This window comes from Sinohyriopsis cumingii, chromosome 17 (genome assembly GCF_028554795.1).
Source record: "Sinohyriopsis cumingii isolate HCF-2022 chromosome 17, ASM2855479v2, whole genome shotgun sequence".
NCBI classification, from domain to species: domain Eukaryota; kingdom Metazoa; phylum Mollusca; class Bivalvia; order Unionida; family Unionidae; genus Sinohyriopsis; species Sinohyriopsis cumingii.
The window spans coordinates 60258081-60330169 of NC_142977.1; the positions used below are offsets into that span (position 1 = coordinate 60258081).

A 72089-nucleotide genomic window follows, 5' to 3' on the forward strand; every position below is an offset into this window, starting at 1 on the left:
GCGTGCATTCAAAGTCAAAAATATAAAATCCACTAGTTTCTTTTTGTTTCTTGTGCTTGTTGTCCTTGATATCTTCCTCCGGTTCATTCATATTTTTGGATGTAGCTTTGATGTTCAACGTCTATGACCATGTCGCAGAAACGACATCATTTTGTTCATGGACAAACGTGTGCCGTGGAGTTATTGGTTCGAATAAGACGTCCACAGGTAGAGTACAATGTCAGTAATTCGCAAGCCCTTTTTCGGCTGTTGGTTAAATTGTTTCATTCGATGTTTTTCGTACCACGTAGGGATGACAAAGGTTAGCTTTCAAGAAAGCGAATGAATGCGTTCTTTCAATGAGGAATGTATGGTTTGAACGCTAAACAGCTCCGTCATCCCTCTCCACAGTGATTGTGTTGGTTTCAACATCTAAATTCTTGTTCACATTTCTCACAGTAGTATCCGTGTCTAAGAAATGATACACTATTAATGGTATCGAAATGTACTTGATTATATATATATATATATATATATATATATATATATATATATATATATATATATATATATATATATATATATATATATATATATATATATATATATCACATACATTAAAAAAAAAACATGGCATTCAATGTGTTGGTATAAAGCAATTTGATATACCAATTGTGATCCACCCATGGCGTAATAATACGCATATATAAACATTCTTTGAATTTTGTGCTGTTGGCTCTATTCTAAGGGCCATTTCACATTTCCACTTGAGGGCCGCAAACACTAATTTTTTTAAAATATAATTACTGTTCACGGGCCAAATTAATGTGTTGTTTAAATTTGCCTAAAGTGATGGACAAAACACGTTCGCGGGCCGGATCGCCCGCAAGCCGAGGGTTGTGCACCCCTGATCAATGATGAATTTCCACTCATTAATCATTAGTGACGTATGAAAATAACGATGAAAAGTAATAATAATCCCCGCCTTCTAAATGAACTTAACATTGCACACAATTTAATCGCAACCCTTTCTTTTTCCATTTCCCACTGTCTGGAGTGAGAGAAAAAATTAATTAGGCTGGATAAAAAACCTTGAAACTGAAATTGCACCAAGTAACCTACAATATCATTCATCATAACGGTATGTGTAGACTTCCCTTGGGACCTCTCTAAAGTGTTTATATAATCAATGATACAAAGTTGCAATTGCCAGTCGACTCAGTAAGGTAAATATCTTGCTTACGGGTCACACATATGTAATGCATTTAAGGCTTTGTTGATGTTGTTTCTAAAACCTATTATAAGGTTGTAAAAATCGATTGATATAAATTAAATATGAAAATATCCAAAGGCCCCCCCCCCTCTGTTGACCATCGTATCATGCACGAAAAGACGAAACTAGAGAATTTTCGCTTATGTAACACCACAACGTGTCTGAACCTATGAAGAATGCTTGATAGTAAATGTTAAGTCAGAGAGAGAGAGAGAGAGAGAGAGAGAGAGAGAGAGAGAGAGAGAATTTTTTTAATGGTCGGTAGCAATGTATATTAAAGCAGAATAATTTTAGATGAACATTAAATATATTTAAAAAAATTACATCTTGTTGATTAGTCGTTTCGCTTAGATTATATTCTACGCTAATGTCCTTGCGCATGTACGTCAATGTATATATATATATATATATATATATATATATATATATATATATATATATATATATATATATATATATATATGCCTAGCTGCTGTAACAGGAGTTGTGCTTCTTTTCGTTGTTTAGCTCTGTCCGATTGCTGAATGCTGTCCGAAGCTGTTTTCATTCTGCAGTCTCGTTTTTCTCAGCATACGTTCGACCCACGACGATGGCACGGCTAAGCACATGTGATTTTGGGGGTTGTTAATTTTGATGATACTGCGTCTGGTAGTGCGAATGTTGTCCAACAATAACACTTTTTTGCTTCGGTGTAGCTTTTCCATCGACCATGTTAAACTCGCCATTGGATTGTTGGACGTGTTGAATTTTATCAATGACTTTGGACTGTGTTAATTCTGCATGTGTACTAAACTCGATCCAGACAGGAGACTTAAAACTGTCGTGAGTAATAGTCTCAAATAATCGTTCTCCTTAATTTGGCATTTCAGTTTCTCTAACAAGGATTCTGAAAACTGCTACTTTTTGGGTAGCACTTCGGACTCGAACTCTCAAATTGCACCGTGCAGGTCTAAGCCGGTGTTTTAAATTTTCTAGAAGTCAGGTTGTGCTACTCCGGAATAAAATAAGTTTCGGGAGCTAATGAACGACGTTTTCGTTTAAGAATTCGGACTCTCTTGGTTTCTGGTATAAGTTGAGGGTCATGTTTCAGACTCGATCATGTTATATTCGAAATCACTAGCATGTACATGAACTAACACTTCGGCCTCTTGGCTTCTTCTTCTTCTGGTTTCTCATTGAAATAGTGTGATCGTTTCACCTTCATTCCAAAGTTTAATTTGACTATGTTTTATGCACATTGTTCCTTAATTATACTGAAAGATTCTTACCTTAAGAGTAAATATTATTCATTCAGCTTTCAGACTGTGAAGACTGAAGAGTCAGAACAGATTGCACCTCTGGTTAGAGATATACAGAATCATTCGAAAGCGTACTTCACATAAGACTACGTACTACTCCTTAAGAAATAAAAGTGAAGGTACTTGCTATATCTGTCAAGATAAAGTGCATTAGGCTCGAGAGTCCCAACAACGCTAATGCAATTTAAAGACAACAGAGAAAGAAAGGTAATGGTATCACCTGTCACTGAAAGGAAATAGGACTGGTCTTCAGAGTGGTTTATGAAAAAGAGAACCAACAGGAGAAAAAGAGTGGAAAAGAATTCGTCTCTAACACAAGAAGAGCCTATACACATCAAGGAATGCAAGAAATCAAGACAACTCGGAATAAAAGCAGACGAAGAAGAATCCAAGCCAGTGAAGAATTTTTAAAAACAAAGAAACATTGAAAGAAAGAAAGAAAGAAAGAAAGAAAGAAAGAAAGAAAGAAAGAAAGAAAGAAAGAAAGAAATGAAGAAAGAAAGAAAGAAATTGACTTTTGTTTTGTGTTATGAAATTTTGCATTGTGGTTCAAAAAAGAGAATATGTTCAAGAAAACGTAAATTTCTCGTTGTCTTATTATTGATTTGGAACTGAAGACACATAAGGTATGAACATGCTCCTTTACATTTCTCTCTGGATTATTATTTCTAAAAAATTCTCGAAACGCCATATCTTTATAATCTCTGAATAAATCTGGTTCAGCTACTGCACTGAGGTCCACAGCAAAATACAGGTTACCCAAGTGTGAGTCATACAGAATATAAATACTCTCAAATTTGCGCATGTAAAAAATCTGTCTCAAATTAGTGTGCGTATACATACACAAAAATAGATTTTGCGTATCTGGAAATTTTGGATTCTTTGTCAACAGGTTTTGATACTAATAGCGTCATATATGAAGTTAGCATATCGCATGAAAGACGTTTTCAAGCCTTTTGCAAAGCACTGCATTTGTAATCAGAACAAATTGAATAACACAACGGAAGAATGTGCTGAAATAACTTATGACGTACTCTTGATAACGATTGTTAAATCGATCTCGCACGTTTTCAAACAAAACATCCTCACCATCATCATTTGTTTATCTACTGGTAGTGCTGTGTTTTCCTATCAAATTATTTATTTCAACCTGACTTCCTACATCGGCAGGTATGTTGCTATGACGGGAATGCAAACCAATATCTTAGTGTAGATTTCAGAAATTTGACGGGCTGCAATTGAGGTCTGACGTACATTTTACTAACCAAATGTCACAAGCCTAAACTCAACTTTAAGCAGAATGATGGTAAACGTGATGCCTGACAGTGACATTGATGCCAGATTATGTTGATAACACTTATAAGATCGAACTTCGGTTCCTAGCTACACAAATGAGAAGGCCACAGGCCTTACTGTATGCAAAGACAATACATATTGATGTTAAAATCTTATTGTCAGGTATATTGACAACGCCAATGTGCTGAGTTACAAAGACAACAAATCATATGACGACACGTTGCATTAAACATTTACGACAGCTCTGTCCTTGAACGATGTTGTGAATTGGGGAACCGGTACAGCACTCAAAACATGTTTTATACCATTAAATACAATCTTGGATAAAAGTAAGTGAGATCGTTCTGTGCAGGATAAGTTCTTTCGCTTTGTCCATGAACGGTTTAAAATGAAAAAACTTGGAGTGACTAATGAATAAAAGGAATTTTGATTATCAGCTGATTTGCTTAAATTTTCGATGGCTAATCCTAAAGCAATTAGTCGAAACGTAAACAAAATATGCGTTTATGTTTAAATGTATTCGGTCTCTTTAAGCTTAAAACTAATTTTTTATATGCTACGAATAAGCCATAATTTAGAACAATAAACATGACCCTTATTGGATATTTACTTATGCCCATGCAAAATAAAATCTCCTTTTCTACAAAGTTTGAGATATGTGCTTCTCTACTGCGTGAGATCTGTCTTTCACTGCAGAAGTGCTTTAAAGCCGCTTCACATTTATTCCATCTTCTTGGGATCAAAGTTAGTGGAACTGGTCTTAACGAAATCCAAACGAAAGGTCACGAAGATGAACATGTACGGCACATTATTCTGTTTATGGTTTATTTCATATTCGTTGTCTGTTCAACATTATTTGGATTGATGTATAAGCAAATACGATTAGGTAAAGAAATTATGAAAAAACCATCAAAATTCTGATCAATTTATTTTGAAACTAATTATTAAGAAGTGCTATCTCGTTTTTAAATGGGGGTGGGTGTGGATGCGCAATATCATTTATAAACATAAATTCCACTTTTCTGTGATGGCCCTCGTCCAGTTGGTGCAATATCAAGGATCTTGTGTCAGACTACATATGGAAGTTTCACGTAGTTGTCGGATTCAAATGAAAGGTTTCTAATAGTAGTATTAGCTGGATTATTATTATTATTATTATTATTATTATTATTAACCTTAGAACTAATTTTACTTCTGCATACAAACGATTTAATTGTCTTTCCTAACACTGCTCACCAGTTGCGAAATATGCTCAATAGACTGCATGCATATTGCTTAAGGTGGAAATTAAAAGTGAACATGAAAAAAACAACAACACCAAAACTACAACAAACCCAAATACCAGTTCTATTTGGCATAGACGGCTCTCTCAAAAGTAATGAAAATTGGTACTTTGGACCTACAGAGGTGAATATTAAATCACATTACAAGTATCTCTAATGTATATTTTCTTTAAAAAATCCTGGTATATATGCCAGAAACCCTTAGTCTTTGTAAGCATGGAAGCTTATGCATATTTGGAAGTCAAGTCTGTAAAATTTGTCAAAATACCCATAATTGGATTGTTTCGACTGTTTGACTCTAAAATAGCCACCATTCTTAATTAAAGGTCTGATGTTTGGGTATTTTATAATGCCCATCATATTTTTAAAAATTCAATTGTCAGTTTGTAATATATTTTTGGTATATCTAAGTCTATTACAGACATATTTTAGTGGATAATAAATGAGGGGGAGTTAGTATGCATGATCAAAGATATAAACTTGTTTTGAAATGTTGGCTTTGAATTCTAAAAATGTCCGAAGACATATACCCTAAACAACTGTTAAAATTTACAACCACGATTGGGAGAAAATTAGGATTGCTGGGCTAACAAAACTTTAATTTATTTATGTGTAGTCATGACGTAAATGATGGAAATGCATTTCGTAGAATGTTTAATTTACTTATGTGTAGTCATGACGTAAATGATGGAAATGCATTTCGTAGAATGTTTAATTTACTTATGTGTAGTCATGACGTAAATGATGGAAATGCTTTTCGTAGAATGTTTAATCAGAGTTGTGAAGATATTTTTAGGCAAAAGCTTCAGAATGAGATTAAATCAATGGAAAGACTACATTTCTACAGGTCATTGAGAAAATAATTCATTTGTCAAAGATATCTAGAATTGTTAGGAGATATAACTATTTGTTGCATAATCCCTATTATTGTGTAACTTGCCAATCAGACGAAATACAGGAGGATATGAACAAATTTGTTATGAAGAACAATTGTGTCAGATTTGTAATGTTAATATAGAAGATGAATTTTATTGCATTGCTGTTTGTCCGCCATATGCAGAATACGAAAATTTTACTCACCATTGTATGTAAAAATATAACTTTAAATAACCCTAGGATTTTCATACTAAGTGATGCAAGGAAAATCTAATAACTAATTTGGCAGTTTTCGCTATAAAACCCTTAAAGGTCAGAAAATCTGTATTATCATAGATTCTAGAGCAATATCACAAAATGTAATGTTTGCTCCATGCAGGTTTTAGGGAGCTCTTCAATTTATATTGTGTGATTATTGTGTGATTAACACACCCAATAGATACGATGCTCTTCTGTTACACATTAAATCACCTTTATGTACCACATGAAGTATGGATACGCATCATAAGTCAGAGTCTCGTATTATATATACACACTATTATTATTATTACAATTATTATTATTATTATTATTATTATTATTATTATTATTATTATCTCTATTGCTGCAGTTGCTGCTGATGGTGTTTTGCTCGTGGTATTATTTAAATCTCCGACTACAACAGCCATTTAAAAAATTACACTAGTTAAGGGAATTTCATGATCAATTAGTTTGACAATAGTAATGACCCAAGTTGCTTGATTTTAGGATAGGATTTTGGACAAAAGCATTGTGCAATTATAATACTTGAAATGATTATACTGGATTTGGATTAATAAAAGTCAAAATGCAAGGGACCCAGAAGGTCGGAACCAACGACCTCGGCTTGTATCTCTGTGAATAAAATCAGATCTAGACTGTTCTACGTGAAGATCTGACAACAACCGCTTAAGGAGTCATGTTCCGATGACCTAAGTTATTACCATAATCGCTAATTTGATCAGCCAATCCGATGAAGACTGATATCTTCGCGTTTGGGATATTGAGCAGTATAACTGAGGAGTATCAATGTGTACCTATCGATCTGATTCACTTTCAAATTTCTGAAAGATGCATTTCCATTGGCTAATTCAAAGGTCACCAGAATATGACCCCTATGCGGTCGCTGTCAGATCTTCAACCCTGACAGTGGAGATCTGATGTTAATCAGATGTTGTTGAACTTACTTATATTTTATTTACTTAATTACAAATGTCTTGGTCACATTCTTTTTTTGGTCAGCTCATATAGTTCTCAACCTAACCATGAAATCATGTTTGTTTCTAATATATTTTAGTTCTTTCTTTGTTTCATCGTTTAACATGCAGGTTTTATTCCTTTGCTTTAATCAGGGGTATTGCCATGCAATTTGTCTGTCCACCCGTGAGTCACTTATCGTTTCTTATCCTAAACCGCTTGGTGAAAATTTACGACACTTTGTAGATATGTTACCATTGGGGTAGCCAGCCATTTGCAGGAGAAGTGTGATCCTGGCTCCTGCCACCAGTGACCTTAGGAGAGAGTGAAAAGTCAAATGTATAAGATTACAAGAACAGTTTCTAATATTTTCCGACCACACTTTATATATATATATATATATATATATATATATATATATATATATATATATATATATATATATATATATATATATATATATATATATTTATATATGGATATCGTGCTAGAGGCCAAATATTTCCCTTGCTTTAAAAGTAATATGAGCAGCCTTGCTTTAAATGTGACATAACAACTTTGCTGTAAATGTGACATAACAACTTTGCTGTAAATGTGACATAACAACTTTGCTGTAAATGTGATATCAGCAAGTACCTGCACAATTGTGTTGTTGAAGACAATGCAGCCGAAATCTTTCTTTCAGAGTTTTATGATGCTTTGAATTCTTTTGAGGAAAAACATCCTCCTACAAACCTCAAAAAGAAATTATCTTATGGACACGTAGTTATATTTCCTAACTTTTAATTAGGTCCATTCGTTCATTTAAGTGTCTATGAATTTATCGCTAGGAATTATTTACTAAAATATCCTCTCTCTTTCCCACATCGTCGCCATAGGCTACAGTCATTTATTGATGGTCGAAGCCTTTTCTCGTCAATATGGATAACTTTGCTCAGTCAGTCCCTTGATCTGAACTTGACACTAATGAGTAAATATTATGAACGTATTATGTTGCGGTTTTACGCATAGCCTTTGATTTATAATGTTGATTGTATTTAGTGACACATTTTAGTAATTTTTGTGTTTTCCCATTCAACGAGTTAGGAGTTATTACACATCTTTATGAGTCAGAATTCTGAGATATTGAGAGAGAGAGAGAGGGAGAGAGAATTCCAAAATGATTTCATTTGGTCAGACAATGTTAGAGCTGCAATAGGTAGCCAGTATTTTCAAGACTGAAATTTTATTCATGCATGGTCCAGCCAAAGAGAAGACACACGTAATTGCTATTCCGAAGATAAATGTTGCCAAAGTGCATTCGAAATGAGGATTCTAAGTGTCTCATTCAATCTCCATTAACTCTCACAAAATAAATCAACTTGTAAAGCAGAGAATGATGAGACAAGAACTGATTGGTCAAAATCTATTTAATGACCTAGAAATGTTCCATTTCATTTGGTCAATAGGAATTTTTATTTTGTCTAGAGGCTTGGTCAAAATTGATAATTTATTACATAAGTTGGTGAAAATTGAAGCTGTTGTAACTCTTCTTTCGAATTCAAGCTACTGATGCTTTATATGAAAATTAATTACATGCTTTTACAAATATCTGCTAGCGCCGTTACTTTGGCGGGACAATGCATCAATAAAGCTGTGCCGTTTTGAAAATTCTAGCGATCTGGGGCAAGCGTAACAATGTCTGACTAAGTGAAAATCATAAAATGTTTACATTCTCTGTCTCTTAACTTCTCCCATATATAATTCTGAAAGATGGGTGATTGCTTAATGAAACGGATTTATATGACGCCATGAATACCGAAACCGTGTGTTGTAAACGCGAATACCACTCGGAAACCAAGCATTATGTGTGCAACTCTATCGTCTAGAGTTATGTACTTTGTCTCTTGTTATATTTGTATATAAGAACCAGGTATTAAAAGATAATATTTTCATGATTTTGACTCATTTTATTTTCAAGGTTGCATCAGATAGCCATATATATATATATATATATATATATATATATATATATATATATATATATATATATATATATATATATATATTCACTTGATTAGCATATAACTGAAATTTTGTCATCGATTACACTGGACAACAAATTTTTACAAAAGTCATGTTACTGAAATAAAATTAGTCAGTTCTTATCAATTTTTATGTGCTGAACACGAATATGACAGTCAAATTGCAAAATTGGCTCTAGTTTTTTTGTAATCTGCAAGAAATTAATGTTTACATAACGAAATGCATTCCAATAGTAAAAGGTCAACTGTAATAGCCTACCTATAAAAAATCAAGTCATTGACTACATCTTAGATTTCTTCGCCTGTCTCTTGTACAGCTGTTCGGGAGCATCTCTGAGGAGTGTCCAGCAGTAGTCAGCTAGCATTGTAGTGGACCATTTTCCCTGGTATCTTTGTTCCATTGTTGCGATATCTTGATGAAAACGTTCGCCGTGTTCATCACTAACAATACCACAGTTGCTAGGAAAGAAATCCAAATGGGAATGAAGGAAGTGAATCTTTAGAGACATATTGCAGCCAAGTTTCTTATACTTCATCAACATGTCTTCTACTAGTTCCTTATAGTTGTCTGCCCTAACATTTCCGAGGAAGTTTGTAGAAACTAGGCGAAAAGCATTCCATGCTTGTTTCGCGTCACCTTCCAGCAAGTTGTTGAACCGGTCATCTTTGAAAAGCTCTCGAATCTGAGGACCCACAAAAACTCCCTCTTTAATCTTTGCTTCGCTGAGTCGAGGGAATTTTTCATGCAGGTATCGGAATGCTGGCAAAGTCCGGTCAATGGCTTTCACGAAGTTCTTCATCAAACCTAGTTTGATGTGAAGGGGTGGTAGCAAGATTTTCTGAGCCTCAACCAGAGCTGGGTGTTGGATATTCTTCTCTCCAATGGCTACATTCTGCCTGTGAGTCCATTCCTTCCTCATGTAGTGCATTTCCCTTGCTCGGCTATCCCACTCGCATAAGAAACACATGTATTTTGTATATCCTTGCTGCAGTCCCATTAAAAGGGCAACTACCTTCAAATCACCACAGAGGTGCCAGCTGTACTTGTCATACTCAATGGAATTCAGTAGCTGCCTTAAGTTATCGTATGTCTCTTTCATGTGGACAGCATACGCTACTGGAATAGATGGAAGAATGTTTCCATTGTGCAAAAGCACAGCCTTGAGACTCAGTTTCGAAGAGTCCACAAATAGTCTCCATTCTTGTGGGTCATGAGTGATTTTTAAAGCATTCATGAGGCCCTCAATATCGGAACAGAATATCAGATTACTTTCCTTTCTGAAGAAAGGCTCCAATTGCTGGTGGCGCTTTCGATATGCAGTAATTGTGACATCTTCTAGAAGATTCCATTGTTGGAGTCTTGATCCTAGCAATTCTGCCTTGTTCTTTGATAAGTCCAAATCACGAATCAGGTCATTTAGTTCTTCCTGTGTTATTCTGTGTGGGGTTGATGATGCACCACAGTGAAAATCTGGATCACTGCATGCTGATGGACCAGGAGAAGAACAGGTCGACTCACCTTTGTCTTCGTCAGATGAATCAAGAGAATATTCTGCTGGAGGTTCTGGAATAGGAAGTCCCTCACCATGTGGAACTGGTCTCAATGCAGACGGAATGTTTGGGTAGACTATTCTCGACTTCTTTCGCTTCGTTATTCCGCCGGAAAGAGGTTTAACCAAGCAGAAGTAACAGTCATTTAGGTGGTTGCTTGGCTCTCTCCACACCATTGGGACTGCAAACGGCATTGATGACCTTTTGCAATTCAACCACTGTGAAAGCTGTGTTGTACATGTAGCACAGCATATATGCGGAGCCCAAGGCTTGTCTTGGTCACCAACCTTGCATCCGAAGTAAAGATGATATGCCTTCTTCACTTGAGAATTGATACTTTTCTTCTGGTTGGCAAATGTCACTTCCCCACAAATATAGCAAAAATTGTCCGCGGTATTAACACACTTTCGAGGCATTACTGTTCTTTATTGTACGTAAATGGATAAAATAATAAGTTTTATGTAACAGTAGCTTGAACTGTCTCGCACAACGTCTAAAATATTTTAAATGCTGAACCTATCTGATTGGGCTTTATATAGTACACTGCTTACGTCAGCTTCAGCAGCCGCCTGGCATTAGTATAATAGGCCTACACATGTATAGTACACTGCTGACGTCAACTTACTTCAGCAGCCGCATGGCATTAGTATTGCATTGCATCAGAAAATGATGCAATCAACTGTGGATGATGTGAGCATGATGGTATTATGCAATGTTACATCATTATTCCGGATGTTGCTGCAGTCCTACTGGAGAAATTTACACAGTGAAACATAGAAAATGAGGTATATGAATATCTTCAAAACGAGAGCCAATACAAATTTTTCACGGTTATATTCGTGTTCGGCACACCAAAATACTACAGATTAGGGCCTTTTCAAGTCAGTAATGATTTCACTGTTGACCAGTGTTATTTTCGCACTTTAACACCAAATAAACAAAAGACTGTGGACTGTGCCCTTGGAAAATGGAGAACCATCTACAATGATTGAAAACTGACCTCAACCCAAACCCTAATCAGACGGATGTACTGATGAAGAAATAACACTAATTGCTCTTCCATTTTTTTTTTGTTGACAAATACAAAATGATTTTTCGGTCGTTTGTCCACTCATAACTTAAGCTTTGAATTGCTGTTGGACTATCAGGGTTAACGAATCTATTTATATTACCTGTAGCTTGTGTAAAATAAGTCTACCGTAAAGTGTTCCCTGCGGTATTTTTTAACATCAAGTCCACCCTCTGAAACAGACTGTAAAGTCGTCAGCAGCTAGTTGACAAGGTTCAACACACATTGACAATTTTAAGCGCCTTCTCGCAAAACCCTTTCTTTTATTAATGCCACCTGCGATATAGAGATAGTTTTTTTTATTGAAACTCCAGGAATTTGGTTTTATAACTGGAAACACTATTTTGTGTCTGAGTTAAAAGCATGGACAAGCACATTTAATAATTTCATGAAAAGAGAGATGGATTACACTGGTCAACAGTGAAATCATTACTGACTTGAAAAGGCCCTAATCTGTAGTATTTTGGTGTGCCGAACACGAATATAACCGTGAAAAATTTGTATTGGCTCTCGTTTTGAAGATATTCATATACCTCATTTTCTATGTTTCACTGTGTAAATTTCTCCAGTAGGACTGCAGCAACATCCGGAATAATGATGTAACATTGCATAATACCATCATGCTCACATCATCCACAGTTGATTGCATCATTTTCTGATGCAATGCAATACTAATGCCATGCGGCTGCTGAAGTAAGTTGACGTCAGCAGTGTACTATACATGTGTAGGCCTATTATACTAATGCCAGGCGGCTGCTGAAGCTGACGTAAGCAGTGTACTATATAAAGCCCAATCAGATAGGTTCAGCATTTAAAATATTTTAGACGTTGTGCGAGACAGTTCAAGCTACTGTTACATAAAACTTATTATTTTATCCATTTACGTACAATAAAGAACAGTAATGCCTCGAAAGTGTGTTAATACCGCGGACAATTTTTGCTATATTTGTGGGGAAGTGACATTTGCCAACCAGAAGAAAAGTATCAATTCTCAAGTGAAGAAGGCATATCATCTTTACTTCGGATGCAAGGTTGGTGACCAAGACAAGCCTTGGGCTCCGCATATATGCTGTGCTACATGTACAACACAGCTTTCACAGTGGTTGAATTGCAAAAGGTCATCAATGCCGTTTGCAGTCCCAATGGTGTGGAGAGAGCCAAGCAACCACCTAAATGACTGTTACTTCTGCTTGGTTAAACCTCTTTCCGGCGGAATAACGAAGCGAAAGAAGTCGAGAATAGTCTACCCAAACATTCCGTCTGCATTGAGACCAGTTCCACATGGTGAGGGACTTCCTATTCCAGAACCTCCAGCAGAATATTCTCTTGATTCATCTGACGAAGACAAAGGTGAGTCGACCTGTTCTTCTCCTGGTCCATCAGCATGCAGTGATCCAGATTTTCACTGTGGTGCATCATCAACCCCACACAGAATAACACAGGAAGAACTAAATGACCTGATTCGTGATTTGGACTTATCAAAGAACAAGGCAGAATTGCTAGGATCAAGACTCCAACAATGGAATCTTCTAGAAGAAGATGTCACAATTACTGCATATCGAAAGTGCCACCAGCAATTGGAGCCTTTCTTCAGAAAGGAAAGTAATCTGATATTCTGTTCCGATATTGAGGGCCTCATGAATGCTTTAAAAATCACTCATGACCCACAAGAATGGAGACTATTTGTGGACTCTTCGAAACTGAGTCTCAAGGCTGTGCTTTTGCACAATGGAAACATTCTTCCATCTATTCCAGTAGCGTATGCTGTCCACATGAAAGAGACATACGATAACTTAAGGCAGCTACTGAATTCCATTGAGTATGACAAGTACAGCTGGCACCTCTGTGGTGATTTGAAGGTAGTTGCCCTTTTAATGGGACTGCAGCAAGGATATACAAAATACATGTGTTTCTTATGCGAGTGGGATAGCCGAGCAAGGGAAATGCACTACATGAGGAAGGAATGGACTCACAGGCAGAATGTAGCCATTGGAGAGAAGAATATCCAACACCCAGCTCTGGTTGAGGCTCAGAAAATCTTGCTACCACCCCTTCACATCAAACTAGGTTTGATGAAGAACTTCGTGAAAGCCATTGACCGGACTTTGCCAGCATTCCGATACCTGCATGAAAAATTCCCTCGACTCAGCGAAGCAAAGATTAAAGAGGGAGTTTTTGTGGGTCCTCAGATTCGAGAGCTTTTCAAAGATGACCGGTTCAACAACTTGCTGGAAGGTGACGCGAAACAAGCATGGAATGCTTTTCGCCTAGTTTCTACAAACTTCCTCGGAAATGTTAGGGCAGACAACTATAAGGAACTAGTAGAAGACATGTTGATGAAGTATAAGAAACTTGGCTGCAATATGTCTCTAAAGATTCACTTCCTTCATTCCCATTTGGATTTCTTTCCTAGCAACTGTGGTATTGTTAGTGATGAACACGGCGAACGTTTTCATCAAGATATCGCAACAATGGAACAAAGATACCAGGGAAAATGGTCCACTACAATGCTAGCTGACTACTGCTGGACACTCCTCAGAGATGCTCCCGAACAGCTGTACAAGAGACAGGCGAAGAAATCTAAGATGTAGTCAATGACTTGATTTTTTATAGGTAGGCTATTACAGTTGACCTTTTACTATTGGAATGCATTTCGTTATGTAAACATTAATTTCTTGCAGATTACAAAAAAACTAGAGCCAATTTTGCAATTTGACTGTCATATTCGTGTTCAGCACATAAAAATTGATAAGAATTGACTAATTTTATTTCAGTAACATGACTTTTGTAAAAATTTGTTGTCCAGTGTTATATCATGTTCATATGCTAAATACAGATATTGGTATTTTAATATTAAGCGCTAACAGTTGCATTGAAACTGATATATCCTCCTGCGACAAAGTTGATTAAAATTGATAAGTACGGTAACCCGAACCACTTATTTAAAGTAGATCGGATTTGCATAAGTAGCGTTATCCGTAGCTAAGATCTGTAACGTCAATGTTCGTACAGTGTATGTGCAGTGAACTGTATTATGTATGTGTGACTTTGGTGTCCTAAACGCAACACAACTAAGACATACATTTGGATCTGGGGATGGACGAAATATGTAAAAGGTAAATATGAAGTACAGATACAATTATTTGTTTTCTTTCAAATTATAATTTTAAAATTGAATCACCTTTTTCACTATAGTAGGAAACGCCTTTCAGGACTGTACTTTGTGACATCACTTAATGGCTTGGCATGCTACAAATCTCTTAAGAAAGAGTTTAAAACTAAATCTTCTTCTTATGTCTATTAAAGATTGGAATAGCACACGCTTACATTTTTGTCAAATTTCAAAGTAATTATAGACTTAGATAATACATTTCAGAGCTTACTACGTAGTAACAAAATAGCTATGTCTTATTCGATCATATACTCTAGGCAATGTATTTTCTCTCTTTTGAAGGTTGTCTGACATCTTTATTTTATTTTTGTTTTTATTTATTTATTTCTTTGCTTATTGGGCAGACTTCGTTCACTGTCTGTGTTTCTGCTGTGGTTACTGTACAGCGTTGGATGCTACCAAATATTCCAGGATTTAATCCCCAATGGAAATATAGTACCTCATCCCTGCAAGGCGAATTACATATGGCGCGGAGTGGGACACATGAACCCGCTAGGTGGTGGCCAGAGAAATCCTTTTGGCCTAGCTTTCCATGCAGCTGAGAAGGTACGTTATGACAAATAAAATATTTCACATCAAAGACAAAAAGAAAATATTGGGAGGTTCCTATTAGTAGTGAATGTAATTCAACTTTAATATTTTCAGTTTTACAAAACGCTTAAGACATTTCCATGTTGGACACTTGTAGTTATAAATAAATCTATCATAAGGGTAAAATTGGTTTACCTTTGCAGCAAATGCATCCAGGGAAAGCACGAACTATTGTCAATAACCAGTGTACGGATTTTGGTTTGCTCTACATGGATTAAACTTTACATCAGACGCCGAAATTAATTTTTACCTACTTGAATTGCTGGTTCTTTGGTTTGGTTAATGGATCAAGTCTACTGTGCTTGAATTGGTTTGAATAGATTATACACGAATAACCTACACACCATTGCCGCTATGCAATGTATCGTCAGGCACTCTAAGGCACAAAACAAAAATTTCTATCATATTGTGAACTACATTAATACATAAAGACTAGATAAAGAGTAAACAAAATACTCACTTGTAACCTCTATCCTGCTGAAATAAATATCTCCGAAGAAACCGATAAATCCCAGCAAAGTTTTCATCTAAATTATGACAGTTTGCCAGTAGTAATCACAGAGACATGCAGAAAAAGATATTGATTGGTAAGCAATGATTATACAGAGCTGTAACTCTCGTCATTACGTCCATTGACGAATAATAGATTTTTTTAAAATAGCAAACTCAAATATTAAGAACAAAATATGTGGAGTTCGAGAAGTGAGATCTGTGCCATTGGGCAGACGTGATAGCATGTAAATGATGGTTACTTGGTTGGTTTTAACGTTACTTAGACATGTTGGCAGACGTGATAGCATGTAAATGATGGTTACTTGGCTGGTTTTAACGGCACTCAGAGGCGGCGTTAGGAGTACGCGGGACCTAGGGCCGACCAAGACCACGCGGGGCCAGAGTGAAAAACTGAGATCCAAGTTACCGGACAGCCGTTGCCCGCTAGTGGCGTTGAGAAAATGGCTGCATCTGTCTGCATCTGTGCTGCCACATGTTAATTGCGTTACGAAGTTGACTAAGTTGACTTCGCAACTTTGCGTGCATTACGTGCGGCCTGTATCAGCGTTTCCAATCTACCGGAGAATATAGCTTGACAAACTCATAATGACGACCTTAGACCTGAAGCGCGATGCCCCTGCAAGATCGGGGCCTCGGGCGGTCGACCCACTTGCCACCGCCAAACGCCGTTCCTGACGGCACTTAGACATATTGGCCAGTTCATGCATTGGCAGTGGTAACTATGTGCCTTTCTAAAGGACATACCAAAGCACAGTACTAAGATTACCTAGACGGATATTAAACCAAAGACTGTTGGATTGCGCTTGCATAAGGTAGGGTGATTACCACTGCGTCGGTCGCCATGAACTCGAATCACGATGTTGATAAGCCGGCAAAAAATCAGCGTGGCATATGCAACTGCACGCATAACACCCATATTAATATGGAGGGTTGATAAGCGAAAGGGTGGATCACTTTTTCGCGGTGTCCCAGTGTCAATAATAAACGATTTCTGTCCGACTTAAAGCCTGTCCAACCTAAAAGATATAATAGAACCAATCAAATACTATAGCAACGGTCTGAATACAGTGCATATTTATAAAATAGAGATAACAAGTCTAGTGTACAAAATCCCCACGTGACATAGTGTAGTCAATGCCATTTTCAGTCCACAACAGCAGGATTTCCCGAACATTAAACAAGCAGAAGTGGATGCCCGGAATATATATAGTTGGCTTAATAATCGTTTCACAGAGTGATGAGGTAGAAAGAAAGCACCCAACATATTCGTTGACGCTGGTTATAAGAAGGAATGATAGTTTAAGAACAAAATGGTATTATCTTTAATCGGTTTCAGCAATGGACTACATCGTTTTGTCAGCAAGACTCGGATGGAGATGGTAAGACAAACGGAGAAGAACTGGGAGACCCGGATTGTGTTTGGTCCCAAGGTCAGGCGCCATCAAAATCAATAGGACTTTCTCATCCGGGTTAGTACGTGTCACAATATTACAGTATTTCATCATGATTCAAAGTATTCAGGTTTTTCATGTTTCATTTTTAATATTTCATTTTTTTCTCTCTTGCATTAACACCCGGTTGTCTTTCGTAGTGCATAACATCTATAAAATAAGTATGTCATGGTTAAAGGCCAAGGTCACCCTAAAGATCGACGTTCCTTACACCGAAACGCAAACTTGTGTTTTTGTCATTTGAAAGGGCTTTTTTGCAAACTTATTTTTAAACAAATATTTAAATACATTTTCCCAAGCTAGGAAGCAGTCTTAGGGAAAGGATGGATACTTTTAAAAGTAAATGGGTTATTGAAATGCAGGCTGTATTATGATAACCCAAATCCTCAATGATTTAGCTATGTTTATGCCATGGGACAAGTATGATTAAACTTTCATATACAATGGGACATTGCGAAAATTAAATTGGAATGTGGGTCTACCTCTGGCTACTTCTAACTTCGGGTTGGAGAGTCTGTGAATACGCCAGGCTATTTTAATTGTGGTTTTTCTCCAGCACATGTAACACTATATGCACAAGACGTTGAAAATATCTGCTTGATCTGAACACATTTTCACTACCATCAGTAGGGTAGTCATGTTTTCAAAACATCTGAGTGAATAAGCGTCATGAATAGTTTTAGTCCAGAACACAGTGGGGTGGGGGTCTCTCAACAAGAATAATCCGAACTGGATGATCTGGGTCGATTTTGTTGCTTTTAAGTAGTTAGAATCTGAAGGAAAAAACACCCTAGTCATATTAATACAGAGATGGCTTTTGGAAGGAAAGTATATTTAGGTTACGTAAATATTTTGAAACTTGTACAAAAAGCTTAACATAGACCGACATCGTTTGATTTATTCTTCATTTTACATTATTTGATCCAAGTTGAGTTTTTAATCCCTGACCAGAAACTTTCGATCCTGTAAGGATGTCTCTGCTGAAATATTGACAATTTCTACGAAAGTAACAGGCATGCGTGATTGTCTAGATCTCGTGTCACATCCGGTGCCGACAAACTTGTACGGAGGGACGGATAAAAATTTATTACAAACAATTAACAACTAGCAAGAAGATATATTGAATATTTTTACACTCATTCTTTTAGTTTTTGAATTTATGTACTAACCTTTTCACTTCCAAGCATTTTTCCCTAGGTGTTTGTGAACCAATGGATAGCCCCAGATGTACCGTCAATAATACTTGGGTCGACTGTACCTTGGACAAATTCCGATGCGATGGCATCAACAATGTTGGTAAGAACACCAAACGAATTAATACTGATATCAAACTAACCCTCTGCGTTCATTTATTCTCTTTCTCCCTTGATAATACAGATGGTTATGATTCATCAACGTAAATGACAAATTCGACAATGCATGTAACAACAATACCAACAAAAAAATAAAAAGTCCAATTTCCATCGATGGTTCCCGAACGCACAGCATTCCTACCTCGCGAAGAATGAATTAGGTGATGCTAGGTTGCATACAATCATCTTTTACGCATGTGTACTGTTCGAAAACATTATATATCGTATATCATATTATTTGAAATTAATAGTACGTATTACATTATTGTTAGTTATATGTAATTGCTAGTCTATGTTACTTAATCGTTATAGTCGGCCTTTTCTTCTGCTTCTTCAATGTATACGAACAGGCTATATCAATCTGTTCTACGTTACACGCCCACCCACCAGCTATTGTTAAAAGTACTTTATTTTTGATTTTACCTGTCATACTTCAAATAGGTCAAATTTCTAGCTTTCTGTTGTGCATGATTAAACAGGTATACAGCCAAAATGCTTCCGAAAAAGATGTTGTCAAACTTTACCAATTCAGGGTCACTGAGAACGAAAATGATGGTTAAGATTGTTGATTGGCTCTAGTTTTAAAGATATGATACTGGGTCAGTTTATGCGACCCTTGACATGTGAATGGCGGATGAAAGTGAGTTATAAGGAGAAGGCATCTCAATTTAAACAAGAAATGACTAAAATACATCTTTAAGTGGGTCTATGAATAAATATATGACTGGGTTTGGACAGTACTTGTTGCTTTAGGCAAACAATGAATGATGCAATCTGAAGCCGGTATAGCGTCATACATGATACGAATTGCATTTCGTTATTCCTAGAAGTCATGGACGTTGCAATCATAACTAAGCTTCTGAGCAAATTGTCCTATATCAGCTCTAGAAATCATACAGTGTCATGCTCTCTTTTTTGTCAGTGTTTGATTTTGCAAAGGGACACATTTCCTTTTAGCCAAAGTGAACAGAGATGCCTCATACTTGTGTGAACAATGTAGATAACTTCTACTTTGTTTGTGATGAAGTGCATTTGCATCAGCTATACGCCCAGTACCTCACAGAGAAGGACTGCCGGTTCCTGATGCAACAGAATCATTCTCACTTGAGTCAGACGAGGAAGAGGAAGAAGATGAAACTTCTAGTCCTGAACCATCAATGTCAAAAGACCTATATTTGCTTCCGTCTTCCTCCTCTGAACCACACCTCATAACACAAAGTGAACTGATGGGTTTGGTAATATCCAAGAGTAAGGCAGAGCTGTTGGGCTGCAGACCACAGCAGTGGAATCCTCTGGCAGGTGATGTTAGGGTTTCCATGTTCCGTGACCGTCAAAAGGATATTGTCCCATTCTTCTTCATGGAAGGTGCTTGTAGCTTGCAACAACATGAATGGTGTGATGGCAGCCCTCAACATCGTTCAAGATCTAGATGAGTGGAGACTGTTAATTGATGCATCGAAGACGAGTCTTAAATCTGTTTGGCGGCCTAATGGCAATATTTTGGCACCAAGTCCAGTTGGGCATGCAGTCCATATGAAGGAAACCTATGAAACATGAAACAACTTTTGAGGTGTATAAACTGTGATCAACATCAGTGGCAGCTTTGTAGCAATTTGAAGGTTCTTCCTATCTTGCTTGGTCTGCAGACTGGTTACACAAAGTACTGCAGTTTTCACTGCGAATGTAATAGTCATGGGAGTGATTCACACTGCATCAATCTAGATTGGCCACTCCGACAGTCATTGGAGCTTTGGAGGAAAAGTGTTCAGCATCCACCACTTGTTGAATCAAGGAAGATTCTACTTCATCCTTGCACATCAAGCTGGGTCTGATGAAGAATTTTGTCAAGGCCATGGGCAAAGCACAAGCAGATTTCAAGTACCTCCATGGCAAATATTCAAGTTTAAGTGAATCTAAGATAAAGGAAGATGTGTTTGTTGGTCATTAGATTCGTGAACTTCTTCGAGATGATGCATTAGACCTTGCACTGCGTGGCAAGGAAAAGACGGTATGGAAAGCCTTCCAGTTAGTGGCAACCGAGTTTCTCGAAAACACCAAGGCAGACAACTGCAGGGAGTTGGTAAGAAAAACTCCTCAAGTCATACTAAAGCCTTGGTTGCCATATGTCACTTAAGATACATTGTTTGCACTCTCATCTAGATTAGTTCCACCGAACTGCGGAGCAGTGAGCGACGAACACGGCGAATGATTTCACCAGGGCATTACAACAATGGAGAAACGCTATGAGAGCAAATGGAGACCCTCAAGGCTTGCAGACTAGTGCTGGACAGTGTCAAGAGATGCTCCATTCAATGAATACAAGAGACAAGCCAAGAAGCGCAGAGTAGACACTGAATAAGGATTAAGTTATGTACTGTACTTATATCAATACAATAATTTTTGCCTGTTGTTTCAAATAAATTTTATTTATATAACCCTTTGTTCTTGTTGTTGTTGTTGTAATGGGGTTTAACGCCATTTTCAGCACAAGATAGGTTATACATGGTGGCCAGTATTAATGGTGGAGGAAGAACCCTGGAACACCCTCGAAAGAACCACCGACCCACGAGAAGCTACCGGCAAGCTTTCTCACATACCCACATTAGTCGAGCCCAAGACTCGAACCCACGCAGACAAAGTTGAGATGGCAGTGATCCGTAACGGAGAGCGCTTTAGGTCACTCGGCCACTCTGGCCCACTCCAATTTTCGTAAAGTGTGACATAAACACTACGGGTGAAATATTATTATGTAAAACAACCATAAACATATGAAAAGAACTAGGTTTGAAATTTATGATTAAAACTCTACTATCTACATAATATACGTAGACGTAAAATCTAAAAACTTAAATATCTTGGAAACGGCAGCCGATCACTTGCTTTACTTGTCATATTTGAATCCACAATAAATAACACATTTTTCTCACTGAAGCAGACGACATCTAACAAATTCTAGACCAGTCTTACATGTGTTATTGTTAAGTTAAAGTCTGTTTCAAACGGATCGAATATGTAAATACCTTAAATCTAGGTTTATTAAAACAAATACTTTACCAAATTTAGTATCTTTACCGAAAACCCTGACAACTCTGGAACTCAATTAGTTTGGGGCAAGCAAATTGATTCCAGTGTCAGTTAGAAGCTTAGTTTGCAGCAGACAATGAAAAACGCAACATAAATTTATTGTAATAAATCTTTGCCATCATTACAAGCAATTGTGGTTAATTTTCTGCGAAGTATTGTCTACGAATAAAAACTCGTACTTTTATTATGTTTAATTTGATTCCGTGATTTTTGTTTATTGCTTTTATTTCAGAAAACTGGAATGATAGTCTTAATCGAACCTGTTGAAACAGAATTTAGAATGTGCCTTTTCGCAAGGCAAAACTTGGAAGGGATATTCCCCTGTGGGACACGCATTAATAATTCAATAGCCTCCTGTATGGCATACTGAAATAATCTTGTATGCCAGAAAAACTTGTAAATATGTTCCGATATATTCATATATTTCGCAAGCACCTAGATATGTTCTGTAAAGTTTGAATAACACCGTTGGAGTAAATTAAGTATTTAGATGAAACGTTTGGCAGCGGGATGGTTCCAGCAAAGCTCAACATGACAAACACTCGCGGCTATCACAACCAGTTCTATATTCTAACTACGAAAACCAAAGAGCGTCATATTTTGACATGTATGTATTATCCAATATTTAAAGAAAACATTTATTATGGATAATAGTTTTAAAATAATACGCGACTTAAAGTTAATAAGGACACAAATAATAACAAGCATTGCTGAACATATATTTGTGGGGAGTTTTTTTATTATTATAAAGATTTATGCTTATAATACTTTGCAAAACTTGCTACATTTTTCTGACAGATTTTCCTTTGTATTTGGGAGAAGGCGGCGATGAAAATATGTTTGTTTAAAGAGTGACTCGAACTTTTGATTCATACATTGAATTCTTTTTTTTTTGTCCAATCAAAACTCCTTAGAAGTAGTGGCGCATCGGTTTGGCTCTTTTTGTATTTGAAGGACTGAAGGTGAAAAGAGAAACTCTAATGCCACAGAAGATGCAGGCGAGATATACAGGGTCATTTGTATTATTTCGCTTGCGCAAAGTTTATGCTACACCATCGGCATTGTAGTTCCTGTCACTGGCTTATATGTTATAAAATGTAAACTTGTCATATTAGGCCATTTTCTCAACGGCCATTGCTTGTAAACAATACATAGGTCAATTTTTCAAAGACTACTGCTTGTACACTTTTCTGTGTCATTGTCTTGAACGCTACCGGATGTTGTTACACGTGCATTCATCAGGAGGAGAACTAAACATTCGAAGCAGAGAATGATACTGTAACGTACTTTGTTCGCGAACTTGATCATGTGTACTGTTTACTTTTATAGCAGTTTATCAGACACTGCTGTTTGTGGTCATGCAAATAGATACATGCATACAACAATGCGGGGTATTAGGTTACTATGACTTGTGATTTTAATATACAAGTTTTATATTTAGACAAGTTTCTGGCTCACATTTAGTTGTGCATTTATGAAAATATGTATGTTAATACATTTTGAAAAATACCTCAACATCATATAAAATCACCTTACAGACACTTTTCTTTCCCGATCCAATTGTACGCTGATGACACCCAAATATACAAATCTAGCCACCCAACTGAAGTTGATGCTACCATCCAAGGTGTAGAGAGGTGCATTTCTGATGTGAAATCATCTATGACTTGTAACAAGCTGCAGATGAATGATGATAAAAATGAGGCCATTCTGATCACAACACAAAGACTTTCTCATTCACATCCTTTACCTCAAACAATAGCAACGCCAACATTAAATTCACACAATCAGTACGAAACCTAGGTGTTACTCTGGACAGTACTCTCACATTGCACCAACATGTCATGAACATATGCAAGGCTGCATATCTTGAGCTGAGACGCATCAGCTCAATTCGCAAATATCTTTCAGTTGATGCCACTAAAACACTTGTGTGTTCATTAGTACTTTCAAGACTGGACTATTGTAACTCAATTCTGTCTGGTTCATCTCAATATCTACCCCAGAACTTCAAAAAGTTCAAAACACAGCTGCTCGGATCATACTTAGAGTACCACGATCAGAGCACACCTCCCCGCTGCTCTGTACTCTACACTGGCTATCCATTCTATCCAGAATCAAACACAAAATTTGTTCTCTGTGCTACATTTCAGTGTTGGATTCTAGTCCAACATACCTATCTGACCCCACCCATGTGTATACACCAGCAAGATCTTACGCTCCTCTTCTGACAATCGTATACTCATTATTCCCACTATGAAAACAAAGTCATATGGACGGCGTTCTTTTGCATACCAGGGCCCAGCAACGTGGAATGAATTGCCCACTGAACTTAGACACAAAGACACAGTGATCACATTCAAGAGGGCTCTCAAAGCTCACTTATTTCGACAGCAAGAACAAACTTAAAGACCTAATAATGTTTCCTACCTGAAATATTCTCAGCATGTTTTTTTTTTACTTGTTTAAAATTATTTTTTAATGTTTTTCTAATTTCATGTTGTTTGTTTTTGTAATAATGTTATTGTTTCTTATCTTATAGGTGTTGTCTAATGTTGTAAGGCGCTTAGAGCTTCTAAAGATTAGGCGCTATACAAAGTCCTCATTATTATTATTATTATTATCATAAATTGTTCATGTTTAAATGAGGTTCTTACGCAAGGTTTATCATTCATTCATGATATTTTTGATACCGCGATGAAGTACCTCACAATATGCAAGCACATGTTCCTCAATATCAAACGGAGGTCTAAGTTACTTGCCTTTTACATTTCAGTTGTTTACGAACAGCTATGCTATTTGGATGATTTAGTTGGACCCTGGTGCTAATATCGTCATTATACGTGATAGGTTTTTCCACCTGTGACGCACAGTATCATCTCGTCAAGTAAATGAGAATATTATATTGACATAATGTGTAGCATAGACGAGTCCGCGTTAGTGAAAAGATAGATAATCGCCGTTTTTTCTTTTGCAGCGGTTGGTGTTAACAGTTTTGTTAAAAGGGTTGGTAAAGTCTTTCAGGAAATGCTTTGATTGTGGATTTGACGTGCAAGTCTTACAAATCTTGTTTAATGCTTTTTATACTAAAATTTAGACACAGTTTGCAGAAGATACAATTGCACTTATCGCAGGCGTTCGCAGTATGCAGACTATTCATTTGGAGGCTCTCACGGACTATCGTTTTATATGTTTAAATACATTATTGTCACAAGAACTATGCTTACTGATTTCTCAGCTCATTTAAATTCTAGCACTATTGACGTGTGTGTCCCAAACTTATTCACGTTGAGTACACAGTTCAGTGTATAATAGTTCAGGAAACGTCAATCCCTGTGAATCGTCAGAAATAGATAAGTAAATTATTGGTTGATTGACCATTGATTAATCAAGGTTGAACAATATGTTCATTCCTTTGTGTATTTGTTCATTTGATCGAACATTTTGATTGAGTGACGTACCGGCTTATTTTATTCTCATTTCATAAGAGATACATTTTCTTTCATTCTTAATTTATTCATTGGTTAATATGTTCCTACTTTAGGTTTTCATTAAGCAGTAAATATTGGATTTGGCTCATAATTGACTACTGACTGACATATTTTCTTCGTACCCCATAGTGACAATTTTTATTTATTTCTTAATATTGTTAAGGAAACAAGCAATAATTTTCACAGAACCCTTTCTGTTGCTAATGAAGCCTATCGCCTTTATCATACTTTATATCCTGAAGGACAGTACAGCAAATTCTTTTAAAATTGCTATCAATAGATTACATGTTCTGAACATATAAATTGTTCACTGATCTTTTGTCGTATGACAATTCTTAAACCGCGAGATTTATATGGGTTACTTGTTACAAATCTGTGGTCCTAAACGAAGTACCATAAAAGGGTGAAACCCAACAATTGTTGTTAAATATAAGAAATAATGTTTTCCCTAAAATACAAAGTTGAAAATTAAAAGTAACCTGCATTACGGTGAATGAAACAATAAATGGTCCTAAAGTTATATCACGAATATAAGAGTATCGAATATTCCAAATGAGTTTACAGTAGTATTCCGAATGAAGTTCAGTCTGCTGTGCTGATGTGCCAATAATCTGAAATAGTTTGATGTTATATAATTCAAAATGTCTTCCAGTGAATTCACTCAAAAACAGTTACTTAGTCATAAACGTTAAGAACTTTGTAATTCCAATGAATAATTGAAAACAAAGTATTTCTCAGAACTGAACAGAACTGAATTACTCCATTACGACTGACGGTTAAGATAGGAATAACTAATTTTCATGTGAAACATCACTTGCATAGAAAGCAAGACGTAATTTTAGAACCAGAATGAGGGTTGATTATCCATTTAGCTTGTCAGCAAGGTCAGGTACTTTAGCAGCTAACTAATCAGAAAGTAGGTCACCTGGTTTTCTAAGAGGTAAATCCATAACCTAAGTTGAAGTCTCATCAAATTCATCAACAAGATTTCTTCTACACCTTTCAAGGTTAAAAGGCTACATCAACATGTTTATTGCAATTAAAGGTACATCCCGTGCTCCTGAGAATATGTAATATGTTTAAGAATTATCCTTACAATCTGTAATCCTACTAATTAACCACATAATATAGATGCACTTAACACTCTTATTCATCTGCGAAATTGAAGACATTTCCTTGATATGAGAACGAAAGACTTTATTTTATTCATCAGCATACTTGAGGACATGTCCATTATATTAAAATGAGAGACTTTACATTATTCATCTGCATACTTTTGAAGACATTCCCATGAATTGAGAATAAGCGACATTTTATTGTTTATCTGAATACACTGGTCAACAGTGAAATCATTACTGACTTGAAAAGGCCCTAATCTGTAGTATTTTGGTGTGCCGAACACGAATATAACCGTGAAAAATTTGTATTGGCTCTCGTTTTGAAGATATTCATATACCTCATTTTCTATGTTTCACTGTGTAAATTTCTCCAGTAGGACTGCAGCAACATCCGGAATAATGATGTAACATTGCATAATACCATCATGCTCACATCATCCACAGTTGATTGCATCATTTTCTGATGCAATGCAATACTAATGCCATGCGGCTGCTGAAGTAAGTTGACGTCAGCAGTGTACTATACATGTGTAGGCCTATTATACTAATGCCAGGCGGCTGCTGAAGCTGACGTAAGCAGTGTACTATATAAAGCCCAATCAGATAGGTTCAGCATTTAAAATATTTTAGACGTTGTGCGAGACAGTTCAAGCTACTGTTACATAAAACTTATTATTTTATCCATTTACGTACAATAAAGAACAGTAATGCCTCGAAAGTGTGTTAATACCGCGGACAATTTTTGCTATATTTGTGGGGAAGTGACATTTGCCAACCAGAAGAAAAGTATCAATTCTCAAGTGAAGAAGGCATATCATCTTTACTTCGGATGCAAGGTTGGTGACCAAGACAAGCCTTGGGCTCCGCATATATGCTGTGCTACATGTACAACACAGCTTTCACAGTGGTTGAATTGCAAAAGGTCATCAATGCCGTTTGCAGTCCCAATGGTGTGGAGAGAGCCAAGCAACCACCTAAATGACTGTTACTTCTGCTTGGTTAAACCTCTTTCCGGCGGAATAACGAAGCGAAAGAAGTCGAGAATAGTCTACCCAAACATTCCGTCTGCATTGAGACCAGTTCCACATGGTGAGGGACTTCCTATTCCAGAACCTCCAGCAGAATATTCTCTTGATTCATCTGACGAAGACAAAGGTGAGTCGACCTGTTCTTCTCCTGGTCCATCAGCATGCAGTGATCCAGATTTTCACTGTGGTGCATCATCAACCCCACACAGAATAACACAGGAAGAACTAAATGACCTGATTCGTGATTTGGACTTATCAAAGAACAAGGCAGAATTGCTAGGATCAAGACTCCAACAATGGAATCTTCTAGAAGAAGATGTCACAATTACTGCATATCGAAAGTGCCACCAGCAATTGGAGCCTTTCTTCAGAAAGGAAAGTAATCTGATATTCTGTTCCGATATTGAGGGCCTCATGAATGCTTTAAAAATCACTCATGACCCACAAGAATGGAGACTATTTGTGGACTCTTCGAAACTGAGTCTCAAGGCTGTGCTTTTGCACAATGGAAACATTCTTCCATCTATTCCAGTAGCGTATGCTGTCCACATGAAAGAGACATACGATAACTTAAGGCAGCTACTGAATTCCATTGAGTATGACAAGTACAGCTGGCACCTCTGTGGTGATTTGAAGGTAGTTGCCCTTTTAATGGGACTGCAGCAAGGATATACAAAATACATGTGTTTCTTATGCGAGTGGGATAGCCGAGCAAGGGAAATGCACTACATGAGGAAGGAATGGACTCACAGGCAGAATGTAGCCATTGGAGAGAAGAATATCCAACACCCAGCTCTGGTTGAGGCTCAGAAAATCTTGCTACCACCCCTTCACATCAAACTAGGTTTGATGAAGAACTTCGTGAAAGCCATTGACCGGACTTTGCCAGCATTCCGATACCTGCATGAAAAATTCCCTCGACTCAGCGAAGCAAAGATTAAAGAGGGAGTTTTTGTGGGTCCTCAGATTCGAGAGCTTTTCAAAGATGACCGGTTCAACAACTTGCTGGAAGGTGACGCGAAACAAGCATGGAATGCTTTTCGCCTAGTTTCTACAAACTTCCTCGGAAATGTTAGGGCAGACAACTATAAGGAACTAGTAGAAGACATGTTGATGAAGTATAAGAAACTTGGCTGCAATATGTCTCTAAAGATTCACTTCCTTCATTCCCATTTGGATTTCTTTCCTAGCAACTGTGGTATTGTTAGTGATGAACACGGCGAACGTTTTCATCAAGATATCGCAACAATGGAACAAAGATACCAGGGAAAATGGTCCACTACAATGCTAGCTGACTACTGCTGGACACTCCTCAGAGATGCTCCCGAACAGCTGTACAAGAGACAGGCGAAGAAATCTAAGATGTAGTCAATGACTTGATTTTTTATAGGTAGGCTATTACAGTTGACCTTTTACTATTGGAATGCATTTCGTTATGTAAACATTAATTTCTTGCAGATTACAAAAAAACTAGAGCCAATTTTGCAATTTGACTGTCATATTCGTGTTCAGCACATAAAAATTGATAAGAATTGACTAATTTTATTTCAGTAACATGACTTTTGTAAAAATTTGTTGTCCAGTGATATCAGTTGATGGTTGTTCCATTTGATTGCACTTAAAAATGATTATCGATGGATCTGTCATTGCGAAATTTAAGACTTGTTGCTCAAATATAAATAAGCATCAGGCATTGTCCAATTAGTACTTTTTGAATTATGAAAGGAAAGAGTTACTGTTTGTTTGGTCTACTATGTGGAATCTTATTAGTGCATGTTCATACAAGCTAATCTGTGTAACATTTCTGCAACGTTGTGCAGTCATTCTCACCATGCAGGGAAATACGTGGCCATGCTGTTAGACATACCTAAAGAGTTAACGATAGGGCGATTATGATTGGTTGGCATGAAGACGAATCCCCGTGAAACTAATTCATCTTGTGGAAAAATCGTAGCATCACATACCTAGATAGTGCATATGATTGAAGGCGGTGACAATGTGTATATTGCCCACCATCAATTTCCTCGTACAATCGCCCGGGCAAGATCCTGTAATGGCAAAAGCATTCTTGCCCGGTGGAATGTTTAGGCTTGTCTGACCAATCATCAAGATTCCCGCATCGTTGGGACGGAGCTCAGAAGTGTAGAATAATTTCAAACCAGATCTGTCTGTCGTGCCGGCAATTTTCTTAGGGTTGTTCCAATGAAGCTGAAATGTATAAATACACGAAGACGTAGGTACGTACGGCCATCCGTCCATAAACACATGTATCCAGTAAACAGATAGATATATAGACATATAAAAAGACGGAGATAAATGCAGGATAACAGACAGACAGACAAATGCAATATACAGTCGTGCGTTCATCCATTCATTTATCCGTGAGCGAATTAAAATTGTACCATGGGTTTCAATGAACTGGCAATATGAAGGCCAAAGGAACGCAAGACTGATGCATAGTGTGACGGAATGAAGAATGAATTTATGTGCAGATGAACGGACTAGGGTAACATTAGCACTCTTTCGGTGAAAAACAATTCAAGAATGAAATTAAGCAAAACATCTGACGATTCTAATAATGTAGCAATATTCTGCATTTTAACGGGATAAAAACAATTTCAAAGCAAAATAGTTTAAACACTTTGAATTTCCTTATAACAAGAATCATTAAATCTACTTTGCTAAATGCTGGAAAATATTACTGATTCTAAATGTAAAATATTTTATATAAATTTATAGAAAGCCCACCTCCATAACTGCTCGCTTATAACCATTGGTTCCTATTCGGATTCCGATTTTGTCATGGTAACAGATGCCTGGTATACCCAGAGTCCACACAGCAACAATATCCTCGCATCCTTCCTGAGCCGACATGAAACATTCTTCTGCTTGATTAGCGGTGTAGTTTTCACCTGCAGAAATAAAGGCATTTTATTTATCCATCTTCCCATCCATCCATCCATCCATCCATCCACGCACGCACCCACCGATCTATCTATCTATCTATCTATCTATCTATATATATATATATATATATATATATATATATATATATATATATATATATATATATATATCGTTCGTTCGTTCATGAGTTTGTTCGTTCGTGCGTCATCAATGCATTAAAGAAACGTACACATCATGAAGCCTGAACAGCAAGAAGGCTTGCTCCTCGTAGAACCTTATTGTACGACGACAAAGTCCTAGTTCAGTCCTCGGTGTTGTAATATCTAAGCGTTTTGTATTTGCTCATTAATGATCATTGGTTTTGAGCTGCACAACTAGATTTCCTCTTTAAAGACAAATTTATGAATGTATATGAAGGCATCTTTGTTCTTGACTGTGCTTTAAGCATGTTCGTATCCTTTTTTTTTTTTTTTTTTTTTTTTTTTTGTCGTAGAATGAGCTCAGAAAGACAAGCTCAATGACAAGCAAACTTCAGGAGAAAAGGTGGACTAATAGGCATAAAGAAGGACGGAAAGGTAACCCGCGGAAGTGTCGTTTTATAGTGACTGTTTATTGTTGTTGTTGTTGTAGGGTTTTAACGCCATTTTTCAGCACAAGATAGGTTATACATGGCGGCCAGTATAACTGGTGGAGGAAGAACCCTGGAAAACCCAGGGAAGAACCACCGACCCACGAGAAGCTACTGGCAGGCTTTCCCACGTACCCACGCTAGCCGAGCCTTGGACTCGAACCCACGCAGACAGAGGTGAGATGGCAGTGATCCGGAAAGGTGAGCGCTTTAGACCACTTGGCCACTCGGGGGCCCTTGTGACTGTTTAAGAAATTGCTATATAAAAGGACTATAACAATAATTATTATTAGTAGCATATTTTTCAGTCTCAAAATTTTCATGCGTATTGTATCATAATGATGATATGTCTTTGTATAAGTAGGAACGTTTGATATCGGGATATATTCATAAGCAATTGAACTAACATATCATAAGATGTCTCTGATCCATTTTAAAAGGCAATTGCTTCCAAATATACTTGAATGCAACGTTTGCCAAAATTCTAGAAATGTTTTATGCGCATCTTCATTTCTTGAAAACTGTTAACTTGTTTTTATTTGCTACTTGTTTGCATCTTTTTTTGTTGTTATTATCATTTATGCGTTTTGTTTTTACTTTCTGCTTACTCCTTTCATCACAACCGTAGACAGCAATATGATGTATAACATTAAGGTTATCCTGAAGAGCTTCAAATGCAATCAGGTGGAAGTCGCCATCTTTGGGTAGGTCAAACACCATACACATGTACGTTGTTTCTTTTGCTGGAACGGGGGTTGCTGGTATGCGGACCTCCAGGATCATTGTATCTGAAAGAATGCAAACCTAAATAATTATCTGTCAAAAGAATGCAAACAGAAAGGTAAAATGCCATTCATATTCTATTTTGCAGCCCCTTATGTTTCATTACGATGTGTTGCACAGTGCTCTTTATTTCGCAGAATTATATTGTATTGATTCATGTTCTATTTTGCAGCCCCTTACGTCTCATTACGACGTGTTGCACAGTGCCCATTATCTCATAGAATTATATTGTATTAATTCATGTTCAAATTTGCAGACCCTTATGTCACATCACGGCGTGCTGCACACATGAATGCACCTTTCGTAAATGTTAATTTTCTAAAAAGTATCATAAAGACTTTAAATTAAAAGGTTTACTCTAGAAAGCGCAAACGATGTCCAAACGCAGACCTCCTCATATTAAGGAAAAGCCTTCCGATATCACTGGACAACAAATTTTTACAAAAGTCATGTTACTGAAATAAAATTAGTCAATTCTTATCAATTTTTATGTGCTGAACACGAATATGACAGTCAAATTGCAAAATTGGCTCTAGTTTTTTTGTAATCTGCAAGAAATTAATGTTTACATAACGAAATGCATTCCAATAGTAAAAGGTCAACTGTAATAGCCTACCTATAAAAAATCAAGTCATTGACTACATCTTAGATTTCTTCGCCTGTCTCTTGTACAGCTGTTCGGGAGCATCTCTGAGGAGTGTCCAGCAGTAGTCAGCTAGCATTGTAGTGGACCATTTTCCCTGGTATCTTTGTTCCATTGTTGCGATATCTTGATGAAAACGTTCGCCGTGTTCATCACTAACAATACCACAGTTGCTAGGAAAGAAATCCAAATGGGAATGAAGGAAGTGAATCTTTAGAGACATATTGCAGCCAAGTTTCTTATACTTCATCAACATGTCTTCTACTAGTTCCTTATAGTTGTCTGCCCTAACATTTCCGAGGAAGTTTGTAGAAACTAGGCGAAAAGCATTCCATGCTTGTTTCGCGTCACCTTCCAGCAAGTTGTTGAACCGGTCATCTTTGAAAAGCTCTCGAATCTGAGGACCCACAAAAACTCCCTCTTTAATCTTTGCTTCGCTGAGTCGAGGGAATTTTTCATGCAGGTATCGGAATGCTGGCAAAGTCCGGTCAATGGCTTTCACGAAGTTCTTCATCAAACCTAGTTTGATGTGAAGGGGTGGTAGCAAGATTTTCTGAGCCTCAACCAGAGCTGGGTGTTGGATATTCTTCTCTCCAATGGCTACATTCTGCCTGTGAGTCCATTCCTTCCTCATGTAGTGCATTTCCCTTGCTCGGCTATCCCACTCGCATAAGAAACACATGTATTTTGTATATCCTTGCTGCAGTCCCATTAAAAGGGCAACTACCTTCAAATCACCACAGAGGTGCCAGCTGTACTTGTCATACTCAATGGAATTCAGTAGCTGCCTTAAGTTATCGTATGTCTCTTTCATGTGGACAGCATACGCTACTGGAATAGATGGAAGAATGTTTCCATTGTGCAAAAGCACAGCCTTGAGACTCAGTTTCGAAGAGTCCACAAATAGTCTCCATTCTTGTGGGTCATGAGTGATTTTTAAAGCATTCATGAGGCCCTCAATATCGGAACAGAATATCAGATTACTTTCCTTTCTGAAGAAAGGCTCCAATTGCTGGTGGCACTTTCGATATGCAGTAATTGTGACATCTTCTTCTAGAAGATTCCATTGTTGGAGTCTTGATCCTAGCAATTCTGCCTTGTTCTTTGATAAGTCCAAATCACGAATCAGGTCATTTAGTTCTTCCTGTGTTATTCTGTGTGGGGTTGATGATGCACCACAGTGAAAATCTGGATCACTGCATGCTGATGGACCAGGAGAAGAACAGGTCGACTCACCTTTGTCTTCGTCAGATGAATCAAGAGAATATTCTGCTGGAGGTTCTGGAATAGGAAGTCCCTCACCATGTGGAACTGGTCTCAATGCAGACGGAATGTTTGGGTAGACTATTCTCGACTTCTTTCGCTTCGTTATTCCGCCGGAAAGAGGTTTAACCAAGCAGAAGTAACAGTCATTTAGGTGGTTGCTTGGCTCTCTCCACACCATTGGGACTGCAAACGGCATTGATGACCTTTTGCAATTCAACCACTGTGAAAGCTGTGTTGTACATGTAGCACAGCATATATGCGGAGCCCAAGGCTTGTCTTGGTCACCAACCTTGCATCCGAAGTAAAGATGATATGCCTTCTTCACTTGAGAATTGATACTTTTCTTCTGGTTGGCAAATGTCACTTCCCCACAAATATAGCAAAAATTGTCCGCGGTATTAACACACTTTCGAGGCATTACTGTTCTTTATTGTACGTAAATGGATAAAATAATAAGTTTTATGTAACAGTAGCTTGAACTGTCTCGCACAACGTCTAAAATATTTTAAATGCTGAACCTATCTGATTGGGCTTTATATAGTACACTGCTTACGTCAGCTTCAGCAGCCGCCTGGCATTAGTATAATAGGCCTACACATGTATAGTACACTGCTGACGTCAACTTACTTCAGCAGCCGCATGGCATTAGTATTGCATTGCATCAGAAAATGATGCAATCAACTGTGGATGATGTGAGCATGATGGTATTATGCAATGTTACATCATTATTCCGGATGTTGCTGCAGTCCTACTGGAGAAATTTACACAGTGAAACATAGAAAATGAGGTATATGAATATCTTCAAAACGAGAGCCAATACAAATTTTTCACGGTTATATTCGTGTTCGGCACACCAAAATACTACAGATTAGGGCCTTTTCAAGTCAGTAATGATTTCACTGTTGACCAGTGTATCCAATATATCTTACATATTTCAGTTGTAAAATCTGTGGCTTACAATATCATTATAAAGTTTAAAAAAACCATTTTAAATGTTTCGATCGGTGTAGTAATATTACTGTCAAACGTGCTATCGTGTGACTGAGAACATTCAGAAATATGGAAAATTAGAGAAAATAATTACCGTACAATGTTTCGAGTGCACTACTATGAGGAACACTAGGTAGTTTTTATGCTAATGTACCTCTATGACAGATGATACTGTGCGTTAATGTACAACAGTTCTATGAAAGGTGCTGCCTTGTGTTATTGTAGATCACTGCTGTGAGAAGTACCACAGTGTATTACTTTAATGAACTTGTATGACTGGTGCTACAGTGTGTCATGATATACTAATATTATTATAGTGCACTTCTATGAGATTTGCACCGATTTGTGATTACAGTACACCTCTGTGAGAAAATTGCGCGTGTGACCCAAATAATTAAGTCCATGTCAGGTATCTTCAGACATCCAAAAAATAACGGACTTAACCTAAATTTCTAAGGGTTCTCAGTGGTAAAGACCATGACCATTTCTCCTTAATGGTGTTACTGTTACATATAAAGAATTTTAATATGATGTTCAGTCTGAAAGTATTCCTTTGAAAGCATATATTAAGACCTGGACTTGATTCTGTTCATAACTGCTTTCGTAACAGTTCACATAAATCAACTTGAAACCACTAATGTCACACGCATTCTACCAGAACATATGTATATTCACACATACGTGTGCCATACAAATTCCCCCAAAAATATAGAAGGACAATTTTAAACAGAAAAGAAATGAATAAATAGAACTGAACAGATCAAACGAATGCTAATCTTGTGAGGTTTAACGTATATGGCGTCGAGTATGTTGAGCAGATGTTAAATCGCATATGTTAAATATATCGAATATTCATCAGAGATTTGAACGTTTGTTATAAAATGTATTTAACATATGTAAGTCAAAGCGTATGTTTCACAAAGGCTTCCTCTGTGACAGCTATAGGTAAATGTAACACAGAGGAATATATTGCGAATTTTTGCAAGAATCTGGGTATTTTTCTGGGGCATGGACTTCGTCCATACAGAGGTGCTGCGCCTGCTATTGAAAGTTGTCATCATCTCTTATCCCACAGTCTAATTGTTCGCTAGCAAATCGATTATTATTTATCATTTCAGGAAAACAACAGCGCTTTGAACTACTAAGGAATGGTTCCAAACTTCAAGACCTTGCTTACGATAGCTTTTACAGTTACGACAGTCCCGTGATATACAAGTAAGAATGTAGTTTGGTTTTTATTTTAAGATATAACTACATCAACAAAATCCTCTAATCGTAGACAGAAGGAAAGCAAAAGAGTAAATGTTTGAAGCCTTAGACAAATTGTTGGAATTTAGTAAGTTATAAGAGACACTACATGCCATCAGTGTCGAAAGAGGACAGTTATGTTGAGGACACCTTAACGGAAAGGGATATGTAGCAATCACTTTTCTGATAAAGGGAACGCTTGTAACTGAATCGTCGTCGCCTCAAGTTTTGATCAACGATATTCATTTGCATATATCTCTAAATGTCTTTGATCTATATCATCCTTTTAGCCATGAATCAATACAAATCTATGGCAATTATTTTTGCCATGCTTGCCACGTCTTTTTACAATATGGCCATGGTTACAATAACAAATAACAATTGCGTTCGAGCTTTGATGAAATTTTTTTGTTTTCATTTTACGGCTTGCTCTTTGAACTTGGGGTTAAATTCACATTCGTGGACATTTTTATTAAAGTCATGGTCAGTGTCTTTTATTTACTTATATTTCCCAGAGTCCTTAATGCCTTTTGCTCATATTTTGGATGAATCTTTATGGATTGAAAGCAATTAATTATGCGACATGCTTGCACATCTTTTCGACCTAGTGGTCAAAATTACACGGTTTATAGGTATTCCTTGATCATAGGCTCCAGAGCCTCTCTCTCTAATATATATATATATATATATATATATATATATATATATATATATATATATATATATATATATATATATATATACCATATAGAGGTAAAAGTAAATTGTAACAGCATGTCTAAGATAAATGTTTATTGATATTTATGTGTACTTGCTTTCTGTAGAAAAGCACATGCTTATATTGTTACATTAATAAACATTTTCTATGTTGCTCTAATTTGCAATGATCTACCCATTACAAATACTATTCATCAGTATTGTAGCATCTTTCGTAGAATGGTATGCTATCTTGTGGGATAATAAACATAAATTATTTTGTCAAGGAATGCGAAAGTATGTAAAGTCAGGTAATAAGTTAGATAGCCAAATCATTTACAGGCACTTGGCATTATTAAAGCTTGCAAAATGATTCGAAAAGCTAAATGTAAACATTGTTTTATTTGTCAGTTTCGCCAGTCCTGTTGAAGTATGGCCGGGTGATGAATTGAAAACTAGCTGTGTTTTTAAATCGACATCCAGATCCAAGACTACCGTTTTTGGCTTGGGCACTTCCGATGAAATGTGCTACAGTTTTCTAATGTACTATCCAGAATGGAATGTTCTGCTCAAAGAATGCACCCAGTGGGATGACATTTCCACTTGTGACCTTGACACCGACATCAACGGTACAATACGTGGCTGTCCAACCCATTCGATTTTTGATACTAGTATCCCTCAGAATGCAGAGATCTATAACTCTGTCATGGAGAACTGTGACAGCACTGGTATCTATTGCAGGGAAGAATGCAAAAGCGTTGTAAAAAGGATCAGAAAACACCCGTGCTTTAATGGATCTGTCGATAAATGGATTCGTTCTCATCTTGCCGAGTTTCCCATTCTCGACGTTTCGGTACACATTATGGATTTTTACAACGCACTCGACTCGTGTGACGTAGAATTCGAGGTGGAGAAATCTCATGAAAATTGCAAGATATCTGGAGACTGGACACCTGTTCATTCTAGTACTGGCGCTTTTTGGAGCTTTCGGTCATTTGCACTGATAGTAGCTTGCATTATAAGAAAATATATTTAAATATAATGTCTAGTGCCGACAATTAAGTTTCTGAATTTGACACGTATTCTTTCACGATCATTCTGGCTTTAGCTGATCAGACGTATACTATTTTGTAACGTCAATCGTACTCTAAGACTAATATTACGCACTGTTTGATTGCAGGTATTTTATATCGTATTTGCATAAACCCATATTTTTAGGTCTACATACATACATACATACATACATACTCACTCACTCACTCACTCACTCCACTCACTCACTCACTCACTCACTCTAGCAATGGACTTCTGCTTCACGGAACATTTGCATACAGCAAAGCTATAAACGTTTCACAGATTACATCGGATTAGCTACGTATTTGAACTAAACATTTTGTCTTAGATAAATCGTATTGATGTTTTAGAAAACATGTGACTGTAATGATTACCAAGGAAAGAAACCCTAATGATCACCAGAGTGTGTACATCTGACAGTATTGACTTGTTTAAGACTTTACTATCGCGGGTGATTATCATGTTACCACTCCACTTGTCGTAGAATAGTGTTATATGACTTTTCATATTACAACCTTTTAAGCTGTATCTGTTCTAAGGATGGCAACGTAATTCGAATACTTCCAATGACAGAGTAAGGTATCATCTAATATTGAGAAGAAAATATTCAACTTGTTAGTCCATAGCTTAATATTGTAATGATTATGTCCTTACTTTTGCGCACGTAATGTAATTGGAAATATCCATCCGTCCGTACGTATCTATGTACGTCTGTCATCTGTCAATCGGTTCTTCTCATACCCTGAATGAAAGATGATGATCATGTTATGTATTTCGTTCAGTAAGCATAATACTCTTTGTTTAACTGCAACTATCGTTCCACCATTACTGATTGGCTCTACTGAATTGACTTACAAGATTCTGTCCGGTGTTTGTCTGCACTAGTGCATCTGTAATTTATTCATTTGTTTTATTTAAGAGTCAGAGTTTTGAAAATTAAGGTCATATGCAATCAATCATCTGAAATAGAACTTTACAGAAAGTCTGTAACCACATCGGACATGATATGGTCAATATTAAACGCTCCTTTGAAAACGCATTTCATAGCAATATCATGCCATAAGAGGCATGTACGTAGAAGCACCCATTTTTTAAAATAAAAAATCGGCCAAAAGGTTCAGTTTTTTTTATGGCAGGTATCAGTTGTAATACATATTTATGCAAAGACGTCTCACATAAACGCATGAGGCTGATGTCGGAAAGAAGTCATTCTTATTGTTTTATGTTTGGCAAAAAACTTGCAAACATCTGCTTGATGTTGTGGTAAAACGGTAAATATACAAAATAATATCCATATTTTCATGAAGGGGGACCACCGTCTTTAATTATATTTACATTACTGATATTAATATGAAATGCATATTTGAATTTGCATTGTTCTATGATTGTTTTTCGATTTTTGTTGAATTTTCTACTAATAAGTTTTCAGATTGTGTGATCTCATATCTTCCAATTTTTCATGAGAAAAAAATTCGATGTGCATATTATTACCATTACACCCCTCATGTAAGAAATTTGATGTGCATATTATTACCATTACACTCCTGAGTAAGAAATTCGATCTGCATATTATTCCCATTAAACTCCTGAGTAAGAAATTCGATGTGCATATTATTACCATTAAACTCCTGAGTAAGAAATTTGATGTGCATATTATTACCATTACACCCCTCATGTAAGAAATTTGATGTGCATATTATTACCATTACACTCCTGAGTAAGAAATTCGATGTGCATATTATTACCATTACACCCTTCATGTAAGAAATTTGATGTGCATATTATTACCATTAAACTCCTGAGTAAGAAATTCGATGTGCATATTATTACCATTAAACTCCTGAGTAAGAAATTCGATGTGCATATTATTACCATTAAACTCCTGAGTAAGAAATTCGATGTGCATATTATTACCATTACACTCCTGAGTAAGAAATTCGATGTGCATATTATTACCATTAAACTCCTGAGTAAGAAATTCGATGTGCATATTATTACCATTAAACTCCTGAGTAAGAAATTCGATGTGCATATTATTACCATTACACTCCTTGATATTCGAAATTGTATCTTTCCAAATCTTGTTCACTCTTTGCACCTGAACAATTCCATTTGGTATCATCTTATTAAGCATCAAGCTGGAAATATTAGCACCCTGAAAGCTACCCTGCTAACATAATGACAGTAACACTTTAGCATTTGGAAAGTTACAATGTAACACAATGAAAGTTACAAGTTAGCATCCTGAATGTTACAATGTAACACAATGAAAGTTACAAGTTAGCATCCTGAATGTTACTATGTAACACAATGAAAGTTATAAGTTAGCATCCTGAATGTTACTATGTAACACAATGAAAGTTATAAGTTAGCGTCCTAAATGTTACAATGTAACACAATGAAAGTTACAAGTTAGCATCCTGAATGTTACAATGTAACACAATAAAAGTTATCAGTTAGCATCACTAATGTTACAATGTAACACAATGAAAGTTAAAAGTTAGCATCCTGAATGTTACAATGATGAAAGTTAAGTTAGCATCCTGAATATTACAATGTAACACAATGAAAGTTATAAGTTAGCATCCTGAATGTTACTATGTAACACAGTGAAAGTTAAAAGTTAGCATCCTAAATATTACAATGTAACACAATGAAAGTTAAAAGTTAGTGTCCTGAATGTTGCAATGATGAAAGTTAAAAGTTAGCATCCTGAATGTTACTATGTAACACAATGAAAGTTACAAGTTAGCATCCTGAATGTTACAATGTAACACAATGAAAATAAAACTTAAGCATCTTGAAAGTTACAATGTATCACAGCGAAAGTTGCAAGTAATCTGTAAGGATAATGCACGTTGTAAAAAGGTGTTGTCCCTTCCTGACAACAAGTGGAGCTGCGGCAATGACCGTAAACAATGATTCTGGGTCACGTTTTCTGCAAATGATAATCCTGGAAAATTACGGATCACTAATACGGCCAACAAGCCCATGAGGAAAGTGTGCGTGCAAAATAGTATAATTTAATAAATGCTCATTACGTTTCTTTTCACGTATGATAAGATCAATGCTTGTTTCCTTCGGGGCGTTTCATCCCGACGAACAATTTCTTTACACTTTATGAAACGATTTTTCATTCAGTAAATCAAAGCCTAGTTATATTTATATTTTTTCGTTATTTATTTATAAATATGAAAATGATATATTTTGATCTCTTTACTTTTATTCAGAAAAAAGGATTCTTACACAATAATATCAAAAATCAAAGAACGTTAGAACTTTCTTCAATTTGTTTTAGTTTTATTCAATGTGAGTTTTGAGAAGGTTTTATATTTTGCAAACTATTTAGTTAAAATTAAGTACAATAATCATTACTGCATCACAAACATGGATAAGGCCCCTTTGACCTTTAGATTCAGTAATTTGAACACAAAAAACCCCAATAATGCCTTGGTTTTCGAGCTAAACAGTATCTCTGTGTTATTATTATTCGCTGCGTAAATTTAAGTCTTATGTTACCGAAATGATAACTGCTTTAGATAAAAACGCCAAGGCATAACAACTTCCAATCTGAGGGTCAAAATATCGCAAGCGTGGTGACCTCTTTCCCACCCCACCCCTCAGCCAATACAACAAGCTACAATAAAAAGAATAACATTGCAAGAACGTTTCACTAAAAAGAAAGGTCATGGTTATTCCGGATTTTGGTGACATTCCTAAGTTTTAAGATAGCCGCTTGCGTGACTTCGTATAGTGTACGTTTTCCACACTTCTCGTCCATTTTAATATGATAAGTTGCGCAATATTCACAGAACGCCCTCACAAACATTTAACTACTGACACGTGCATTATTCTTGTAGGTCCTATGAAATTAACGATAAAAAGTTGAAAACAAGAAAACTTGAACCTATCTACACGAAACGGTTATGCTTTCATTCTTAGGCAAAGCAACACGACTTCAAAAATATAGCACAGCATGTTTAATTTGGCCACTATCACGTACGGTTTTCTTTATATGTCACATACAAAATGTTCACATGCACGCATTCAAATTGACTCGCATTAAACAAGCGGAAAAGCAATACAAGAGAAAACTGCCATCAAGCACAGCTGTTTTGCATTACATTACATCATGTTGCATACTAACTTACCCGTCATTACGTCATTGTGATTAGTAAGGTCTGTGAGGGTTTTAAAAAGACGCTCCTTTTAATTACGTGAACATAATGGCTTTGCTTTTCTTCTTGTTCTTAGTCGTTCACTACTCTCAGCTAAAACGTCTATATTCTTGCAACCTTCTCATCATTGCAACATGAAATATTCGTTAATATTCGTTAATATCCATAACGTTCCGAGTTAGATCGACCGTTAGCCCTCTTGTCGCGCATCATTTTGTGTTAAATCAATGATTTTATTTATTTATTCATGTTGTTATTATTTTTGTTTGACTTAGCTTTCTCCGGTCATTTTACACGCATTGAAATGTCAATTCGTATGTAACTTCGCAGGATGCTCACTTTTACGACAATCTAACGGCTGGTTGTATCAGAAACGTTTTGGATTTTTGATCCTTGAAGAATAAAACATTACTGCGGTTATCAAGTTCGCTTCGGCAGCCAATTTTTATTAATAAAAGAAGAAACATGTGCTATGAAGAAAATTAATTATATCATCCTACATATTTTTGCTAACAAAATGTTTTGGAGAACGTCCAAGACAGAGCATTTGAGAATTATAAGAGCTGCTGAAAGGCAAAAACCTTATGCTCTATAAACAGTTGTAGTTGTTGTAGAGTTTAACACCAATTTTCAGCACAATATAGGCTATACATGGCAGCTAGTATAAAGGCTGGAGAAATAACCCGGGAAAACTCCGGAAAGAACTACCGACCAACGAGAAGCGACTGGCAAACTTTCTCACATACCCACATTGGCCGAACCCGAGACTTAAACCCACGCAGACAGAGATGAGATAGCAATAATCTGTAACGGAGAGAGAGAGAGAGAGAGAGAGAGAGAGAGCAGGAGTGACGTTTGGCTTTCTTCTTGAGTAAGCCCAAGTAAACAATATAAATATCCCCAGTGTGTGTTTGAGGGCGTTATACATGACTCAACTGACTGTAAATAGCTCTTATTACTGTTAACATTTTCCCAGTCAATCTGCATTGTATTGCTTTACTTTCTACATAATCAATACATTTTATAATCAATAAAGGTATAGTAGAAAGTGTTTTGTTTCTTCGAGTAGTCTTGAACCAAATATTTAATTTAAAATGGCGTGAACTGTATTCTTATTATTCTTAAAACCAGTTGTACATCAGTGATATTTCCCAAGAAGACAGTCTTTGATATAATATGCAAGTGAAAGCCTTTCACATGCAGCTCAGCAATGTTATCCCTCTGTTATTGTTTGCATCGGATGAATCACCTCTTTAACAAGTTGGTATATTAAGACATGTGCTCCAGTTTGAAGGATAAATGCCGTTGCCATATGTCACACTAAAGCGTTTCAGCATGCAATTTGATAAATAAGTCTTTGTGTATGATTTAAATTTGTAAAGTAGCTTTAAACCTTTTTCAATCATATCGTTACATTGTCTGCAGTGCGGCAGTGTATAGTGATGTCTAGGACTGGGGCATCATGCCGCAGACTTGTAGCATCATGTCCCACCCAGTCACATCATGACGCCAGGCCGACCATTATTAACACAATCTTCTTAAAGATGAGCGCAAAGCGAGGCAATTTCGAGTACTATTGTTATAAGTCTTCGGTATGACTCGGCCAGAGTTAAAACCCGCCATCTCCTGTATATGAGGCGGACTCTCTAACCACTCAGATCACCTGAGCCGTAAAGAACGGACTGCTGAAAATATAAAGTCGGTCAAGCATAAAAGGGTCACAATGACCTTTCGCACTAGTTGAAGCTCACTCGTTGAAATATATCCATATGCCATTTTTCCTGGCTTTAGGTGAAATATGGTAAAATATATTGAGGGTTAGAGCTGGGTACCACGAATAATTTTGTATCGCTGTATACCGCAGTATTTCGGAACTTAACGCAATACGGACAGCGATAAAGCCTGACATTTGTTTTAAACAATGCCAGTCAGTCAATAGCTAGAAACAAATATGGTGCCCTGATACATAGCAAAACAACAGCATATTATATATATATTATATTGTTTGAAATATGATTACGTTTTTGAGTTATAGATAAAATATCTCAGCTCAAATAAAAAATCGCAGTACCCCCCACAATTTATTTAAATGGCCAGTACCTTATAGTCAATAAAAGTGCTGTGTTTATGCTAATTGTTTTACAAATTGTAACCAAGAACAGTATCTAACATGGGTGATTAAGCTTACATTACAACTGACACCCTGCGAAGGACATTGTGCTGACATTTAAGAGTTGGTAAAAATTGGAAGTTCTAACACTAAAACCTACGATGCACTAGCTACATTACTGATAAGATGAGCTTGGAAACTTTGAGTGGGATGCAAATACCCGGGCAATATATTTATAGGAGAGGGTCAGTAAACATGACGCAAAATGGCTCAATAAACTAGACAAAGTTTATTGCACTTTAGGAAATGAAATAAAATTAAAACAGAAAACAACTGCTCTCATGAGAATCTGAGTATGATTCGCAGTCTCTCTAAGGAATACATGTGCTTAACACGAAAACAGACGCAAGTAAGTAACTAAAAATGACCCATCCTAAAAAAATACATTTTAAAATATTTTCACAACATCTGATTTAGTCACCAAGTTAGCATGCTTGACTGGTATTGTAATGTGCTAAGATTGTTTACACCGAAATATAGGAATTCAAGAATTAGCGGGCATGACGCTATATTCCACCCCCACCTGCCTCTTCCAGATTCATTGGAAAAGGGATAATACAGTTTATTTCAGATTAGGAAAGTGCTTTCGTGAGAGCACTTTAAAGGGCTATGGATTTTCTTTTTACTTGCAAATATTTACAATTTTTGCAATGTTTGGTGACAAAACTACCATCTTGTCACCACATTATGCTTTTCTATATATATAATTTATATAAATGTTTTTACTTGCTGGAAGACCATATTGAGTCTAATAGTGGGCATTTTCTTTCATTTCCATCGTCATTAGAATTGATTCTGATTCCTTTTGTTTAGATCGTCAGCAGTTGTTTAGCGCAGATTAGTCCACACGGAACTTGAAAAATTTAATTTAGCTTCGAACTGAAAGGTCAGGGGTTAAGGTAATCTAGGTCATTTAGGTAGGATTATGTAGCGATAGAGCTTGAGAGTTTGTTGATTCAATCAAATTCCGTCAGAATTAGAAACAGTTTATCGGCATTATTAAACATTTAGACAGATATACACTTATCTTAATGCTGCAATGGACGACAATCCTTTGCCAAAGACTGACGGAGACAGGAGGATAAACGGAACAGAACTCAAAGTCTCGCACTGCTTGTGGACAGAAGTTCAAATGCTGTGTGTCAAGGTCAGTATGACATTTCATCCACTTAATGCAGATCAGTTTACATTGAGATGACTAAAACAAGTCTCTGAAAACCATCAGACAGAGAAAGACTATGAACGAAACAAGTTTGCCATTTGGCTTTGTAATGATAATTTTGTTTATGAAAACTAAGATCAACTAAAGATCATTACAATTTAATTTGCTTTATCCACATTGGAAAAATCAATCGGAGGACTCTATAAACCGTGCCATATACAACATAAAACAGATATTACACTTCCCCTCCCCAAACAAGACTCTGCTAATTTTCTACTCAAATTAGGCGTTGTTCCAGATTGAAAAATATCGCTTTGTACAATTAGTTGAAACTATGAACTCCTAAATTTCGGAACATGCAATCCTTTACTTTACATTTGGCAATACAGATAAAATGTTTAAGGTACCATGGCCACATGAGCAAGAACAGTTTCATGTCACTAATTATGTATTTTAATTAAAATGCATATTTTTAAAAGGACTGTCTTCAAGGCCACGAGCCGACAATGCGAAGACCGGGCCATATGCGGCCTGCGGGCCGCGGGTTGGACACGCCAGATTTTAAATTGTTTACAGTGTCAGCGAAGCCGAGAGTTTAACTTTAGAATTCAATAACATTAATTTTATTATCCTTTTAATTTCTAAACTTTCAGCTAATGAACAAAATCTTCTGTCAACTTACATGATAAGAATTATGTTCTACAAACTGTGTAGCGTCAAAGGGATATTTGGAGAAAGATGTAATATCTAACCAAAGACCAGCCGTCAAGTTCTGAAACTCTTTTACTCTAGAACAATTGTAACTAAAATCTTATATCTGTTACGAAGAAATTGCCAAGATGGTTTCATAAGAACTTTAAAAAAGGGACACTTTCATTTCAATGTGTCACTATATCTGACACATAAATCAAATGAATATCATCTATGTTTGGGCCAGTAAGCAGGGCCAGTAAGCAAATATATGTGCATGTATGCGTGCACGTGTGTGTGTGTGTGTGTGTGTGTTCGTAGCACCATTAACTCGTCAGTGACCTACCCTTATGTGCATAAATAAGTACAAAGCACATATTTTGGCACAGGGATGGCTATAAGACTAGTTAATGTGTGTACAAAGATTATCAATTTTGGGGATTCGGTATAACCCATGCCAGCAGTCATGGGGTCATGATGACAGGAGCATAAAGGGATCCGATATGTACTCACTATGCACTTAGACTCGTGTCTTGGAACCTTGCATACAGGAAAATAATATCAGGTGAGTTCACTATGCATAAGTATGTATGTCTGCCAATATCTGTACATCTATCTACCAATCCATCTACCTGAATCGTGTTATATATTTTAATCATTACGCAGTTCCTTTAGCAAACGGTTTGAAATATTTTTCAAGTGAATATATTTTACCTGAAAAGATATTGAAATGAGTATACATTATCATAATCAGGCCAAGAAGTCAAATATAAAGCTAATATTATTATTGGATTGATATCAACATATATACAAAAGTAGATTGGCATCTTTCGATCGATATTAAATCAATATTTCTGTCAATGTATGGTGTATTTATGTTAATGATGTTGCCGACGCGCTTGAAGGACTAGTCAATGAATATAACTGATATCCTTGAAATTACACACACATACACACACACTCTCACACCATGAGTTACCGAACATCACTGTCTATACAATTTTTGAACCAGTGTTATACTGATAGTGTGTGACGTTCTGTCGTATTGGGGTGGGGTTCTCCCAATATAATTTAATTAAATTAAATTGAAAGTTCCACCCTGGCTCGTTAGGTTAGAAAGTTAAATTAGTGATGATGTAGATTTACAGCTCTGAGCCCCCAGTCAGCAATGCCGACGGTTAAATTATAGAGAACACGAAGATGAAATTCAATCAATAACAATTTAATAAATGTGATAATTTAAAAACGATAACTTCCAATCACTCGTCTTTCCCTCGACCAAGTGACAGCCTAATTCATCCCGTGATTTACAGTGTGAGTTCGATTTTCCCCCTGTCCTTGCATCTACTCATCTATTTCTCCCCGCTGATTCTTCCTTCTTTCCGTTCCTCTAACTCCTTCTTTGTCTCTGTTTCCTCTCTACTATCTCCTCCAGCTTCGCTCCAGACTTCAACTTCTCCTTTCCCTCTCTATTATCTCCTCCTCCAATTCCGCTCCCAGACTTCAACTTGTCCTGAGTTCTCTCCTTTCTTCTCTTTTCCTCCGTCTCTCTATCTGAGACTACGGGACCAAACTTTAACTGGTCTGTCCCTCAAAGCTTCCTGTGAAAAACCACAAGGCGTTAACAAATGTTTTATCGAACCTCACCTCACACTATAACGACAATTAACCATCAGATAGCTGTCACTGTTTCGGCCACGCATGCATACACATCGAAATTCCCACACACTTCTTGCAGGGTAAACAATGGCGTAATAACACAGTATCAGCGAATTGTTATACAGACATCAATACATTGCGTCACGTCAGTATATACACATATATATTTAATCTCATCGTACTACAATCTGACAAAATCAGACGCATGTCTGTACATTACAAATATTCAACAATGGCAAAATCTATAATCATATGAACATATGTGTTAGTCTACTATAAAATACCCACATAGTAAATTACAATATTAACTCTTACGGCGGCTGGCAAGCTATATAATTCTTTACAAATATCAACTCATTTCTTCAAAATATGCAAACATATTAACAAAACAAAGTAATTCTTCGTACTACGATTCTAGTACTAATAAAGTATACATACGACCTACAATTAAAATGCAGTCGCATTCCACAAAGACCGAACAAATATCTACTGACCGTTTGAAGCTTTCTGTACTTAGACCTTCCCGCTCTAAGATTTTCCCGCCAATAACGAATGGCTATTCGGAGTTACGCTAACCTCTTCTCTGGGTAATTTCTCTCAGCGAACTAACTTTTGCCGGAAAACTCAGGGATATCATTCTACCCAAATCAAGGTCTCCCCCCCCCATCTCGATTCTGATTGGGTGGCGCTGTGCCCCTGTCCAATCGTCTTAGCGTCCAGTTCAACCTGTCTGTCTGTTTGCAGGGGAAAGAAGTTAGGACACTCCCACTTCTTCAGGCAATTTCTTTGATCTTGGAAACATTTCGACACCTAGGTGATAATTGGCTGTCTGTGACTTCGCAACTCCGATGTCCGGTCCTTCGATTCTAGCCACAACAGTCTTACGTAATGGATTAGTGATAGCCTTCGGCAATGTTCGACATCAAACAATGACCCGTCAGAATTACCTTGATTATACATGTTTCAAACTGGGCTACTCTGGGTCGGGGTAAACATGACATAGTGTATGAGATAGTACCTGGTCTGAGCGTATACAACTAGTGTTACACTGATAGCATATGAGAAAGTACCTGGTTTGATCGTATACAACTAGTGTTATACTGATAGCATATGAGAAAGTACCTAGTTTGATCGTATACAACTAGTGTTATACTGATAGCATATGAGAAAGTACCTGGTTTCATGGTATACAACTAGTGTTATACTGATAGCATATGAGAAAGTACCTGGTTTCATCGTATACAACTAGTGTTATACTGATAACATATGAGAAAGTACCTGGTTTCATCGTATACAACTAGTGTTATACTGATAGCATATGAGAAAGTACCTGGTTTCATCGTATACAACTAGTGTTATACTGATAGCATATGAGAAAGTACCTGGTTTCATCGTATACAATTAGTGTTATACTGATAGCATATGAGAAAGTACCTGGTTTCATGGTATACAACTAGTGTTATACTGATAGCATATGAGAAAGTACCTGGTTTCATCGTATACAACCTGTGTTATACTGATAACACATGAGAAAGTACCTGGTTTCATGGTATACAACTAGTGTTATACTGATAGCATATGAGAAAGTACCTGGTTTCATCGTATACAACTAGTGTTATACTGATAGCATATGAGAAAGTACCTGGTTTCATCGTATACAATTAGTGTTATACTGATAGCATATGAGAAAGTACCTGGTTTCATCGTATACAACCTGTGTTATACTGATAGCATATGAGAAAGTACCTGGTAAATGTTTAAGTTGATACCATGTGCACTCACTCCACTCCCATGTAGCACCCGACCCTTTGGAAAGTGAGCACTTTCATTAAATTGACGAATATTTCTTATAAGTTTATATTCTTTTTTTAAAATACTAATTAGTTTCCATGTAAATTTACTTTAAATCATATAACTCTTTCACTCCCTATATGTATGTATGTATGTATGTACGCATGCGCTCTTATTCATTTGTTAGTTTAATATGAAATTTATAAACAAGTTAGATACTATAACCCCATACCGGCATTGTAATAATCTGAGATTCATTTCAACAGATTACATCAAGGATTCATGTCAACCATTACGTCATAGCCTTGCTAAGTGACGTTAATAATTGAAATATGCATAAGTGTGGCATAAGATTTGCATGACACTCGTCTTCAAAAATTTGTTTTTGTTGTTGTAATGAATGTTAAAAAAGAAGCCAGTGGGCAAATCGAAATGTAAGTTATTTAGTTGCTAAAGTCAGCATAGAACTTGCACTAATACATTGTTTCATGACCTTGTTATGTGACCTTACTTAGTGATATATGCAATAGTGCGACATTAAGTGTTTCATCATATGCACTATTAAAATACGGTATGCAACCACTTGTCAGGTAAAACTTTACATGGATTTATTCTTTTTTCGTTTATCGCTCATATTTTCAGAAACAAGAAACCTGACTGTCCGTTTTCCAAAAACTGAAGTTCCGCAAAAAGAGACGAGCTACAAATGCATGATTTTTAACCTTCCTCAAGATGGCGATTTTCATCTGGCTGCTTCTAAAGTTATCATTGACAAGGTGAGTATGATGCATCACATTCTTAATTTTGGATGTACAAATGCGAGCAGTGAGAATTTTTTGTGTAGGTACATACATAAATGCATGTATGTATTTATGTATGTGTGCATGCATATCGACATTCAAAGAGGGAACACTGCCAAGCACCTGCTCAGTTCATCAACTGAAACCAACGCATGGTCTATCTGCTGATGCCTGATGTTACGGACTGCCTAGTAGTTAATGATAAAGGTCATCCTTTTAGGGTAGTTTCCTCGTGTTTGAAGAAAATCTACCAAACATCAGTTAATCTCAGCTTTTATTACTGAGTGAATATTTGAGTGCATTTTGATCTAATTATGACGTACTACTAGGATAAATAGAAATATATCAAATAAATAAAATAGCTTCCTTAACAAGTGTATTTGGACTAACTGCACGGAGATGGGACGCAATTAATTTCGTGAGCGTTATTTATCTCTCTAAATTAATGTTTCTGAGGAGGAAAAAAATATATATTGATGCTGTCACTGAATTTAGAAAGAGTAGAAAGTATAAAAAGATTTGTATTGGCAAACAAGTGCACAAATTAAACGACGATGAACTTTACTAACCTTTCCTTGATTTTCCTGGTTTTGGGTAATGATGAATGCTAACAAAACACTAGAAGATAACGATAGAGCGTTTAGACACTTCCAGTGCAACGTTTTTAAACCATTAAGGGAATAGGTTATAATAATATTATTTTGCATGTGAGTGTTATTTATAGAGCTCGCGTACGCAATCTGAGTCTTTGCCTCGACTCCCATGCTCTTGGCACTAATAAGTAGGGAAATTTACCTGAGATGTCTTAGTTCATGAGATAACATTTCTAATGCAGATGTGCATAAGCAAAAGTCGCCAAGATCAGATCAAATGTTTTAGAATCATACTTTGTTCTTGTTGTCGGTTTCTAGTATTCCGTTGAATCAGCCCTACGATTGCGCAATGTCTCCTGGTGCTAAATGTTCGGATATCATCGGAACCTGGTCGGTGGGAGTGTCCGGTGAATGTCATCATGAAAGTAATGGAATCAGGATCAGTTTGAATAGCTACAGAAAAGCTGTTTTTCAGGTAGTTCAGGATAAATAAGTGAAATATTGACGTTTCTAATCTGAAGAAATGGGGCAATTATGGAATGGTGGAAAGAGACAGATAATAAAGAACTATTGGCATTAAAATCACCATTGCCTATTTAGTAAAAGAAACTTAAGTAGCTCTAAAATTTAGCAAAAGGTTAAAAACCTATGAGAATCTGATGTTTAGACTAAAGTTATTGCCAGAAAGAATCGGCATGAGGAACTTCCTAGGTCCATATAAGAAAATGGTTATTATTGTGTTATGTAGGTTTTGTTATCATTCTTATGGGCTCATCTAAAAGACCAAACTAAAATGTGACCCAGTGATTTTTAACCAGCTTTTCTAGAAGACAAAATTGAAATAAATGTGAAATATGTAAGTTTCAAGTTATTATCTGAAATAAAATATTTGTAGGTTACTGCATTTGTATGGGAAAATAAGAACGAGTTTTTCGAATGGAAATACTGCACGACCTTGGGAGTGCAATATATCCACCCGACAAAACGAGTTCATATTTTCCCATACAAATGCAGTAACCTTTTTATTATATGCTATTTTTTTAAAAAATTCTACCTAATGCCTAATTATATTAACAAAATACACTAAAATAAACAAAGAAACTGAATGTGTTCCACATTCCAAACTGAATACACAAGCGCAGATTCATCATTACATAACAACAACATTACTACTGCGCACATAACTCCGCCCAGATGAATTTGAACTTAGTCGCGCGCTCGACATAAATTTCGAAACAAAATGGCGTGTCTAGTTAAAATTGAAATTTGGAGTCATATTGTAAATTAATGCGCATTGCAACAACTTTATCATTTGATCTGGAATTAATAGATTTTGGTGTTTTTGTCTTTCGATTCTACGAAATTTCGTGATTATGGACTGGATGTATATGTGACAATTCCACTCGAAATACATCGGATTGAAGAAGCGAGGGAGAAGCGTGTTGACGTCTGCAAATGTGTTTCTGTTTCTGTCATTGAATGTTGTAAATCATAATGTGGGAACAATATGGAGTATTTCAATTGCAATTATCAAAAGGACGCTATGGAATTTAATGCTTATTTCATTTTGAGTGCAACAATGAGGATGTAATTGCACTTATATTCTAAATTACAGTTTATTTCGAAATGTGTAATCCATATTGAGAACTTACAATATGGCTCATATAATTCGGATCTGCAGAAATAAGAAAGTACATTCTGAGTAAATTCAGGATGTAAAACTGTAAGTATCTTTTTTTGCCATTCTTATCAACAGCTAAAGAAGACAGTATATGACTTGTCACTTGTATGTTATTTGTAAGGACCCTTGCGTCTGTTGTATAGCTAGCCTAAATCCGAAACATTGTATCAACAACGTTAACGCGGAATGTGCCAAAGCAGCTGGTATGTGGCATTCCATGAAACATCTGATTTAATTCATTCAGAAACAAATTTAAACGACCACAACAAAAAGCGCCTACTACGCGAGTGTACATGATTTGTTTGCGTATCAAAAGTGCTGGTTTCTGCGTCCATTGTTTGTTTACAATAGAAAGTAGTTCCTTTATGCACGTGAATGCAATGTGTGTATTTTGATGCGAGTTCAGTATCGGGTAATATTGTACGTTTCTGACCATGTAAGTTAACGGAGAAAATAATGAACATATAATAAATGTGTGTCTGCGATCTTTCATTTTTGATATTTTATTTTTGCAAGAATTTATTGCTGTACCTGCAAAGAATATTTATATATTCATCAATGTCTCAACGGCCTTTACATAGTAAAATCTATTTTTTTTCTTCTTCTCAGTACTATTAGAACAGTCCAGGATTTTTTACGTAGTTTTAACACTTTTTCAGTCATACCGCTACTATGTCTGCAGTGTCATTTTATAGTGATGTCTAGCACTGGGGTATTATGCCGCAGACATGTAGCATGATGTCCCACCCAGTCACATTATTTTGACAACAGGTCGAATAGTCCTAAAACTAACCTCTTAATGCTGAGCGCCAAGCGAGGCAGCTGTTAGCACCATTGTTGTAAGTCTTTAGTATGACTCGGCCGAGGATCGAACCCACGACCTCCCACATCCGGGGCGGACGCTCTAACCCACAGGCCACTGGAGCGGTCCAAATAATAATGTATGACTTGGCATGTACCAATTAATAATTTATGACCTGACATGTATCAGTTTATACTATATGCATTTACATTTATCAGTTAATAATTTATGACTTGACATGTATCAATTAGTAATGTATGAATTGACATTTATCACTTAATAATTTATGACCTGACATGTATCAGTTAATAATGTATAAATTAACATTTATCAGTTAATAATTTATGACTTGAGATGTATCAATTAATAATTTATAACCTGACATGTATACATTAATAATTTATGACTTGACATTTGTCAATTATTAATGCATAACTTGACATCTATCAATTAATTATTTATGGAACAGTATTTATATTTGATCGACATTTATATTGTACCAGACATTTATATTGTACCAGACACTTTATATTGTACCAGACATTTATATTGTACCAGACACTTTATGATCGGAAGAGGTGCTTGAATGAGACATTCCACATTATCATCAATCAAAATCATAGCTTAAAGGATACAACATTTCCTGTACTGAGTTTATCGTCTGTAATATGCAACCTTCCTTTCTTTTTTCCCGAGAGAGAGAGAGAGAGAGAGAGAGAGAGTCATGCAGTACCATTCAGTTGGTGAACCTTCCATTATATTCCTTTTATCTTCTCCAGAATAATTAAATCACATGATACTCTACATATTATTGTAATTCGTTCCACACAGCGTTGTGAATGATATCCGCACAGCGTTGTGAATGATATCCGCACAGCGTTGTGAATGATATCCGCACATGTTTCTCATTGAATATTCGGGTCAGCATCTTGAAATGTACCTAAAATTAACTAATTCGTTTCGTGCGCTTATAATTTAAATATAATTCATATTGACATACGGCGCAACACCAGATCAGGGCGGCAACAAAAAAAAAAAAAAAAGAAAAAAAAAGGATGTGATCAGACCAACTGTTTTGCTTGGATTTACTGATATGCGTTACGCTCTATGTCGATTCGAACGGTGTTTAAACATGTCGTTCACGAAAATAATTATTTACCTTTTGCTACATTTAATGAAACTAACCAGAAACATTTGCGGAGCTACAGACGCTGATATAATAGATGCTGTTCGGGATGAACTACAGATGTTTTATATTTGTTATGTACTGCTTGTTTATTGTCAAGGATACATAGAAACACTCATGTTAACCCATAAACAGTAGATGCTATCCTCACCGAACAGTTTGTCTGCGTAACAGTTTTAAAATGTAGTTTGTTAAAGGCATGACAGCCCCATCGAAGTAAGACCTGGCGATGAATTGAAGACGACCTGCGATTTTGAGTCAACATCCATATACAAGACAACAATTTTGGGCGATGACACTTCAAAATAAATGGTGTCTTGGCTTCATTACATACTAACCAACGGGAAACTTTTCTAACTCTAAATTTAGCCAATGTAACAGTGTTTCCATGTGCGACTGGGGTACAGATGTGATTCCAGGCTGCCGGAACAAGGACATCTTCAATATTTATATTCCTGAATCTCCAGCCATCTTTTACTATGTTATGGAAATTTGTGACCCACTTGGTACATGCCAGAAGGAATGTTTGGGCACTGTTAAGGAGGTCAAAAAGCATCCGTGCTTCCAAGGGGATATGGACAAACTTTAGCGCATGAAATCTGTCAGTACGGTAAATCATGCACTTAAAAGTACATTTGTTTGAGTTTAGTACGCTCTCATTTCATGCAACGTTAATCTAGCTTTAGAGGCTACCTGGTTTAAATAGAATGTCAACGAACTTCACAAATCGGACGGAACCAGAGTTTGTTCAGAAGCTGGACTTGTCAATAAAATCTAAATATTACTAATGCTTTCTTCATTTGTAATCTGGATAGATAATTATAATCAATCTGTCATGTTCAAATGAAAAAGGTTTATCACAAATCCCTTTTAATTTGTTCTGCGGGATATTTTATCATTTCTATATATTCTAATCTCTCGGTATGTTATTAAATGCTAACCGATTAGACGCTTCTTAATCTTCATTTAGGTTTTCGAGTTTTTCTCTAATTATGATTTTTTCTACATGTCTATGAAAGCAAATGACGCAATATGTCTTACTCCGATTCTACTATTTATACACGACAAATTAACATTACTTGCATGGCAAATTGCAATTTATTTTCAATTTCCTAAGCGATGCAATAATGAAATGCACCGTACCGAAAATAATCCATCAATTATTTTTCTTTCTATCAGCATCACGAGAACCTGCTTAAAGATATCAAAGAAGTGCCCGTAATGTTGGCAGTCCGATGAGAAACATATCCATTTTGAGTATTGCTGTGCATGGAGGGGAAGTCTGGGCTTTTTTGTGTGTATATTTCGTTAGTGAAAGGTTTCGCTTTGAAGAGATAAGTTGATTTATGAAATATGTTCTTGGATTGTTAAGTGCATGCAAGATTGCTGCCTGATATATATTTCCCTAAAAATGGAAATTTGTTTCATCAACAAAGTGGTTTCCATCATGTATATTAAGATTGATAATTATCACATAGATCTCAGTAAACTAGTGATTTTTATTTTTTTCCCCTGATGAATAGTTTTTGTGAATGATTATTTATGTCTTTTTTAAAACTCTTTTTCATCTAAATGACAGTAACCAAATTAAAACATTCTTACACTTAACCGAACGAGACAATAATTATATAATTTTCTTATTGGGTTTATGTACAAATCCGAACGTCAGACTATAATTATATAATTTTCTTATTGGGTTTATGTACAAATCCGAACGTCATACAGTGCTAATATAATTTGGATAGACAAAAAATGGCAAAGAAGCTAATTTTTGTATATATATCTTTAAACGTAATAAGACAATTCATTAACATAATGTTGAGCAAATTAATGTTTGATCAGATTATTTGGAATTTAGTCTCGATATCAAAGTATAGTTCTTCTCTGAAGGACATAAGTGCAATGGAACTCGTTTAAATAAATATATTTCAAGCCATTCTTTGCAGACTAAAGATGAAACATATAAAAAAGACATCTATTAATAACAGATTATTAATTTTGTTTATTGATCTGAGCTACCTGTTTTATTACAAGTCTATTGAAACATAAAGTGTGGTAAATGATGATATTTTATTACACGTTTACTAAAGTATAAAGTGTTGTAAATCATGATTTTTATTACACGTTTACTAAAGTATAAAGTGTTGTAAATCATGATTTTTATTACACGTTTACTAAAGTATAAAGTGTTGTAAATCATGATTTTTATTACACGTTTACTAAAGTATGAAGTGTTGTAAATCATGATTTTTATTACACGTTTACTTGTGCATACGGTCTTTTAAATCCTGTGTAATTTGATGTATGATTCAAATGCTACGCACGCTTCTTCTTACCCTGAGTATTTATTGAAATTAGGATTTCATGAAATCATTACCGTAACATATGGAATGTAGTTGAGATATTAAAATGTACCTATCATAATCAGCAAGGACTTCACGAAGTATTTACCCTAACATTCGGAATAAGTTTGAGAGAGCGAAATGTATATCTCACATTAAACAATTATTTGTAGCATAACTTCACCGATTGTCTTAAGCTTATCTGATGAAAACATCATTTTTGTACTCGATTCAAGAAGCGATAAGTTTGAAAAATGACCAGACCTTGCATGAAAACCGCAACGAAGTTTGCAATCGATTTTCAAGCTTCGTGACCTCACGAACACCGACAATACCAATACTTCTAAAAACTATTAATAATTTCACGAACTAATAGCAAAAAGAATTTGTTTGCAAATATTGTCAAATCACATTAGGAAAGCACACGAACACAAGTAGTTCCTGTCAAGTGTTAAGCCTTAATAATGTCTAGTTGTCTTCATCACATGACAGTTTTATGCTTGATGCTAAGGCATAGTAATTTTGGTTTTAAAATTACACCATATAATGATCGGTTAACTGTAGAATTTCGTAATGGCATCTGTGATATAGCAATTGTTATTTCATTTTCTTGATCCGGTGGCCTAAGTGGTTAGAGCGTCTACCTCAGATGCGGGAGGTAGAGCGTTCGAACCCCGGCTGAGTCATTCCAGAGACTTAATGGTACTAATAGCTGCCTCGCTTAGCGATCAGCATTAAGAGGTTAGTGTTAGGACTCGTCGGCCTGGTGTCAGGATAATGTGACTGGTTGGAACATCATGCTACATGTTTGCGGCATGATGCGCCAGTGTTTGACATCACTATAAACTGAAACTGTGCAGACCTCATTGCGATATGACCGATAAATTATTAAAGGCACATTAAAAATCCCAATCAGTGACTCACTCAGTAATTTTCTTTATATTTTACGCCAATCAGACATAGTATGATTACAAGGATATATTCCAGTTATAATGAGCCAATTTTTTTTAATATTATTGCGTATGTAAGACCGTATGCTATTTTATCAATGACTTCAGTCTTCATTGCATGTGATCAACGACACACATTTCGTTATTCAAGGCAGCAAGACTGGGTACATTTTTCATTTATCGGTATAATATATTCATTTTATTTCTCACCGATCAATGGTATCCAGGGTGTCCATTCAAAGTTTCTTAAAATATATTGCACGTCGATATTTTGTCATTAAACATTGCAAATGTAATTTTTTTAAGCTTTTTACTGCTGTTTATTTTTGGTACACTTTATATGATTTTGTAATAGACTTTCTTGTTTATGTAGAGTCAAGTAGGCTTTCTTCACCCAACCCCACCCATTTCACATGCTAGAACACTTCCATGCCATCCTCAAAGTAATCTCCACTATGCCATATTGTTAGCAAGAACACGTTGAAAAGGAAAGGAAAACAAGTTTATTAAAGCAAAATGAAAATGTTCGTTTTGATTATTATTTGTTACTGTAATATTAAATATGGATAATACTGCAACATTACATTGTCTACGATGTTAAAAATCACATGTGCTCAAGGGGTAGGGGCCAGTGTTTATGTACAAATTTAACACTGCAATCAGCGACCTAGTACAATATTTTTAAAAATAAAAAATCAAATACACAAGAGAGGTCAAAAAGGTCCATATTTTCGTATACCTATATTAAAACAAAGCATAAGAATATCATACACTTGACCAAAAACGTAAATGGTAGTTCATAGCCAAAGATGCACCCAACCCCAAAGTTCAATCTGCAATTTTCATGTCCGAAGGTCATTTATAACACCATGTGATGCTCACTGTACAAATACAAGTCCTTTTCCTAGATGACAATTCTTCTAAACAGTGTGTACTAAACAGGCTGATGCAATTGAAAATAGTTGTAATCTAAGCCATTTTTGAGATATTCTACTTGCACCAAACTCATGTGTTTACTGGAAGGTGTACATGCCTGACATCAATTTCAAGTAGAACACAAGCTTGAAACACCTAGTTCACAAATATATCCATATCTTTAACTAGTAAACAATAATAGCTGAAAAAGTCGTTTTTTCGGAGTGGGATGTCATCGTAGTTCATAGCAATGAATATGACTGTAATGTTTCCAGTAAAATTCATCTTTTAAGAACGTTTCACATAGACAAAGGACAAAACACTTTGTCCATTACATTCCATGGCACTGTTAGGTGTCGCCAGTTTTATGTGTGTCGCTTCCGTAAAAGAATATAATAGAAAATACCAGCCTTTGAACAGGTGCCTCTACTTGAACAGTATATGAACAGTATAATCAGCAAAGACATAACTATCAAAACTTTATTTGTGCATGAAAGACAAATTGTATTACTAGAGTTGAGAATAGTGATACACACAGGATTAGTAACATCGGTGGGAAGAGAAAATTGGGACAGCTTTATCTACATGCTATGAAAATTCAAGAGAGTAGTAGTAGTAGAGGTATATGAAAAAAAAAGTCATAAACGTGCTTCAGATAGTATGTGCATTGCTTACACTTTATTTCAACAAAGTAATGCACATCGCACCATTAATTTGAATACCCATTATGTGGTATTATTTCAAATTCCACAAGACAAATCGCATGTTCAAGTGTAAGCCAAAACGTTAGGAACCTCGAGACTGAATGATGCTTGTAACGATGTCATTCAAACACCCCATGCACATTTACTCAGCAATTTGAAACCTACTGTTCCCGATCATTTTAGATTTAGTACCAATTAGTTTCCTAACTGGTAGAAAGAAAGAGGCCTTATCATTTTTGCCTCTGTCTAAAACACAACTGTAAAACTTCCCGCATATCTTTTCTTTCAAACAATATTCAATAAGGCATCATTTCAATTTCATTCTCTACCAACTTGATCTGTGGACCGGATGACATATGACGCGTAAAATGCACCAGTAAAGTATAATTTGTAAGGGGCGAGTCTCAAAGAAGTGTTACAACGGTTTACTCTAACAATATGTAAATTACTTCAAGGTACCATCCACATACCAAATCAAACACAACGCGTTTTCTAAAAACATAAACTACCGTTGTCACAACTGGCAGATCGAAGATCGAAGAATCAACACAGAAACCAAAAGAACAAACCTAACGGTTGTGCAACCTGGTGGAAGCGAATCTTTGGGAGGTGTCACGATTCGTCCACTTTTCAAATGGGAGCGTGATGACGAGATTAATATGAAAATAGCCAGATCTTTGAAAAGACAGCAAGCTAAAAGAACAAAGAGAGCTACTGTTTCTAAGACGCACACTTACTCCAGGAAACCACGCCACTTGGTGACTGTGTCTAGGATACACTGGTGCTCTGATGCTCATTGTCATTCCAGAGCTACTAACGGCGATGGAGGAAACAGTTTTAACGTTCCCCAAATTTTATACATTTATTTTCTTCTTATTGCAGGACGTCGTTTTTTGACATATCAGTTATGGTAAAGAAGGAGATTTTGGACAAAATATTGTATTCTCAATTAAAAAAAGACTCAAAAGAAACATTATGGTAAACATACATGTTCGAAAATGATTCTTCAGTGAGTTAATGTATAATATGCACCCAAGAGTCTCTTGACAACAAGGACATGATTTAGAATATGTTTTAAAATCAGCTTTTCCTAAGATGTTACCCATCTTAAAGTCTATGGTGACTTGAGGAATTCATGCTTTCAGAATGAAACTTGGCGCAAGAGATATAACACTGGACAACAAATTTTTACAAAAGTCATGTTACTGAAATAAAATTAGTCAATTCTTATCAATTTTTATGTGCTGAACACGAATATGACAGTCAAATTGCAAAATTGGCTCTAGTTTTTTTGTAATCTGCAAGAAATTAATGTTTACATAACGAAATGCATTCCAATAGTAAAAGATCAACTGTAATAGCCTACCTATAAAAAATCAAGTCATTGACTACATCTTAGATTTCTTCGCCTGTCTCTTGTACAGCTGTTCGGGAGCATCTCTGAGGAGTGTCCAGCAGTAGTCAGCCAGCATTGTAGTGGACCATTTTCCCTGGTATCTTTGTTCCATTGTTGCGATATCTTGATGAAAACGTTCGCCGTGTTCATCACTAACAATACCACAGTTGCTAGGAAAGAAATCCAAATGGGAATGAAGGAAGTGAATCTTTAGAGACATATTGCAGCCAAGTTTCTTATACTTCATCAACATGTCTTCTACTAGTTCCTTATAGTTTTCTGCCCTAACATTTCCGAGGAAGTTTGTAGAAACTAGGCGAAAAGCATTCCATGCTTGTTTCGCGTCACCTTCCAGCAAGTTGTTGAACCGGTCATCTTTGAAAAGCTCTCGAATCTGAGGACCCACAAAAACTCCCTCTTTAATCTTTGCTTCGCTGAGTCGAGGGAATTTTTCATGCAGGTATCGGAATGCTGGCAAAGTCCGGTCAATGGCTTTCACGAAGTTCTTCATCAAACCTAGTTTGATGTGAAGGGGTGGTAGCAAGATTTTCTGAGCCTCAACCAGAGCTGGGTGTTGGATATTCTTCTCTCCAATGGCTACATTCTGCCTGTGAGTCCATTCCTTCCTCATGTAGTGCATTTCCCTTGCTCGGCTATCCCACTCGCATAAGAAACACATGTATTTTGTATATCCTTGCTGCAGTCCCATTAAAAGGGCAACTACCTTCAAATCACCACAGAGGTGCCAGCTGTACTTGTTATACTCAATGGAATTCAGTAGCTGCCTTAAGTTATCGTATGTCTCTTTCATGTGGACAGCATACGCTACTGTAATAGATGGAAGAATGTTTCCATTGTGCAAAAGCACAGCCTTGAGACTCAGTTTCGAAGAGTCCACAAATAGTCTCCATTCTTGTGGGTCATGAGTGATTTTTAAAGCATTCATGAGGCCCTCAATATCGGAACAGAATATCAGATTACTTTCCTTTCTGAAGAAAGGCTCCAATTGCTGGTGGCGCTTTCGATATGCAGTAATTGTGACATCTTCTTCTAGAAGATTCCATTGTTGGAGTCTTGATCCTAGCAATTCTGCCTTGTTCTTTGATAAGTCCAAATCACGAATCAGGTCATTTAGTTCTTCCTGTGTTATTCTGTGTGGGGTTGATGATGCACCACAGTGAAAATCTGGATCACTGCATGCTGATGGACCAGGAGAAGAACAGGTCGACTCACCTTTGTCTTCGTCAGATGAATCAAGAGAATATTCTGCTGGAGGTTCTGGAATAGGAAGTCCCTCACCATGTGGAACTGGTCTCAATGCAGACGGAATGTTTGGGTAGACTATTCTCGACTTCTTTCGCTTCGTTATTCCGCCGGAAAGAGGAGGAACCAAGCAGAAATAACAGTCATTTAGGTGGTTGCTTGGCTCTCTCCACACCATTGGGACTGCAAACGGCATTGATGACCTTTTGCAATTCAACCACTGTGAAAGCTGTGTTGTACATGTAGCACAGCATATATGCGGAGCCCAAGGCTTGTCTTGGTCACCAACCTTGCATCCGAAGTAAAGATGATATGCCTTCTTCACTTGAGAATTGATACTTTTCTTCTGGTTGGCAAATGTCACTTCCCCACAAATATAGCAAAAATTGTCCGCAGTATTAACACACTTTCGAGGCATTACTGTTCTTTATTGTACGTAAATGGATAAAATAATAAGCTTTATGTAACAGTAGCTTGAACTGTCTCGCACAACGTCTAAAATATTTTAAATGCTGAACCTATCTGATTGGGCTTTATATAGTACACTGCTTACGTCAGCTTCAGCAGCCGCCTGGCATTAGTATAATAGGCCTACACATGTATAGTACACTGCTGACGTCAACTTACTTCAGCAGCCGCATGGCATTAGTATTGCATTGCATCAGAAAATGATGCAATCAACTGTGGATGATGTGAGCATGATGGTATTATGCAATGTTACATCATTATTCCGGATGTTGCTGCAGTCCTACTGGAGAAATTTACACAGTGAAACATAGAAAATGAGGTATATGAATATCTTCAAAACGAGAGCCAATACAAATTTTTCACGGTTATATTCGTGTTCGGCACACTAAAATACTACAGATTAGGGCCTTTTCAAGTCAGTAATGATTTCACTGTTGACCAGTGTAATTTATCCAAAACGTACTCATCGACAAAGCGCTAAAGGATCCTTCAAGACCGCAGGAAAGAGTGCGCTGATTCAAACAGGAAAGGATCTCTTAGGGCTCCAAGATATATCTATAAATTCGCTTCATGTGTCTGAGGAAGACGCCAATTACTCCTCTACGTCATAGCAAGAACAAGTGAGAAAGAGACATCGAAGACGTTTCAGACCGCATGAACAATAACCGCCCATTAAAACAAACAGGAAACGAAGAACAACTGCCAGAAAACGTTACTGTATTAGTTTTATGGTACATGTTAAGGAGTTCAAAACGAGCATAGAAGAAATCAAGAGATTAACTTGCGCTGCCTGGAAGTCTTACCTAAGGTGAGAAACGACATCAATCAGTCACACTATTTAGAAGGACGGCAATGTATCATCTACGTCGAGTGGATGTGCATTCGATTCCAAGATTTAATATCATGTTTTCAAAGACAGCTTCCAAAACGTTGGCTCATTACCAACGTCAGCATTGCGATCCTCCATGGAGTCATCGATGAAAATCCTTCAGAGTTCTAACACGTCAACGTATCCAAGATAACAGACGTTGAGATGAATATACGATATGTACGAGATCGATTGAAACAACTTTGTTCAAAAAATTGAAAATAAATCTTACTTGACACCATTTAAAGCCACATAACATTTATGTATCAACAACAGCAAAGGCATTTTGTACAAAGATTTTGCGGGAGTTAATGCTTTGTGGGGATATGATTTTACTCCGAACCTAGGTAGCGACAATGGAATGTCAAATATATACAATCGGCCAACTTCGTGCGGAACTTTAGTTAGCAGTAAATGTAGTAAATTGTTTCTTATATTAAGAATTCTACAATACTCCGGAATCAACAGTTCGAGGTAAGTGACTATTAAAAAGAAACGATGAACAAAAATAACTTAGTGAGATAGGAGATAAAAAAATGTTTTTATTTCCAGAACTACACCCGTAGTCCGAAACCACAAATGAAGAAAACAATAGTCACGATCTGAGCTAACCAAGAAAATGCATGGCTGAAAGAATTACAGGCCTGACTGGAAAACATTCTCATAGATATCAAATCGATCATCCGAATCAGAAACAATAGGGCAAAATTTTTATTATTATTCAGGAATTAAAGATAGAATAGTGTTTGGAAGAGCCATGGATGAACTCTCATCTTAGACAAAGTTGGAGTGCTACCCTCCACCAAAGGCTCTTGAGTGGGAGGAGTAGACCATGGTCCAGGAGCAAGAAAATCCTACAACGCGAAGTTAACGATTGGACCCCAGATGGGGAGTTGAATGAAGACTGTGGAAAGGAGCCAAATCAGCATTGTTATAGGATCTGGTATCCACAAATACATCTTGGCTTCATATTGTACAGTCTGTGGTACGTTATCTTATAGAGTCGCAAAACATTTCTACGAAAGAGAAATGCTACTTAAATGTATCGCCATTTGTGTTTGCATGCTTGTTTATATTTGTGTATGTCTATGCTGATAATTTAAACTAGCAGCAGGGGGGGCGAATCCGACATTTTGTCCAAACGTCATTTGGCTTAATTATTACTTTCTGCACTCAGCGGATCCGGTGTCGTCAGCGCCTGGTAAAAAAAAAACGACGTCGTCGTCGAGGGGATCGTCCGGACGTCATTTGGTTTAATTAATACCTTCTGCGCGCCGATCCCCAGCGTCGTCAGCGTCCGGTAAACACATCGACGACCGCGTCGATGTCATCGCCCCCCCTGCTGCTATGATCTTACAAACAGAGTGATCACTAACTCCTCCTCTTGCAGATCAATTAGGTTATTTGACTGATCGGTAATTCTAAAATTAATTCTCGTTAAAAACCGATTATGGCATCGCATATAGACCGGATTAATCGGACTCTCAATGATCAAAAATCCCGGAGGGGCTGTTGGTGAAAATGAATAAAGGATATACCCCTGTTGAGCTTGATTTGATTGCTTGGTATCCACCTGGTAACTCCCTTCGATAACATCACACACCAGATTGATTGCTATCACCGATGCAATATTTACGTTGTATGGAGCAATATGCCTACCACCATCTCCGTTATCGTATCTGAGGATAGTTGATGGGGGGGGGGGGGCGTCCGCGGGTGGATTCTTAGGCCATCCTAGTATGGTTCTTATTGAACTGTTATAAATATCAACCATATACCCCGGTGTGCTTATTTCAATCGTCGACGATAACGTCGGTTCATGAACCGTAATAGCGATTTTTGATTCTTTTCCTGTGATCGATTTTATCCTGCGTTGAAATTCCTTATTGATTTGTTCTATTTGGTATGACCCAGTTGGTATTGTAACCTCATTCCAGTCTGGGGTCCCATCGGGCTTATTTGTCCATGCAAAAACCAGCGAGTTATTAGGTTGTTGTCCGTTAAATGCGTCCGCTCGGATATTAGGCCAACTGTGATATACTCGCAATTTTGCCAGCGCTATTTCCTTCACTGGAACCGGCGACGGGAAGTTCACACTGAATTCGGGTTTCGTTGACGTTATCGATATCATATTTGTTTGTACCGGAGTGGTATTCTCCGCGATCCGCTGGAGTAATTGAAACCCCTCGGGGTTCAGCGACATTATTATTATTCGTTGTTTTTAGTGTCTAATTTCAACAACCAGGTGGTTCCGGCTTCCAGTTAAAAATCCTCGATTTTTGACATCGCGGAGCTATACAACTGGACCATCGTGGAGAATTCAACATCGGATATGAACAAATTATCAATCGATAACGAGATCAACCCGGATAATTTCGAGTACGCGTCGGATACTATTTGATGTTTTACTGTATACTCGTCGAGTTTTTTCTGAAAACACGATGATATCTTTTTAGTGATTGCGTTGGCAACTCCAGCAATTGTTGTCATCGCGGAGATAGCGATTGGAACAGCGATCGGGGCTATCGTGGTCACCGTGGATAAAATAACACCGGTACCGGCTACTATACCCGACACCGAGTACACGACCGCGTCGATGGTGGTTATTTTTCTGCGGTATTTTTTTATTTTTGCACGGTATTGTTCGGAAAGCGTTTTCAAGTTCGCGGAGAACTCTTTTGCGGTATCGAATCGATATTGATGTGACGTCGGTGATACCTCTGATTCAATTACCCTGGTGGTCATTTTATTCTAAAAGAGCTAGTGTTTTTAATTACTTAGATTTGCTACAAATTCCACATACCATGTGATGTTTGCCCGGGCTAAATTTCCATCAACGGCATAAATTGTAAACTGTTCAGTTGCGTTCTTGTCTATAATTGTTGATATTGTATTGTTAAACCCGGATGAACTCGACGATAATATATTAAACTGCATCATTGAAACCAGTGTCAATCGATAAATGCCCTTAACAGTTGCGGTAGTATTTACTGTATTCTTTGTAGGAGTCCAATCGAATGATCCATGCCGAATTGTGTATACTGTGTTGATGATGTTCTCATGAGGGATTTTTATTTTTTCGAATTGCTCTGCTACTCTCGGTAGTCCGTCTTTAATCGCTTCAACATCAGTTCCGATTATTTCTATTCTCCGCAAATTCGCGTCTATATTATTCTTGTTCGCTGCAACCCTAGTAATGAGTATATCTATTTCCTGTATATGCGCGTCCACATTTTTTTTGTTCGCTGCAACCTTAGTAATGAGTGTATCTATTTCCCGTGTATGCGCGTCCACATCTTTTTTGTTCGCTGCAACCTTAGTAATGAGTGTATCTATTTCCCGTGTATGCGCGTCCACATCTTTTTTGTTCGCTGCAACCTTAGTAATGAGTGTATCTATTTCCCGTGTATGCGCGTCCACATCTTTTTTGTTCGCTGCAACATCAGTTTTGACTGTTTCTATTCTCCATTCATGCGCGTCTATATTATTCTTGTTCGCCACAATATCAGTTTTGATCGTTCCTATTCTCTGTTCATGCACGTCTATACTTTTTTTATTCGCTACAATATCAGTTTTGATCGTTTCTATTTCCCCTGTATGCGCGTCTATATTTCTTTTGTTCGCTGCAACATCAAGTTCGATTGTTTCTATTTCCCCTGTATGCGCGTCTATATTCCTTTTGTTCGCTGCAACATCAGTTTTGATTGTTTTTATTTCCTGTCCATACACGTCTATATTTCTTTTGCTCGTTGCAACATCAGTTTTGATCGTTCCTATTTCCCCTCTATACACGTCTACACCCTTTTTGTTCGCTTCAATATCAGCTCTGATTGTCATTATGTCCTGTGTATGCGCGTCTATATTCCTTTTGTTCGCTACAATATCAGTTTTGATCGTTCCTATTTCCCCTGTATGCGAGTCTACATTATTTATGATCGTTGCAACATTAGCGCCGATTATTTCTATTTCCCGTTCATGCACGTCTACACTCCTTTTGTTCGCTGCAACATCAGTTTTGATTGTTTTTATTTCCTGTCCATACGTAGTGATATCATTTATAGTTGTTGTGATTTCATCCAGCTTGGTATTTTTTTTACCAAAGAATTTATCAAAGTTGTCATCGATCTTGTTAACATTTTTTCGTAACGTGTAAAATTGGCCCGACAGCGTTGTAAACTCCGAAATAGTATTTTTTATTGTTGCAAGATTCGGTTCGGTTACCGTCGGGGTCCCGAAAAAACTAGCGGTAGTGAGTTGTATATCGGTGACAGATTTTTTCACCTCGGTGACAGATTTTTTCACCTGCGCGTCAAGTTCGGTCACCGATCTATCCAACCTTATAAAACCGTCTTTGACTAATGTTATCGTCGACAGATGTTCACCCGGTTTGAGTCGTCCGTCGCTGGTATACAGCGCGATAGCGTTCTCGGCGGCATCACGCTGTCGTGTTAAAACGTCATCCAGCGACACATTACTGGATTTCAATTTACCCTGGCGGTCTTGAAATACAACTATTTCACCTGGGTCAACACTTGTTAAATTCAACATATCAGCGATTTCATCCTCGATTAGTTTTTTTATGTCATCGGTGGCGGGCGTTTCCGTGGATCCTTTCAGCGCCGAAATAGGTCGTCCCCAAATATCAATCATCGTTATTGTAAAAAAAAACAGCGTTTCTAATTAACCCGCCGGGCCTCTACGACCCCACTAGTGTATTCGTTTACAACCACATGAGGCGGTTTTCGCGATGATGAAATCGCCGCGAGTACGTTCAATACTTCACGGCCGCATATCGGCGGGTCGCTTAACTGCTGTGTTGGCAGCGTGGAATAAAAAACCCGGGCTGAACACGTCCGGATATACCGCATAAACTCGTTCGGCGGGGCTAACCCGTATGAATCAAAATAGACGATCGCACGCGGATCAATCGCGTATGCAACCCAATGAGTCCCCGCTCCGGAGGACCCATCGAGGTTAATTATGCCTGTTTCAATATTCCTTGGTGCCGCCGGTAATTGATCCCTCATAAAAACACCTCTGAAGTTTTTTATCGCTAGCGCGTTTGCGGCGTCTATTAAATCAAAATTAGACATTGGAGTCATAGACTCTTGAGTTAATAAACGGTCCCCGGTAGTCTTAGACCCTTTCCCGAGTACCATGAATACGGGGTCCCCGGTAGTCTTAGACCCTTTCCGGCTACGGGTCGTTTTTTTTTATAGCCTTTCCCGGTTGCCTTTTTCAATGCCATTCCCGCCGCGGTACCAACGGCCCCCAACGCCGCCGCTTTCGCCACTGCTGGTGCGGCCGCGGCAATCAACGCTGGAATCGCAGCTAACAGCGGAAATATCCCACCGGTCTTTTCCATGTTTTTGATCGCTGCGGCCGAAAAATCTATTTGAACACCCTTTTTATTCTCCATCGCATTATTGAAATGTTTTATTTGACGCGCCGTCAACGATATCTTGTGATTACCACCCGCCATCTGCGACGGCTTCAGCGTTATTGTGGTCCCGCATTGTTTAGCCGACTTTGATCGTAATTTCTTGACTTGACCATCAGTCAGTGTAACGCCGACAACACTATACGACATTTTATTGTAAACGCGTTTGTGTTTTCAATTACATGTTTTCCACTGGCGCATCAACGATTCTCATTCGTCCACCAACACCTTCTAGCAGCATTGATTTATCGCTGAGAATGACAGCAACCGCTCTATATTCGGCAATACCACCAGGACGTTGCACACGAGCTCGGAAGTGTATATCAACGACGGATTGTCTCGTTAAATCGAGATGTTCCAACGAAAAATAATAAATCGGATACAGGTTTTTAAAATCAAGTTGTGATATTTGCAAACCAGTGTCGACGTTTTGATCACGACCCATATATGACAGCAATCGATGATACACACGTGCGATATGGTTGTCACCGTAATTGAGTTGTATATCCTCGGATGGTTCCTGCTGTCCGTTTATTCTCAACGAGACCTCATTGACACCGATTTGATCAAATATCATATGGCTGCGTTCTTGGGAGCCTAATCGCGCCTTATTCTGTAGCGCTACAAATATATGACGCGGGGCTGAAACACCCTGTTTGGATGCCAGGTGCCATGTAAATATACCATCCATATTATCCTCTTTAGCATCAGTGGTTACTGTGAGCCAACTCAACAGTGATTTACCACCTGTCTCCATGAATGAGAGTAATCGCTGTTCTGCGGTGATTGATGGGGTCATTACTGGCATCCACAATACTATATTCTTTATATTGACCTTACCGTCGGCAACACCAGCATCATGCCAGATTGCATCATTATCATTGCCCTTTCGCACGAGTACTACTGTATGCTTAGCCCCATAGATGACTTTTCTGACGTTTCTGCAGAATCCGAATATATGATGCAGTGGAATCGCGCATGAAAACTGTCGGCGTTGTCCTTGCAACATCCCTGCTCGTGTTGCAAACCCTAGATTGTAATTAGTAATAACATTTATGACATCGAAGCTCCCAGCTGGTCTTACATACCCGGCCGGTGCTGGATCAACCGCGGTGGCATGTGTTGCCTTTACCCTGGAAAACTGATTGTGTTCAGCGTTATCGGTAGTATCCTTCGCAAACATCATAGACGGACCAGCCGACCTTGTATAATCATCTGAGTATCTCGCTAGCCCGATTATCGTCGTTGCAACATCAACATCGCGTTCTACTGATTCAATTTCTCGCCCGTCAATGAGATATTTTGCGCTCTCAAATAACGCCATTACGCCGTTGTTGACAAAACCAACTCGGATAGTCGGGTTGTTGTCGTATGGTGCATTATCGGCAGCATTTGTCACGAGTTCCCCCTCAATTTCGATAAACGCTTCACACGGTAGAAAGTATTTACTGGTATCTTGGACTTGAAGTTCAATTCGCGATCGTAGATTCGGTTGCGTTGCATAATAAGAATAATATTGATAATCACGGACAGAATCATCCCTGCGCACTGGGGCATCCATATCAAACGCGGGATCAGCGGTTCGCGCAAACATTTCTATTATTTATCATGTTGATATTTTCAATTGCGATTTTTTCGTCGTAGACCACTTCCCGCTATCGCGTTCATGAGCGCGTTAGTGGATGACTCAGCCGCCAACGACTCTAGTTTTTCTTCCACGGCGTTATTTATTACTTTACTGACATTTGCAGGCATTACTGTCGTTGATGGCATCACCGGTGGTTTCTGTTTTTTTCTTCTCACCAACGACATTAGTTTATCTCGTGCGGCTGAAAGCGCCTTTCCGGCAACATCAATACCCTTATCACGAATAACATCAATAGCCTTCATTCCTAATTGTTTGGCTAACGGCGCTACTTTTGGAGCCATTCTTGTAAATAACCCCGCAATGGTGCTACCGAGACCATCTCCATAGTACGCGCGGTAAACAGGCAATCGCGAGTTTACCACGTAGACGAGTACTGGTTTATCGTGGTTGTAGTGTATGATCATCTTTATTATAAAAACACCGGTTTTTCAATTAGTGATTGTGATCACCACCACCCCCCCACCGCCGTGTGGAAAACCGGAATAAATTTTATCAAAATTTCCTTGGGTTTTTGCCCTCGATAAAAATCCGGTTTTTTTCCGGTTTTTAGTCATTTTTGGTCGTTTTTTGTTGCCTATAGTCGTTTTTTTTCGATTTTTCAGCAAAAACATCGATTTTCTCTAAATGATTTCCTGGGGTTTTTGCCCGTAAAAACCGACCAAAAACAGTCAAAAAATGACCAAAACAGTCAGAAAACGACCAAAAACGATAATTTTTTTAATCATCCACGAGTTCGTCTATGAGCGTTCGATACGCACTAACGTCCATGATACCACCCGTAAATAACCGCTTGCAAATATCAGCGGCCTCATTGATTATTTCCGGAGAGTTATTTCCGGCTCGTTTTCCTCCGATTAGTACCTCTAGCCGTGATATATCACTGAGAACACTGTTAGGACAGGTAACGCCGTAGGATTCTTTACCAACAGAGTATCCTTTTCCTTTTTTTGGTATTCTACTTTTTACTTTATTGTGGAATGCGTCGTAATCGGGAAGACCACCACGTGGTAATACTTTTTCATGTTTACTCGCTAAATACACCATTCTTGTCCAATCCCTTAACGACTTTATATTTTTCTCGTAGCCGCTATTGATATGCTTATCTCGTGAATTCTTAGCAAAATTGTTGGCGGCAAAATCAATTAATTCTTCATCGCTGAGAGCCCTGATTTGATCTATTGTGCTCTTCTTGAGTATATTACTGGGTATATTCCTCTCTCTCTCTTTTTCTTCCGATGTTTCTTCCGGTGTTTCTTCCGGTATTTCTTCTTCTGGTTCTCTTGCGGTGGCGCCTAGTTCTTCCTCGTCGGCCATTGTAACATAAGGTTCTTGTGGTTCGGTTATAGCGAGTGGTGGTGGCCTCCGTGTTGTAGCAGCCGCTATTTTTGCAGGGAGTGTTTCTAAAGACTTTTTTGTTTGTTCGGTCTGAGCCGCTATCTTTTCAAGCGCATCGAGGACGGGTACAGTTGCCGCCGTAACATCTT

The 72089-nt window shown here is 37.2% G+C and overlaps 2 protein-coding genes across 2 annotated transcripts; one reads left to right on the forward strand and one right to left on the reverse strand.

The window, feature by feature from the left end:
* Positions 1-14859: 14859 nt before the first annotated feature.
* LOC149779050 (uncharacterized) lies at positions 14860-41060 on the forward strand. The gene is made up of 9 exons (XM_089938387.1): positions 14860-14980; positions 15381-15582; positions 17477-17609; positions 18789-18887; positions 24804-24849; positions 25572-25585; positions 32239-32285; positions 35933-36096; positions 37237-41060. The coding sequence occupies exons 1-9, from the start codon at positions 14961-14963 to the stop codon at positions 37859-37861; spliced, it is 1350 nt and encodes a 449-aa protein (XP_089794513.1). The 5' UTR covers positions 14860-14960; the 3' UTR covers positions 37862-41060.
* On the reverse strand, positions 29255-32335 carry LOC149779051 (dopamine beta-hydroxylase-like). Its single transcript, XM_089939619.1, has 3 exons — positions 31808-32335; positions 30413-30576; positions 29255-29872 (listed from the first exon to the last, which is right to left on the reverse strand). The coding sequence occupies exons 1-3, from the start codon at positions 31980-31982 to the stop codon at positions 29621-29623; spliced, it is 591 nt and encodes a 196-aa protein (XP_089795745.1). The 5' UTR covers positions 31983-32335; the 3' UTR covers positions 29255-29620.
* Positions 41061-72089: the final 31029 nt, after the last annotated feature.

What these genes read in the sequence shown, in the direction of transcription:
- LOC149779050 (XM_089938387.1), top strand. Translation starts at nt 14,961, where the DNA reads ATGGACGAAATATGTAAAAG. An exon ending in ATGGACGAAATATGTAAAAG is followed by an intron (nt 14,981 to 15,380) that starts GTAAATATGAAG and finishes CTTATTGGGCAG; the next exon opens with ACTTCGTTCACTGTCTGTGT. An exon ending in CACACATGAATGCACCTTTC is followed by an intron (nt 32,286 to 35,932) that starts GTAAATGTTAAT and finishes TGCTATTGAAAG; the next exon opens with TTGTCATCATCTCTTATCCC.
- LOC149779051 (XM_089939619.1), bottom strand. Translation starts at nt 31,982, where the DNA reads ATGATCCTGGAGGTCCGCATACCAGCAACCCCCGTTCCAGCAAAAGAA. An exon ending in CTACGGTTGTGATGAAAGGA is followed by an intron (nt 30,577 to 31,807) that starts GTAAGCAGAAAG and finishes TTATTTCTGCAG; the next exon opens with GTGAAAACTACACCGCTAAT. An exon ending in ATAAGCGAGCAGTTATGGAG is followed by an intron (nt 29,873 to 30,412) that starts GTGGGCTTTCTA and finishes TATACATTTCAG; the next exon opens with CTTCATTGGAACAACCCTAA.